Raw genomic sequence first — 68,939 nt, forward strand, 5'->3', positions numbered from 1 at the left:
AGAGCAGGCAGGAGAAGGTGAAAGGAGAAAAAGAGGGCATGAGAAGGTGAAAGGTGAGAGAGGGAGCAGGAGAAGGTGAAAGGAGAGAGAGAGAGAGAGTGCAGGGGAGGGTGAAGGTTAGAGAGAGAGTGTGTAATCCAGCTTTACTGAGACATGCCGTGAATTTGATTAAGATCTCAGGCTGTTTTAGGCTATTTCTTCACATTATAAGTGCATCAATGCACACACGGCAGAAGGCTATAAGTGTGAATGTTCCAAAACGCAATCAATTATCTGGAAAACACTGTTCTACATATAATGCTTAATATAAAGGTGATTTTTTTATTTGTGTAAATGATCTTCCCCAAACATGAAACTCACACGCCACCTATATATGCCAGTTAGGCTCTACACCGGTTGTAAAGCTTAGTTTTAAGAAGTTATTTGGCCACTTTAGTTGTGATACGAACCTTATCAAAACATATAGGCCTATGGGCTAGGCTACATGAGGTGTGCGACTATGTTAAAAAAAAAAAAAAAAAAGGTATTGCACTGTTTCTTGCCTTACTGAACACGCTGGGCATCATTCACAAGTGATAGGCTAATATTGTCCCTCATCAGACAATTCTTAATTTAATGTCGTCTTTACACATACTAAATGATATATGTGTGAAATTAGTTTTGATTTAGAATGGACTTGGACCGTTATCATTCACCTGTCTCGGAACAGGGGCATGGGGAATAAAATACATGTCATCTATGTACTGAAATAGCGAATGGAGGACTCTTTTCCTGTAGTTCATTTTCATGCCAGCCAGGTAGGCTATACTCCTGTTTTAAAGCAAACCAATGTGTTTGATATTAGGAAAATTAATAAATGAATATAGTAGGCCTAAGCTAAATTAAGAAGATCAGACCCTCCTCTTTTTAGTAGAGGCCATCACTCTGTTTTCTCCCGCAATTGCATCGCCTATAGAAATGTTGTGCAACGTGAGCTCACGGGCTATCATAAAGTGTTTGATTTGATTTTCGAAAACATTTGCATTCATGTCAGAGTGATTAGAGGGACAATAGAGTGCTGAGTACCAGGCAGTTAGCAAGTTTGGTAGGCTGCTAACGACCATCAGCAGCATCAGAGCTTGGAGAAGCCTAATTACCGTGATTAAACGGTCATGTGGAATTTGACTGCGGGTCATTACTCGTGACCGCCTTAGTGACGGTAATACGGTCACCGTAGCAGCCCTAATCTCAGCTCCATGGCAAAGTAAACTTTTGAGCAAGTCACCCATAAATCATCCTCCTATGTGTGTGTGTGTGTGTGTGTATCCACTCATGGTAGCACTTTATTTGACAGAAATGACCTAGTACTTACTTGGAAACTGCATAGTAACATGGTAATTACAAAGGAATAACCTATTAATTACTTTACTGTGTCTTTGGGACTTGTTGCAACAGTCACCATTTGGCACTATTTGGTTTCAGGTAGTTACAGTTAATTGTGTTCAATTAATTGGAGTAAGTACCAGAAAGTACTCATTGATACCTTATAATTTACCAGGTAAACACCAATTAATTACTTCACCGTAAAATAAACTACTAGCCCAGTCATATTAGCCAACCAGTCTCCTTCAACTCCGTCCCAGTCTGTTTCTCTGTCGACTGTTGTGCCAGGGATGTCTGGTTGGCGGTCGCTGACTGTGCCACTTTGTGCCTGCCCAGATGCCAGCTTCCTCTGCCACCATTCTGGCTCTACTCTGAGACAGTGATCAGCCATTGAGGGTATGAGACGGTGATCAGCTGTCTGTGCCACTGTGTGCCAGTCGGCTCCAGCAGACAGACGGTTTCCTCTGTAAACTCACGATCCTGAGACGGTGGTGATGAGGATGGTGTACCACGGTGTGTGATGCCACCAAGTCTAGGTCAATAAGACGCTCACTGGCTGACTGACATTGTTTGTCCGTCTGCTGATTCTAAAGGCGTTTTCTAGACTAGAGATGACCTCTTTGTGCTGTTATGACGGTTTTTTTCAACGTGCACACAGCAGCATAATTTCCCTTCTCATTCTCAATTCACAAAGCACACATGCATGCACCCACCTACCCCCACACACACACACACACACACACACACACACACACACAAACACACACACGAACGCACACACGCACACACGCACACACACACACGCACACACGCACATACACACACACACACACACGTACACACACACACACACGTACATACACACACACACACACACACACACACACACACACACACGCACACACGCACACACACACACGCACATACACACACACACACACACACGTACATACACACACACACACACACACACACACAAACACTTCAGATCATTGATGTTTGTCAGCTTTTCAATTACCTGAAATATTCTCTCAAATAAATCTAAATTAATTGCATTTAAGCGCTACATTTGTTAATAGTTTGGTAGAGATAAATAAAAGATTATCAAAGAAACATTAAAATATGAATTAAGTTCCAAATCATTCGGAGTAATTGAACTCAACATTGAATACATTTGTATTTGAATGATTATAATATTAAATCAAATCAACTGTATTCGTCACATACACAGTTTACAGCAGGTATAAAAGGTTCAGCAAAACGCTTATGTGCTAGCGCGTTCAACAACGCATTCATCAGAAAGAACAACGAAAAGAGTCACGTCAAAAACAACAATATACACATATAAAGATATAAAGTGGGTAGTGGAATCAATAGTATATATTAGAACAGCGGTGTTGACTGTGAGTGTGTGTGCCATTTGTCAGCTATGAGTGCTCTTGTGTGTGTGTTTACGCATGTTTGTGTGTGTGTTTTGTGTGTAATTTTGTGTGTAAGGGTTGGATGTGTGGGTAGTCAGTGTAGATACTTTCTAAGGTGCATATAGTCTCGCCGATGAAAATAGTCTCTCAGGTGCAGGTATAATTAAAGTAATAGTAATAGAATTGAACACAACACCAAATTTGAGGGGGACACTAATGGCCAAATGCATATATTATAATATATTTCCATGAATTCAACATAATTCATATAGTTAATTAAATATGTGCAACAAACAACAGCTTCTATATTTATTTCTAGGTCTGTGGCCTCTCAGTTTCAATGTTGGCTGGCTGTTGGTTGGTTGGTCCGGGACTCTGCATGGAGAAATGCAGAGAACGCAACTGGTGGCAGAACACAGAGTTACAGCGCCACCTACAGTCCTCCGAGCAGTAGAACCTCACTCTCTCTCCACTCCAGTCTGGTAGTAGACAGTGAACAGTGAATAATACACTGGGACATGTCAGTCAGCAGACATGTTGCCAGTTCTGGCCGAGTTCTTGAATTCCATACTCTTCAGATTCTTTATTTATTTATTTTCTTGTATGTATGTATGTATGTATGTATGTATGTATGTATGTATGTATGTATGTATGTATGTATGTATGTATGTATGTATGTATGTATGTATGTATGATGTATGTATGTATGTATGTATGTATAAATATATGTATATATATATATGTATGTATGTATGTATGTATGTATGTATGTATGTATGTATGTATGTATGTATAAATATATGTATATATATATGTATGTATGTATGTATGTATGTATGTATGTATGTATGTATGTATGTATGTATGTATGTATGTATGTATGTATGTATGTACAGTGAGCTCCAAAAGTATTGGGACAGTGACACATTTTTTGTTGATTTGTCTCTGTACTCCAGCAGTTTGGACTTGAAATTATACAGAGTAAGTTACAGACGCACAAATATCAACCTCCCCCCCCAAAAAAATGCTAACCTCCCATGTTATTGTAATGCTGAGAGGTTAGCATGTCTTGGGGGTATGATATTTGTGCATCTGTAACTTTCTCCCTTATCATTATTCAGGATTCATTCAGGACTATCCATAATCATGGTAGCATCCACATTAATGTAGGAGTGTTTAGAAACATTCTATTCTTATTTACAAAACAAGTGACTACAAAAGGACACAATCCATTATTTACCATTCATTTCTATAGTGCACAAAATGATATGAAACACAACCAAAACAAACAGCAAATGCATCCAACGAGTTTGTAGTCATACGCTTGATGTAATCATTGCGTGCTAGGAATATTGGACCAAATACTAAACTTTTGACTACTTTAATACACATATAAGTGAACTAGCCCCAATACTTTTAGTCCCCTAAAATGTGTATGGATGAAAATACAATCCAATAAAAGCTGTCAGTCTGCACTTTAAACTCATAGTCATTGTATCATTTCAAATCCAAAGTTATGGAGTACAGAGCCAAAACAACAACAAAATTGTCACTGTCCCAATACTTTTGGAGCTTGCTGTATGTGCATGAGACGTGCATGTATTAGAATGGCTCAAAGTCATATCACGACCACATCAAATCATTTGGTCCTTACAGTATAGTAATCCAAATCGTATCAGAATGGTTTACAAAATGGTTGGAGGTCAAAATGGAAGTGATATGGCTCTCCGTTCGGTTCAAATATATAAAGCATGTTTTTGTTTGTTTGGACCAAAAAAAAATGCACAAACAGAAACAGAAAAATAGAGGGCCTCGCGGCGTCGTTCTAGTTTGTTTTTGTTTTCACAGCACAGCGGAGTCAACGAGGGTTCACAAGTATCTGTGAGGCTGCGCTGTCACATTTCATTATGTCTCTCTCGTCCCCTCTCTCTCTCTCTCTCTCTCTACTGTACTCCCCCAGTAACATCAGGCGTTCTCTCTCTCGTTCTCTCGCTCTTTCTCTCTCGTTCTCTCTCTCTCTACTGTACTCCCACAGTAACATCAGGCTTTCAATTCAATTCAAGGGGCTTTATTGGCATGGGAAACATATGTTTACATTGTCAAAGTAAGTGAAATGGCTAAACAAAAGTAAAATAAACCAAAAAAATGTGAACAGTAAATATTACACTCACAAGTTCCAAAATAATGATGTCTATATACAGTGTTGTAACGATGTGCAAATACTTTATGTACAAAAGGGAAAATATATAAACATAAATATGGGTTGAATTTACAATGGTTTTTTTCCTCACTGGGTGCTCTTTTCTTGTGGCAACAGGTCACAAATCTTGCTGCTGTGATTGCACACTTGATATTTCACCAAAAAGATACCTCTCTCATCGTCACTCAATGCCTAGGTTTACCTCCACTCTACTCACATCCTACCTTACCCTTGTCTGTACACTATGCCCTGAATCTATTCCACCATGCCCAGAAATCTGCTCCTTTAATTCTCTGTTCCCAACGCACTAGATGACCAGTTCTTATAGCCTTTAGCCGTACCCTTATCCTACTCCTCCTCTGTTCCTCTAGTGATGTAGAGGTTAACCCAGGCCCTGTAGCCCCCAGTAATACACCTATTCCCCAGGTGCTCTCATTTGTTGACTTCTGTAACCGTAAAAGCCTTGGTTTCATGCATTTTAACATCAGAAGCATCCTCCCTAAGTTTGTTTTAATCACTGCTTAAGTACACTCTGCCAATCCTGGTGGCCTAGTCGTGTATGAATCCTGGCTTAGGGAGGCCACCAAAAATTCAGAAATTTCCATCCCCAACTATAGCATTTTCTGTCAAGATAGAGCCGCCAAAGGGGGCGGAGTTGCAATCTACTGCAGCGATAGCCTGCAGAGTTCTGTCATACTATCCAGGTCTGTGCCCAAACAGTTTGAGCTTCTACTTTCCAGAAATAAGTCTCTCACTGTTGCCGCTTGTTATCGACCCCCCTCAGCCCCCAGCTGTGCCCTGGACACAATATGTGAATTGATTGCCCCCATCTATCTTCAGAGTCCGTACTGTTAGGTGACCTAAACTGGGATATGCTTAACACCCCGGCCGTCCTACAATCTAAGCTAGATGCCCTCAATCTCACACAAATTATCAAGGAACCTACCAGGTACAACACTAAATCTGTAAACATGGGCACCCTCATAGATATTATCCTGACCAACCTGCCCTCTAAATACACCTATGCTGTCTTCAACCAGGATCTCAGCGATCACTGCCTCATTGCCTGCGTCTGTAATGGGTCCGCGGTCAAACGACCACCCCTCATCACTGTCAAACGCTCCTTAAAATACTTCAGCGAGCAGGCCTTTCTAATCAACCTGGCCCGGGTATCCTGGAAGGATATTGACCTCATCCCGTCAGTAGAAGATGACTGGTTGTTCTTTAAAAGTGCTTTCCTCACCATTTTAAATAAGCATGCCCCTTTCAAAAAATTTAGAACTAAGAACAGATATAGCCCCTGGTTCACTCCTGACTTGACTGCCCTTGACCAGCACAAAAACATCCTGTGGTGTACTGCATTAGCATCGAATATCCCCTGCGATATGCAGCTTTTCATGGAAGTCAGAAACCAATATACACAGTAAGTCAGGTTAGCAAAGGCTAGCTTTTTCAAACAGAAATTTGCATCCTGTAGCACTAATTCCAAAAAGTTTAGGGACACTGTAAAGTCCATGGAGAATAAGAGCACCTCATCCCAGCTGCCCACTGCACTGAGGCCAGGAAACACTGTCACCGCCGATAAATCCACGATAATCGAGAATTTCAATAAGCATTTTTCTACGGGGGTAGCCATGCTAGGGGTAGCCACGCTTTCCACCTGGCTACCCCTACCCCGGCCAACAGCTCTGCACCCCCCACAGGAACTTGCCCAAGCCCCCCCCTCCCCCGCTTCTCCTTCACCCAAATCCAGATAGCTGATGTTCTGAAAGAGCTACAAATTCTGGACCCTTACAAATCAGCTGGGCTAGACAATCTGGACCCTCTCTTTCTAATTATTATCCGCCGCAATTGTTGCAACCCCTATTACTAGCCTGTTCAAACTCTCTTTCGTATCGTCTGAGATCCCTAAAGATTGGAAAGCTGCCGCGGTCATCCCCCTCTTCAAAGAGGGAGACACTCTAGACCCAAACTGTTACAGACCTATATCTATCCTGCCCTGCCTTTCTAAAGACTTCGAAAGCCAAGTTAACAAACAGATCACCGACAATTTCGAATCCCACCGTACCTTCTCCGCTATGGAATCTGGTTTCCGAGCTGGTCATGGGTGCACCTCAGCCACGCTCGAGGTCCTAAAAGATATCATAACCTCCATCGATAAAAGACAGTACTGTGCAGCCGTCTTCATCGACCTGGCCAAGACTTTCGACTCTATCAATCACCACATTCTTATCGGCAGACTCAACAGCTTTGGTTTCTCAAATAACTGCCTCGCCTGGTTCACCAACTACTTCTCAGATAAAGTTCAGTGTGTCAAATTGGAGGGCCTGTTGTCCAGACCTCTGGCAGTCTCTATGGGGGAGCCACAGGGTTCCATTCTCGGGCCAACTCTTTTCTCTGTATATATCAATGATATCGCTCTTGCTGCTGGTGATTCTCTGATTCACCTCTACGCAGACGACACCATTCTGTATACTTCTGGCCCTTCTTTGGACACTGTGTTAACTAACCTCGAGACGAGCTGCAATGCCATACAACTCTCTTTCCGTGGCCTCCAACTGCTCTTAAATGCAAGTAAAACTAAATGCATGCTCTTCAACTGATCGCTGCCCGCACCCTCCCACCCGATTAGCATTACTACTCTGGACGGTTCTGACTTAGAATATGTGGACAACTACAAATACCTAGGTGCCTGGTTAGACTGTAAACTCTCCTTCCAGACTCACATTAAGCATCTCCAATCTAAAATTAAATCTAGAATCTTCCTATTCACAACTAAGCCTCCTTCACTTATACTGCTAAACATACCCTTGTAAAACTGACTATCCTACCAATCCTTGACTTCGGCGATGTCATTTACAAATTGGATGTAGTCTATCACAGTGCCATCCGTTTTGTCACCAAAGCCCCATATACTACCCACCACTGCAACCTGTATGCTCTCGTTGTCTGGCCCTCGCTTCATATTCACTGCCAAACCCATTGGCTCCAGGTCATCTATAAGTCTTCGCTAGGTAAAGTCCCACCTTATCTCAGCTCACTGGTCACCATAGCAACACCCACCCGGACCACGCGCTCCAGCAGGTATATTTCACTGGTCATCCCCAATGCCAACACTTCCTTTGGCTGCCTTTCCTTCCAGTTCTCTGCTGCCAATGATTGGAACGAATTGCAAAAATCACTGAAACTGAAATTCCCTCACTAACTTTAAACATCAGTTGTCAGAGCAGCTTACCGATCATTGCACCTGTACACAGCCCATCTGTAATAGCCCACCCAACTACCTCATCCCCATATTGTAATTTATTTTTGCTCTTTTGCACCCCAGTATCTCTACTTGCACATCATAGTCTACACAGCTACCACTCCAGTATTAATACTAAATTGTAATTATTTCGCCACTATGGCCTATTTACTGCCTTACCTCCCTAACCTTTCTACATTTGCACAAACTGTATATAGATTTTTTCTATTGTGTTATTGACTGTACGTTTGTTTATCCCATGTGTAACTCTGTGTTGTTTTTGTCACACTGCTTTGCTTTATCTTGGCTGGTCGCAGTTGTAAATGAGAACTTGTTCTCAACTGGCCTACCTGGTTAAATAAAGGTGAAATAAAAACATTAAAAAACTCGCACATCATCATCTACACATCTATCACTCCAGTGTTAATGCTAAATAGTAATTATTTCGCCCCTATGGCCTATTTATTGCCTTTCTACATTTGCACACACTGTATATTGATTTTTCTATTGTGCTATTGACTGTAAATTTGTTTATCCCATGTGTATCTGTGTGTTGTTGTTTTTGGCACACTGCTTTGCTTTATCTTGGCCAGGTTGCAGTTGTAAATGACAATTGTTCTCAACTGGCCTACCTGGTTAAATAAAGGTGAAATAAAAAAAAATATGAGAGTTTATCAAAATTGGATTTGTTTATTTTCTCAAATTCTTTGTTGGTCTGTGTAATCTGAGGGAAATATGTGTCTTTAATATGGTCATACATTTGGCAGGAGGTTAGGAAGTGCAGCTCAGTTTCCACCTCATTTTGTGGGCATTGTGCACGTAGCCTGTCTTCTTCTTCTCAATAGCAAGGCTATGTTTTTAGTCTCTTACTCTCTCTCTCTCTCTTCCCTCTACTATTCTCTTTTGCTCTCTCCCTCCCTTTCTCTCTCTTTTTCTTTCCTCTCTCCCTCCCTCCCTTTCGCTCTCTCCCCCTTTATCTCTTCCCTCTCTCCCCTCCTTTTCTTCCCTCTCTCCCTCTCTCCCTCCCTCGCTCTCTACTGTACTTCCCAGTACCATCAGGCATAAAAGCTGTTATATCGTATTCCTCCCATTCACTTCTTCTCATCCTCTTCTCTTCTCCGCCGTCCCTAAAACACTCACTCTTTCAACAAACCCTCCTTTCTCTTTACAAACTTCCCCTCTCAACTCTTCAGACCTCTCTCCTGCGCTAGCTTTAGCTCTAACTGAGCCATCCCCTCCTCTCCTCCTCCAAGCCTCTCTCCCCCCTCCTCCTCCCCTTACCCCTGCCAGTTTGTCTTGTGTCCTGTCTGCCCTGGGGGGTCGTGACCCCATTGACCTTTGGGTGACTTCTGCTGGGTAGCTTCTCAGTCATCTGCAGCTGTGGTCCTGCCAAAATCGGGATAATCCTATCACACTGTCATCACTGTTGAGAGAGGCAGGGCGGATCAGGGCAAGGCATGGCAGGTGAAGTGTGTGTCTGTGTGTGTGTTTGTGTGTTTATTCATGTCCACATGTGTGTGTGTATGCGTTAATGATTACTTATCAACAGACAAATAATATAAATATAAAATATAAACTAGCTGACAGAAAGTGAGTGAGTGCTACGTATTACAGTGTAAATGGGAAGTATTCAGATACCTTGACTTATTCAGGTTCAGACCTCCCTCATCAATTTACACCCCCCCCCCCCAAAAAAAAGCAAATATCACATTTACATAAGTATTCAGACCCTTTACTCAGCTGAAGCACTTTGGCAGTGATTACAGCCTCGAGTCTTCTTGGGTATGACGCGACAAGCCTTGCACACCTGTATTTGGAGAGTTTTCCCATTCTTTTCTGCAGATCCTCTCAAGCTCTGTCAGGTTGGTCATTGCTCCACAGCTAGTTTCAGGTCTCTCCAGAGATGTTCCATCGGGTTCAAGTTTAGGCTCTGGCTGGGCCACTCAAGGACATTCAGAGACTTGCCATGAAGCCACTCCTGCGTTGTCTTAGATGTGTGCTTAGGGTCGTTGTCCTGTTGGAAGGTGAACCTTTGCTCTAGTCAGAGGTCCTGAGCAATCTGGAGCAGGTTTTCATCAAGGATCTCTCTGTGCTTTGCTCCGTTCATCTTTCCCTCGATCCTGACTAGTCTCACAGTCCCTGCCACTGAAAAACCTCCCCACAGCATGATGCTGCCACCACCATGCTTCACCGTAGGGATGGTGCCAGGTTTCCTCCAGACATGATGCTTGGCATTCAAGCCAAAGAGTTCAATCTTGTTTTCATCAGACCAGAGAATCTTGTTTCTCATGGTCTGAGAGTCCTTTAGGTGCCTTTTGGCAAACTCCAAGTGGGCTGTCATGTGCCTTTTACTGAGGAGTGGCTTCCGTCTGGGCCACTCTACCATAAAGGCCTGATTGGTGGAATGCTGCAGAAATGGTTGCCCTTCTACAAGGTTCTCTCATCTCCACAGAGGAACTCTGGAGCTCTGTCAGAGTGACCATCGGGTTCTTGGTCACTTCCCTGACCAAGGCTCTTCTCCCCTGATTACTCAGTTTGGCCAGGTGGCCAGCTCTAGGAAGTGTCTTGGTAGTTCAAAACGTCTTCCATTTAAGAATGATGAAAGCCACTGTGTTCTTGGGGATCCTCAATGCTGCAGAAATGTTTTGGTACCCTTCCCCAGATCTGTGCCTCGGCACAATCCTGTCTCAGAGCTCTATGGACAATTCCTTCGACCTCATGGCTAGTATTTTGCTCTGACATGCACTGTCAACTGTGGGACCTTAAATAGACAGGTGTGTGCCTTTCCAAATCATGTCCAATCAATTGAATTATCCACAGGTGGACTCCAATCAAGTTATAGAAACATCTCAAGGATGATCAATAGAAGCAGGTTGCACCTGAGCTCAATTTTGAGTCTCATAGCAAAGGGTCTGAATATTTATGTAAATAAGGTATTTCTGTTTTTATTTTTTGCAAACATTTCAAATAAACTGCTTTCGCTTTGTCATTCTGGGGTATTGTGTGTAGATTGATGAAAAAAAGTATTTAATACATTTTAGAATAAGGCTGTAACGCAACAAAATGTGGAAAAGGGGAAGGGGTCTGAATACTTTCCGACTGCACTGTATACTGTACATTGACGTACTCTTCCCAAACAAACCCGTAGCTATCTGGGGCATTAGTCCTAGTTTCATGACTATGATAAGCCAGCCAGCTGCAGTTGGCATCACCAGATGCTCGCCTTGTGCCCTGGTCCATCCATAGCCTGCTGCCTCCATACAAAGCAATAAACAACTTGTAATCACACACACACCCAGATGACAGATGCTGGGTGGAGTGTGTGTGTCCTCAATCGGCGCATCAGATCGTTATCCCCTACACCCAGTGAGTTCTGTATTATCACCACAGACTATCAACACACAGATTCTGCTGCCTCTGTGGCTGCACTGTCCCTGCCCCATCCCCCATCCCTCTGTATCTCTCTCTCTCACTCTTCCTCTATCTCTCTCTATATCCCTCTCTCTCCCTCTTGCCTTCTGCCCTCTCCTACCCCCTGTTTCTCTCTCCATCTATATCTCTCTTACTCCCTCTCTCTCTCTCGCTCTTCCTCTATATCCCTCTCTCCCCATCTCGCTCTCTCTCTCTTTCTCTCTCTTTCTCTCTGTCTATATCCCTCTCTCTCCCTCTTGCCTTCTGCCATCTCCCACCTCCCATTCATCCCTCCATCTATATCTCTCTTACTCTCTCTCTCTGTCTGTCTGTCTCTCTCACTCTTGGGCATAAGATACATTACATCTGTGCTTGTAAATAGACGTATAACAACACGTTGATATTAGGGGTAAATCTATGGGCAGGGCCGGGAAAGGGCGGGATTGGTTAGGATTCCAGATGATTGAGTAATGGAGAGATTTGAGGATAAAAAAATAAAGTTGTTTTGTTGTGAGCAGTCTGAATACATCAGTGAGGATGGATGTTGAAATGATAGTTCAGCGATTTGACACGTTTAGATATTTTGTCAAGGTAAGGAAACAAATATCGAAAACATGTAAAATTGCTGAACTATTTCTTTAAGGCTAGCTGGCCCAGAAAAGACATGATGGTGATAATAAACAAACAGTTCATAAGTTCATTTCTCCAACAATGCAACTTCTCACCCCTGATGTTGAGTCCACATGGTATCCAATGAGTGAGGTCATAAACAAGACATGGTAGACCTGTTATTAAAAATAGAACATGAAAATGGGTTCATTTTCAGTGTCCTACGCATCATCCCTGAGCCATAGGCTACATCAATGACTTATTATAATAACAATATTATCTTGTATATTATTAACTAAAGAATTATCCATCGTAGCACGTTTTTTTCTAGTCCAGTAGTAACATATCTCATTCCATTGAAGTCGGTTCTGAAATCGCCAGATAGACCCCAGTGTTGATTCCGAACGTAAACATTTCAAGCAGAGACAGTCGCTAATATATGTTTTGCAATATAATGCCAATGTTCAGACTCTCAAAAGGACGTACGAACCCAGTGTTTTAAAACACGTGCTGATCAAAAGCAATCATATTTGCAATATTTTACAAAGATCGGTGTGTCAGGATGGCCGAGCGGTCTAAGGCGCTGCGTTCAGGTCGCAGTCTCCCCTGGAGGCGTGGGTTCGAATCCCACTTCTGACATTTCCTTTTGCGCTAATTCTGAGAAAAGAGATCGAATGATAGTGCTAATTTCTCGTATTTTTTAACCTCTATTCGTTTCATTGCACAACATTTATTCGTGTTACATAATCAACATAAAGATGAGAAATCAATCAATTAACATTTTGTCTTGTGCAATAACTATTGCAATAATTGGTGTAGACCAATATCTTCACCAGGCTGTCTGAATAAATGTTTGTATAGTTATAATCTTATAATTCGTTTATTTGAACATATTGATGTAAAAAAGTATTTTCCTATATATATATTCTTCATGTTTCAATAAACAAATATGTATAAATAAATAATTATACAACTAACAAAAACATCTGAAAGCAGCAACAACATGTATATTTATTTTGCAGCAATCAATGTAAATAGAGTCTTATTTCGTATGCAAAAATATTAGATGAGTTGGTCGAATAGCCTAATTGTAAAACTAAACCATTTTATGGAACTTCTAGAAATTGGCCATGGACAACCTCTAACAATTGTTATAATGGCACGCCTTTTATCAACTACAAAGGTGTAGAACCATGAATAGTTCTGAAATAATTCTGAACATGTTTTATCAAAATATTTTCCTCATAATTTCCCCCAACGTGTATAACCTTGTGATCCTTCCAAAGCGATATCATTTTCTTAAATTAATTCCATGTTGGTTATGGCTTTAAAATAATGAATCGAATGTGTCACAATGGTTTGCTTTGATAAAAAATAGATAATGCTCTAATGCATGGAATCAGTCTTCACAACGATTACAAAACGTTCAAATGGGAGCGAAATAGAACGGTGGATGGGTAGATTTTTTCGATTGACAATTTTGGCGCACAACAGGTAAAGTGTAATAGTGACTTTGTGACTATATTCAACTGTGCTAGCCTTTCTTTGTGTTAAATGTTACCAACTCATTAGTGATTCAGGAAAAACATAATATACCAGTTTTTAATAACTAGCCTACAGGCAGGTCAACTAAGGTTAGGCCTACACCTCAATACGCTCTCTCCACCTATTTGTTCCACCTATTTGTTTATGCGCCCAGTAGTGCTCCACAAGTCTTTCACTGGGATAATGTCCCCTGCTAATGCCAACAGACAGCGATGATATTATGTGACAATTTCACCTTTACCACCCTGCTGTAATTGATGTAACAATGTGCCACGTATCCACGGTGGCCAGGAAGGGTGGAGTCACTCATAATGCCATCGTGATCAAAATCACATTTATCAAAACCATAAATGTTTGTTATGGATCTAGAAACCTATGTGTTAAAAAACAAAAACATTTTGGCACATTTACAATGGTTTATAGTGTAAGAGATGAGGTAAACGCATGTTTGATAAATTAAAAGCATGAGTGTTTCATAGATGGTCATAATGTTTTTTTCAAAGGTAGCCTATTGGTGTGTCCCACTCCCTCTAGTTTTCTGTTATATTTGTGCCATGGTTATTGTGGGTCTGTTTGTAAAGTAATGACGTTCACAATTACGTTTTGTTTCAATGTAGCTACGCTACCCAAGCCGCTGCAATCCATTCTAACAAAAACCTCACACAAAAAAAACTCTACCGGAGAGAACATAGGCTAAGTGCTGCAGCGTCCCACCATACCCATCTCTCAGGATAACGAACGAGACCACCCAACCAGTTTTAAAGTAGCGCCATGGGTCAGTCTATCAGTGCTGGAAAATCATTTTACCGCTGAAAAGTATGACAGAGTCAGTACGGTTCTTTTGGGGTTAATTGTTGCTGAATTCAGTCTTTCCCTTCACAATGCTGGTATTTATTACATGTTGTTTTATTATTAATCCGAACATCAGGGCTGGAACTGAGGTCTCTGCCCTCACCAGATATAGGCCTGGTCCCTGTGAAGCTGTATGCTGCTAAAAACAACATTATCCACTCTAGGGATTATGAATAAATAACAAACGGGGGAGAATAGTCTGAGTAATTGGTTGTGTGTGTGTGTGTGTGTGTGTGTGTGTGTGTGTGTGTGTGTGTGTGTGTGTTTGTGTGAATAATTGAGAGTTCCTCTTCCCAATCTATGTCATGTCATTTCCAGGATGATTTTTAAAAGTTTTTAATGGCAGATCTCTGTTAAGACTGCAAACAGAGGTCAAGGTCTGTGTCCCAAATAGCACCCTATTCCCTATCTAGTGGACTACTTTTGACCAAAGCCCAATGAGTCATGTAGGGAATAAGTTGCCATTTGGTTCGTACACAATATGTTGCTCTACTGTAATATGAAGATACCAGGCATGGTTTCTCCTGACAGACACACTTTGATTTTACTGTAGATTTACAAAGACAGTGTCCCCGTTAGAGATGTCAACTGGAGGAAACAATTTCTTACTGAGGCTGGGGATACTTCAGGTGTTTAGTGGAAGAAGGTGATCTTTTAAGGACATGCAGAGATGTCACTGATGACAATGTTAGGATGGAAGAATCCAGTGTAGTTGTCCTAACCTTAAAACGTGGACCTGTGTGGCTCAGTTGGTAGACCATGGTCCTCACAATACCAAGGTTGTGGGTTTTGACCCTCATGGGGAACCAGAAGAGGGGGAAAAAAATGGATGCACTCACCACTTTAAATCGCTTTGGATAAGAGAGTCTGCTAAATTAGGGTTTCTAGGTCTGGTTTTTGCCCTAATACTACACAGCTGATTCAAATAAACAAAGCTTGATGATGAGTTGGTTATTTGAATCAGCTGTGTAGCGCTAGGGCAAAAAACTAAAACTCACACCCAGGAGGGGGGACCCAGGAGGGGGGACCCAGGAGGGAGTTTGGGAAACCCTGTGCTAAATTACTGAAATATGCACAATTGTAGTTTTTTCACTACTGGTATGAGTATGTGTGAACAACTCCCCATCTTGTATCACTTCAAGGCAAGACTTTCGGTTCTCTTTTCTACACACTGGGGTTTGTGGGAACTGGGGTGTGTGTGTTTGTGCTGGTCAAAGGCGGAGTAAGATCTTGAGTCAGAACAGAACAAGGAGACTGTTGTCAGGGAGTCAGAGAACCAGACGCTACAACCAGAGGCTAGAACCAGAGGCTATAGAACCAGAGGCTATAGAACCATATGCTATAGAACCAGAGGCTATAGAACCAGAGGCTATAGAACCAGAGGCTATAGAACCACAGGCTATAGAACCAGAGGGGAAAGACCCGGAGGCTAGCTGGGTAATCATGTCGTTCCAAGGGGAAAACAGCACCGCTGCAGGTGAGACTGTCAACGATTCAGGGGTGTTATTAAATTGGTATATCAACCATTCCAAATTCCATACCTTACTTACAGCTTTTGTTGTTTGAAAATAGGTCTGCACTGGAGGGTAAATGAATGTGGTAGTGAGAAAGGTGCATGGACTTATTTAGACAAATACTTAAGTGACTATCTGATATTTCATGTGAATTATGTAAACATTTTGGATATCCCTAGCCTTGTGTAAAGCTTTGCTTGATGACGACAAAGCCTATCCATTATTGCAGGTACTGTATATTGCTAATGCGCAGGCCAGTCCCATAAACTACTGTATAGCCTATGTTCCATTTCAATGTTTTGCATAAAAGTAGCATGTTAACCTTCTGGGTAGGAAAGGTGTTAATAATGCTTCCATTATTTATAATCCTGGGTGGTTATGGAAATGGCATGGTTCAGATCCCTGTTCAAAGTGAGACTTCCGGAATCTCTTCCTGTATTCTCACAGAAGGTGGAGCTTCCTCTTTTAGGGTCTGTAAAGTACTACAGAAGTAAAACATCTTCATTTGATCACCCTTTGCAGGAAATGTTAAACTTGTAGTGTATTTGAGGTTTAAAAAGGCTTCTGACGTTTGTAATTTCCACTTTGAAATTTCAGACTTGATTTTCCCATATGAAAACTGTATCAAGCCATACTAAAATGCCCATTCATTTTAATCCACATAATAATTCACATTGCAGAATTATTTTACTGCTGTAGCAAACTGGCTCAAATTAAGATCCTACATGTAACGGCTGTTGCAGGGAGTAGACCAAGGTGCAACGTGTTGAGTGCTCATCATGTATTTATTTTAACTTTATTTTAACGCAACAGCTAAACAGTTCTGTCAGGTAAGCAACACAAAACAGAAATTAACCACCCACAAAACCCAAAGGAAAACAGGCTGCCTAAGTATGGCTCCCAATCAGAGACAACAATAGACAGCTGTCCCTGATTGAGAGCCATACCCGGCCAAAACAAAGAAATACACAAAACATAGAAAACGGAACATAGAATGCTCACCCTAGTCACACCATGGCCTAACCAAAATAGAGAACAAAAACCTCTCTATGGCCAGGGCGTGACACTACATCTGTAGTGAAAACCTGACTCATTTGGATTCTAATGTCTGTCTTCCTCATTTATTAACCACTTATTCATGATTCAGAGCTGTAATAACTGTACATTTTGTTTCTGGAATGACTTATTCTCAATTTTCTCAGCTTCTGGTGGAGAAAGCAGTTGCTCCTCTGAAGATGAAGGAGATATTCAGGTATCTTCAATAGCATCTGTGATGCCCTAGTGTTCCTCTATTGAACCCCCCTCCCCTCCCAATGATCTTATACTAATAACTCCAAGTACTTTGTTTATTTACTTTCTTATGCAATAAAAAGTAAGTAAGATGTGACTGATTTCTCTGTTCATGTGTCTGTTTGTTTGATCTGTCCTGTAGTGTGAGATTCTGGAAAAGCAGAGGGATGAGGCCAGTCAGAAGCTGTCTGAGATAGAGGAAGGTGAGCTGCACCAATCAACATCCTTGATTATATGGTGGGAGCTCAGCTTTCCAATGAAGCTTCCGTAATGAGAATAAATGCGCACATATTGTAGGAGTCTATTCATCCAGCAGCGCTCTCTCTCTCTCTCTCTCTCTCTCTCTTCACAGTATCCTCTCAGCTGTTGAAGGAGATGGATGTTCTAGAGATGCAGTTCCAGATTGAACGCTCCTGCAGGGAGAGTGCAGAGGCCCTCGCTGTCAAGGTGGGGTGTATTATGGTTACTGTAGTTCATCATGCGACAGCGTTGGAACTCCAAAGAATGTCTCAGTGATGTCATCCACTAAACCAGTCAGTGTCCCACTTGGGTGTGCAAGTTTTGTGCCAGCCCATTACTAACACAGACGAGTCAGCTAATGATTAAGGGCTCGATGATTAGTTCATAAATTGAATGACTACTAGGCGGGAACGAAAGCCTGCACGCCCTGTGGAATAAAGAACCCTGCTCTTAACAGATATCTTTCTCCTTGAACACAAAGGTGATCAAAGAGAACAAGGTTCTGAAGAGGAGAAGCCAGGCTCTGCTGCCACTCCTCCCTAAGCTTCCTGAAAACATGGCCACCATGACCTTTGACCTGGAGTCTGACCAGGTGGTCGACCCCAACCCTGATGGGGACAGCGGTGAGGAGGCTGTGCTGCAAGAACAGGCACAGATCAGAGGTATAGAGACACTGAGATCCACCATACACAACAACTACCATCCTGAACACATACTGTATAACCTATGAACATGAGTGAGAGATATCAGTATACAAGGCATTAGAATTGAGATTTGAAAGGATTGTTTTTGTACTTTTACCCGACCGACCAAGAAAACGTAAAGAGACATAAGATACCTGCTCATCTTCCTCTCACATTTTCCTTTCTCCTTCCTTCTCCTCCTCTTTCGCTCTCCCCCTCTCTCTCTCTCCCCTCCCCCTCTCTCTCTCCCCACTTTCTCGCTATCTCTCCCCCACCCACCCTCTCTCTCTCCATAATGGTCAGAGCTGCAGGCCTCAGTGGAACAGCTGCTGGGGGAGAAGATGCAGTTGTGTGAGCAGGTCGATTCACTGAAGAGAGAGCAGAGCCAGCTCGAAGAACAGGTAGCTAGCAGTGTGTGTGTGTGTGTGTGTGTGTGTGTGTGTGTGTGTGTGTGTGTGTGTGTGTGTGTGTGTGTGTGTGTGTGTGTGTGTGCGTGTACTAAGTAAAACTTTATAAGTATTAATTGTTTCCTACTCTTCTACATGTTCCACTCAGTTGGCCCTAGAGATTGGGGTGAAAGAGGCCATACTGAAGAAACTGTCCAAGCAGAACAAGAACATGAATAAGATGAAGAGAGGTGAGACCCCACTCAGACGCATATCAGTGTTCCTCATGATAGACGCTCTATTCACCTACATACCAAAGTCACATTCAATGTTTTATGTGTATGTGGGTCCATAGTATCCCAGCTAGTGACAGAGGAGTTCACAGAGATCAGTCAGAAACTGGAGCTGGAACAGGGCCTCAGAGAGCACGCAGAGGTCTTCGCTCACCAGGTATACAACCCTGTGTTTCTGTTTGTGTATTTCTGTGCGTTTTGTGTACATGCGTATGTGTTTCTGTTTTCTGTGCGTATGTGTTTCTGTTTTCTGTGTGTGTGTGTGTGTGTGTGCATGCGAGTGTGCACCCATCTCACACTCCTATAGGTGGCATGCCATAGGAAGACAAGGAGAGCAGTGGCCTCAACCAGGGCCCGGGGGCAGTCCTAGTGAATGGAGGAGCATTGGACAGAGGGAGGGCAGGGCTACTTCCTCACTTCCTCATTCAGACACTCACTTCCTCATTCAGACGGGGGGCATATTGTGGGGCGCGCGGGGAGGGGGATGGGGTAGATACACCCATTCATTCTGTATTCATTAAAGAGGACAAATTAGCCAAACAAATACAAAGAGGTGTGAGAAGGGAGGGACACAGGCAGGCTGGTCACTTTGTAAACGAGAAACACACATACACACACACAACTCACGTTTCCCCAGCTGGCCCTGTTGTAAACAAAGGTGGCTATCTTTTCCTTCTTTTTTTTTACGGGCGTCTAGGAGGACAACAAAAGTAGTCTCCCCTCTTAGAGCCCCCCCTGCTTTATAATGAGCACCCATCACGGCGGCAGTTTGAGAACGGGAACTATAGCTTTAAACACAACCACGCCTTTAGCTTGACACTTTACATTGAATGCTGGCAATTGTCGCCTTTGTGCACGCTGTTCGCTATTTACCAGACAGGCACATAATGGGACGCCTCGCAGGGGTCCTTACCTGTGAAAAGGACCCCTACTGTTCTGAGACAACCACACAACTCAGCCCCCTTTACTCTTAATGCAATGCAAAGCATTATTTGTTTGATGGTGTGTGCGCGTGTGTGTATGAAGCCTCTATTTGTCTACTTTCACATGTTTTGAAAACACACTCCCCATTCATAGGTCTTCTTTCTCCGCGTGTGTCGTGCTGCATAATAATGATGTGGGCCTCAAATAGGAAATAACTTAGCTAAGCTTTTGTGTGTGTGTGTGTGTGTGTGTGTGTGTGTGTGTCTGTGTGTGCATATTGTGTGGACACCAGCAGCCCTTTTCCTTGTCAAACAGCACTCCCTACTTGGTCCCTAGCTGTGTGAAAGTAGCCTTGTGCTATAGGGACTTTAGAGTGCTTACACCAGGGTAATTGGGAGTAAATATGGGACAGGTTGTTTTGTTAACTGTAATGATGATGTGTAGTCAAACACACAGATGACTGCTGTCGCTACATCTTCACTGTGTTCGACCTCATGGGAGCCAAAGGTGAAAGTGACTCACTGACTTTCAATTCCTAAACTCACTGTCTCTGACTGTAACTATTTTGTTAAACCTAGTTTCACTATCATTTGACCATTTACAGCTTCATACCACAGCTTTATATATGCTGCTGGAAGAGAATTTGTATGGGATTCCATATTCATTTAATTTGACTTCATACCGCCCCTTTACACTAGTCAAACCTCTGATGACTGTATGCTGGTCATAACTCTTGTACAGTCCAAAACAAAATATGCCAAAGCAAATGAATGATTGACAATTGATTGATTCATTGACTGACTGATTGATTGATTCATGATTGATGGATTGATTGACTGACTGACAGGTGTTGGTGAAGCAGAAGGAGACCCAGAGGCAGAGCATGGTGCTGCAGCAGAGTTCAGAAACCAGTCTCCAGCTCCAACAGGCTCTGGAACAGGTGGCCCACATCAGCAGTACCCTACAGGACATACAACACTACTACCGAAACCAGGTAGATGGGGGTTGTGTGTGTGTGTGTGTGTGTGTGTGTGTGTGAGAGTGTGTGTGTATGTGTGTGAGAGTGTGTGTATGTGTGTGTGTGTGAGTGAGACAATGTTTGAGTCTCTTTGAAACTTCAGTATATTAGGCCTCCTGAGTGACGCAGTGGTTTAAGGCACTGCATTGCAGTGTTGCAGTGTCACTACAGCCTGGGGTTCGATCACAACCGGCCGTGACTGGGAGTCCCATAAGGCGGCGCACAATTGGCCCAGCGTCATCCGGGTTTGGCTTTACTTGGCTCATCGCGCTCTAGCGACTCCTTGCGCCTGCAGGCTGACTTCAGTCGTCAGTTGAATGGTGTTTCCTCTGACACATTGATGTGGCTGGCTTCCGGGTTAAGCCATGTTTCGGAGGATGCATGACTCGACCTTTGCCTCTCCCGAGCCTGTTGGGAGGTTGCAGCGATGAGGCAAGATTGTAATCACAAAATGGGGAGAAAAAGGGGGTAAAAAAAGAAACTACAGTATATTTGTTGGCATATAATACCTGAGTAATGCATCTGAATAGGTTACATTTAAATGTATAGGTCTAGGCCTCCCGAGTGGCACAGCGGTCTAAGGCATTGCATCAAAGTGCTTGAAGCGTCACTACAGACTCAGGTTCGATCCCAGCCGGTTGTGACTGGGAGACCCATGTGGTGGCGCACAATTGGCCCAGCATTGTCTGGGTTAGGGGTGGAATTTCCTTGTCCCATTGCGCTCTAGCGACTCCTTATGGTGGGCCAGGCGCCTGCAAGCTGACTTCAGTTGCCAGCTGGACAGTGTTTCCTCTGACACATTGGTGCGGCTGGCTTCCAGGTTAATCGAGCAGTGTGTCAAGAAGCAGTGCAGCTTGGCAGGGTCGTGTTTCAGAGGACGCATGGCTCTTGACCTTTGTGGTGGAATTATTGTAATCAAAAGGAGAGACTTTTAAGATTTCTTCAAAACAATCAAACTTCATTATTTAATTACTGCAGTAATGGAGCTGGTTGGTAATCACCCCTGGAGGTAAAAAAGAAGAACTCAAAGAGCTGGTTTGAGCCACAGCATTTTATAGCAAAGTCCATCCTCCTTCAGTCTACATGACACACAACAGATGTATGGAATGGGTCACAAGGTTAAGATTTGTATGAAAGATACTTATAATATATCATACAGACAGTATCTGCTGTAAAAATGTGTCTGGCCCACCAACTCCAGGGAGCCATCTCTCCCTGGTACCGTATAGAATAGAAACATTAACTCATGCTCTGGAATGCGGTATCCCCAAAGACATTGTAAATCTTCCAAAGGCCCATCCTCAGTAGAACACACATAGATGAGTGTTCTAACAACCGCTTATTCTGTTGAATAAAACAACCATTTAATTCAATAACAGCATTATAACATAATCTTGTAATTTCCACCATACCTTCACCTCTCTCGAGTCCGTAGGGGAGTTGCAGCGATGGGACAAAACTGTAACTACCAATTGTGGAGAAAAGGGGGTAAAATTACAACAAAACCCAAAAAAAGTCAGTAAGTCTAATACATGTCACTGTACATGACTATCAAAGGTGAAACCGACCCAGTATGCTCTGGAAGAGAGCAGTGTTCTATCTGAGCTGCAATGTGTCAGAGGCCAACTGGAGAGCAGTGAGGAGGAGAGGAGGACCACGGACACCCAGCTCAGGGAGGCTCAGAACACTGTCACCCAGCTTCAGGGGGAAGGTACATTTACAGATGTAGTTTGGTCACAGTGAGCATAGGACACTGATGCACAATTCAAATAATTAATTACCGTAATTTCCGGACTATAAGCCGCTACTTTTTTCCCACGCTTTGAACCTCGCGGCTTAAACAATGACGCGGCTAATATGTGGATTTTTCCCGCTTTCCAAAAAAAATACTAATAAAATACACATTCTGTGACGTGCTCAGTTTTTTGGCGGCATGAAGCTTTCATTAGACCAATGACATTGCCGAACGGGTTAAGGTCAAACAACTTTTTTGTTTACTGTTTAGATTAAATCGAGCGCGCTCAAACTTCCCATCATTCTGATTACGGTAGTCATTTTGTCACCTTCATCATGGCAAAGACACGGAGAAATGCATATGATGCAGCTTTCAAGTTGAAGGCGATTGATCTGGCTGTTGGAAAAGGAAATAGAGCTGCTGCACGGGAGCTTGGTCTGGAGCAATGACTTTCTTGGTAGGCTACTGTTTACTGCAATTTTTTTTTTTTGTTACAAGCCGTGTTTCATTAAAGCCTATTTATTTTTGTTACAAGCCGTGTTTCGTTAAAGCCTATTTATTTTTGTTACAAGCCGTGTTTCGTTAAAGCCTGTGTAAAGTTAATTTGTTTCAATGTACCGGTAGGCACCTGGGGCTTATAGACATGTGCGGCTTATTTATGTTCAAAATAATAATTGTTTAAAAATTCAGTGGGTGCGGCTTATATTCGGGTGTGCTTAATAGTCCGGAAATTATGGTACAAAAAAACAACACTATAACCGTCTGGAGTTTAATTTCTCTTTGCCCCATTTTCAATATTCAAACAAATGCTATTTTACGGTATTCAAATATGACACAGTGTTGTGGTTGGTGGTACTTTCTCTTCGTTTTAGTGAAACAGCTCGAGGACAGGCTGAAAGACGCAGAGAAAGACCTGGTTTCAGAGAAGGACAACTCAACCCCTGCACTTCCTCCTCCACTACCCCCTCCTCCTCCACCACCCCTGCCCCCACCTCCCTCCAGTACTGCTGTTGAGTAGGTATTTTATATATCTATATGCTATAAATACATAACCACTATATTAGCTGGTAGAGGTATCCTATTTCAAACAACTTGTACTTATATTGAAAATGAAAACTTGTAGACCTTTGTTACATAGCAAGGTGATGGTAGTACCCATAGGTACATTTGATAAAATAATTTGCTTAATTTGATTAAACAAATGACTTCTGCAACACTTTCTCTTCTTCCTCTCTTCAGTCCCTTAGTCATCCTGCGCAACAAGAGGAAGGAGTCAGCCAACAACATTGATAAGAATAGTGAGTGTTCTTACCATGTTATGATTACGCATTTCCACCCTCTTCAGAGGACAAAAATAAACTTTGTTATTATAGCTTTTTCTTTTGTTGTTACGTGTACATTCTACACGCATTTTACATCCATGGCACTTGTTTTTTGTTGTTGCAGTAGTTACTGTCGTGACTTTACTTTCATTAATCTGACATGACAGTTAGTGGATTAAATAAATAACAATGTTTAATTGTTACCCCATTAAATTAATCATGTATCAATTAACTAATTAAGATTTGGGGCACCACGGAAGAAGTTGTTTAGAGAGTTACCATCTCCCAAATTAAACTCTATAAGATCTTTACCTATAACGTTAATAAACAGTCATCTTATTAATCATTACCTCTTACCAAATACTCATTCTGAAAGATCCTAACCTTCTTGGATCTGCAAAAAACCCAGCCTTGCGCATTATTCAGAAGTACACAAATTGGTTTAATCATTTATTTACTAGCTAACTAAATAATAACACAGGATACACACACACACTTACATGAGACAAAGGTCCCTAGTGGACTGACAAGATATGACAGCTTGTTACAACATAGATTAGAGGGGGGGAGAGAGAAAAAAAGGACACTTATTGTGGATACATTCAAGGACTGTCTTCACATTAATCATATATCTTGCACACGAACCACCGCCCGTTTGGAATAAGAAATCATGAATGTATTTACGTGTGAAATGCCTTTGTTCGTCGTTTATCTCAGTCGGAACCAAACCTTCTCTGAAATTTGTTGGCCTTCCAACTGTATGGCTCTGATTGTCCAAAAGGGATCTCCCCTCCCCTTTCCCATTTTGTACTGTTGTTCACTCTGGATGATAACCAGCCATGTCGACGGTTCCAATTGGTGATGAACGTAGTAGGATAGTCTCACTTAGATGAGCTTTTCTCAATATCTGCCTTAAGACAGCTAATCAGCTGGTCCAGTGATTGTCTGAGGTGAGCTTCTCGACCCTTCCTCCTCGTGTGGGTATTCAGGATTCGGACCACGATGGACATGAGCTGCAACTCTTCGTCTCTCTGGTCCAAAGGAAGGTGAGTTCATTTCTTCACCTCGTGTTGAGGTTCAAAGAGTCAACCATTCCAAACGTGTATCTCTCCGCCTCATGTTTCCTGGTCTAAGGATTGATTCTTCTTTCAAACCTTTATGCACTCTTAGTAAAAAGGTGCGTTCAGTCATTCTGTCAAGCTCACTGACCTCACTCGGGGTGTGGCTACTTAATGTGCAAAGGATATCAAAAAACGATTATCTCATTAGAAAACTAAAATCACATTCCTATCTTAACACAAATACCTTCATCACTTTCATATTGTGTTCACAACATATTGGATGAAAATGTAATAACATTACAAAATGAAAAACAATATGACATTCGTTTTCCATAGTTCCCCACTGACCACTTCCCACATTGTTATGTTAGAAATATTGTTCCATTATCACTTTTTGGATGTTAGAGTTTTGGGCAGGCAAAACTGTCTGTGAACAAAGACATTCCTTTGGTTGATACTAAAGAATCTCCCTCTCTTGTAATTTACGACCGAGTGTGAACGGTCGACGATCCAGCAGCTCCCCCTTTCCCCTCTGTGGGAGAGAGAGAGGCCTGGTTACTGTCACAATCTCGTCAGTCTGATCTGACCCATTCTGATCTTCACAGGACATTCATGACATTACATAGCAAGAATAAAGTAATTTGATATTTCTATATACTGTACATTGCATCTAGATAGATATTACTTATTCATTATACATTGTTTTTTCAGTCCTAACTATTATAGAACATGAACTTTTAAACGTACCACTCAGCTACTCACAGTCCATCCCACCTATCTCCGTAAACCGCCGTCTTTAGATTTCCATATTTTTCTGTTTCACATCAATTCTAATTTTAGATAAATGATTCGATTTTTCAGCCATTCCTGAACCTGTGACCAGATATCTAATGATTCTGTCTCTTCATAGCAAAATTTGCAGAGCTAAGTTGGTTGTATGCCCCATAACATTCTTTTTGTGGCAAGAATTTTGTATAATCAATTAAGTTGAAAAACTACATTTTCAATCAAGCGTTGTTTTGCGTATCAGTTCATAAACCATGTGCACGGTTGAAAATCTCTTCCCAACTATTTTGCAACCTCTATGGCACTGCATTCAACATTTTGGTCCGCAAGTAAAACTGACATATATATTTTTAGATATATAAAAATAATTGGGGCCAATTTTGGTCTTTAATAAAGGGCAGACAAACAAGTTCCCTACCTTCTCCCCCGTCCACTTGCCTCCTCCATTTTTGCGATAATGGTGCAATCAGTTGGTTGTAGTTTTGGATAGAGCAAACATTTTCATATATGTTTGTTAACTGCACATGTGACATAACTCTACCTTTCCTATTCATTATATCATTAACAAAGATATTTCCTTTTTTATTTTTCCTCATAAATAATGTTTTATTGTTTTATAAATTATTATATTTGAATTTAACCATATTATTTGTTGTAATATTTGTTCTGTATTTTCTGGAGGATGAAACTGGAATTGTAACCAGCTTTGTATGATTTGTTTTAGAAAGGGCGATTTTTTGAAAAAGGTTCCATTTTCAATTAACTGAAAGTGAGAGGTTGTAATCTCAATTCCTCTCTGTAGATCCTCAAGCTCTGTCAGGTTGGATGGGGAGCGTCGCTGCACAGCTATTTTCAGGTCTCTCCAAAGATGTTTGATTGGGTTCAAGTCTGAGCCCTGGCTGGGCCACTCAAGGACATTTAGAGACTTGTCCCGAATCCACTCCTGCGTTGTCTTGGTTGTGTGCTTAGAGTCATTGTCCTGTTGGAAGGTGAACATTCGCCCCAGTCTGAGGTCCTGAGCTCTCTGGAGCAGGTTTTCATTAAGGATCTCTCTGTACTTGGCTCTGGTCATCTTTGCCTCAATCCTGACTAGTCTCCCAGTCCCTGCCGCTGAAAAACATCCCCACAGCATGATGCTGCCACCACCATGCTTCACTTTAGGGATGGTGCCAGGTTTCCTCCACACGGAAGGTTCTCCCATTTCCACAGAGGAACTCTGGAGCTCTGTCAGAGTGACCATCGGGTTCTTGGTCACCTCCCTGACAAAGGCCCTTCTCCGCCGATTTTTCAGTTTGGCCGGGCGGCCAGCTCTAGGAAGAGTCTTGGTGGTTCCAAATTTCTTCCATTAGAGAATGATGGAGGCACTGTGTTCTTGGGGACCTTCAATGCTGCAGAAGTGTTTTGGTGCCCTTCCTCAGATCTGTGCCTCGACACAATCCTGTCTCAGAGCTCTATGGGCAATTCCTTCGACCTAATGGCTTGGTTTTTGCTCTGAGATGCACTGTCAACTGTGGGACCTTATTTAAACAGGTGTGTGCCTTTCCAAATCATGCCCAATCAATTGATTTTACCACAGGTGGACTCCAATCAAGTTGTAGAAACATCTCACGGATGATCAATGGAAACAGGATGCACCTGAGCTCAATTTCGAGTCTCATAGCAAAGGGTCTAAATGCTTATGTAAATAAGGTATTTCAGTTTTTTTCTTTGTCATTATGGGGTATTGTGTGTAGATTGATGAGGAAAATGTTATATTTAATTTTAAAATAAGGCTGTAACGTAACTAAGTGTGGAAAAAAGGAAGCTGTCTGAATACTTTCTGAATGCACAGTATTTAGACCATAGACATGAATTAGACAAATATATTTATCGTCCAATAGCATATTTAAAATGATCCACCTTCCTTTCGGATCTGTTTTGACAGTTTGCACATTCGGATCAAAATTGTTATTAATTAATATCATCACCACTTTTGAGTTTCTTTTCCCATGACAGAAATATAAATCTCCCTCCCAGTCTTTTTTCCATACAACCTAATCTGTAATTGTAGAGTGAGTTTCCTGTAAACAATAGATATTATATTCCTTTCTTTTAAGCCAGGTAAAGACTGGTCGTCTTTTTTTATAATCTGCTGAGCCATTACAATTACAACTAGCTATACTTATTTCACACCTTACCATAATGAGATACAAGTTTAACTTATACTTACCATAATATATGCCTGTAAATTTACTATCAAAAAGCACCATTGTGTTCTAGCTGCTAGACGCCCTGAATGTATCCATACTTACCAATACTACCAACAACCCCTCCGTCAATGTGGGCAAGACAAAGGAGTTTATCGTGGACTACAGGAAACGGAGGGCCGAACACGCCCCCATTCACATCGATGGGGCTGTAGAGTGGGTCGAGAGCTTCAAGTTTCTTTCATCACATTCCCAGTGGGTCAGAAGTTTACAGTACATACACTCAATTAGTATTTGGTAGCGTTGCCTTTAAATTGTTTAACTTGGGTCAAACATTTCGGGTAGCCTTCCACAAGCTTCCCACAATAAGTTGGGTGAATTTTGGCCCATTCCTCCTGACAGAGCTGGTGTAACTGAGTCAGGTTCGCAGGCCTCCTTGCTCGCACACGCTTTTTCAATTCTGCCCACAAATGTTCTATAGGATTGAGGTCAGGGCTTTGTGATGGCCACTCCAATACCTTGACATTCTTGTCCTTAAGCCATTGTGCTTCACGGTTGGGATGGTGTCTTCGGCTTGCAAGCGTCCCCCTTTTTCCTCCAAACATAACGATGGTCATTATGGCCAAAGAGTTCTATTTTTGTTTCATTAGACCAGAGGTCATTTCTCCAAAAAGTACGATCTTTGTCCCCATGTGCAGTTACAAACCGTAGTCTGGCTTTTCTATGGCAGTTTTGGAGCAGTGGCTTCTTCCTTGCTGAGCGGTCTTTCAGGTTATGTAAATATTGGACTCGTTTTACTGTGGATATAGATACTTTTGTACCTGTTTCCTCCAGCATCTTCACAAGGTTTTTTGCTGTTGTTCTGGGATTGATTTGCACTTTTTGCACCAAAGTACATTTATCTCTAGGAGACAGAACCTGTCTCCTTCCTTAGCGGTATGCCAGCTGCATGGTCCCATGGTGTTTGTACTTGCGTACTATTGTTTGTACAGATGAACGTGGTACCTTCAGGCGTTTGGAAATTGCTCCCAAGGATGAACTAGACTTGTGGAGGTCTACAATTTGTTTCTGAGGTCTTGGCTGATTTCTTTTGATTTTCCCATGATGTCAAGCAAAGAGGCACTGAGTTTGAAGGTAGGCCCTGAAATACATCCACAGGTACACCTCCAATTGACTCAAATGATGTCAGTTAGCCTATCAGAAGCTTCTAAAGCCATGACATCATTTTCTGGAATTTTCCAAGCTGTTTACTCTGCTGCTCAGTGTATGTAAACTTCTGACCCACTGGAATTGTGATACAGTGAATTATAAGTGAAATAATCTGTCTGTAAACAATTGTTGGAAAAATTACTTGTGTCATGCACAAAGTAGATGTCTTAACCGACTTGCCAAAACTATAGTTTGTTAACAAGAAATTTGTGGAGTGGTTGAAAAGCGAGTTTTAATGACTCCAACCTAAGTGTATGTAAACTTCCGACTTCAACTGTATCATGGACCAAACACACCAACACATTTGTGAAGAAGGCACAACAACGCCTCTTCTTCCTCAGGAGGCTGAAAATGTGTCATGGGCTCTCAGATCCTCAAAAAGTTATTCAGCTGCAACACTGAGAGCATCTTGCCTGGTTGCATTACTGCTTGGTATGGCAACTGCTCGGCATCTGACTGCAAGGCGCTACAGAGGGTAGTGCGTCGGCCCAGTATATCTCTGGGGCCGAACTCTCTGCCTTCCAGGACCTCTATACCAGAGGATGGTAAAAAAACTCCAGCCACCAATGTCATAGAGTGTTCTCTCTGCCACCACACGGCAAGTGGTACCGGAGTGCCAAGTCTGTGACCAAAAGGCACCAGAACAGATTCTACCCCCAAGCCATAAGAATGCTGAACAGTTAATCAAATGGCTACCCGTACAATTTACATTGACCACCTCTATTATTTTTTTATTTTTTGAATTTTTACCCCCTTTTTCTCCCGAATTTCATGATTACAATCTTGTCTCATCGCTACAACTCCAAAAACGGGCTTGGGAGAGGCGAAGCTTGAGTCATGCGTCCTCCGAAACGTGACCCGCCAAGCCGCGCTTCTTAACACCCGCTCATTTAACCCGGAAGCCAGCTGCACCAATGTGTCGGAGGAAACACAGTTCAACTGACAACCGCAGTCAGCCTGCAGGCACCCGGCCCGGCACAAGGAGTTGCTAGAGCGCGATGAGCCAAGAGAAGTAAAGCCCCCCCCGGCCAAACCCTCCCCTAGCTCGGACGACGGTGGGCCAATTATGCCCCACCCTATGGGACTCCCGGTCACGGTCAGTTGTGACACAACCTGGGATCGAACCCAAGGCTGTTGTGACACCACAACACTGCGATGCAGTGCAGTAGACCGCTGCGCCACAGATATTTCTTTATCTTAGTTGTTTTGCACTGACTCTTGCACTGGCTCTACGCACCCACTCACACATACTACACTGACACTCCAACACACACACACTACATATGCTCAAACACACAGAACACACACACATGCATATTGACGCCACACACACACACTCACATATAGAAAAACTTTCACACTTCACATACTCTGCTGCTACTCTGTTTATAATATATCCTGATTGCCAAGTCACTTTTACCCCTACCCACATGTACATACTGTATTACCTCAATTACCTCAACTACCTCGTACCCCTGCATATTGACTCAGTACTGGTACTACTTGTATATAGCATCGTTATTGTTTTTATTGTGTTACCATTTCCTTTTTTATTTAGCAAATATTTGTCTTACTTTTTAACCCTGCACTGCTGTAAATGGGCTCGTAAGTAAGCAATTCACTGTAAAGTCTACACCTGTTGTATTCGGCACATGTGACCAATAAATTTGATTCGATTTTGATTTGATATTGAAGGCATGTTTAGGAGGTAAATTAAGACCCTGGTTCTGATATCAGCAGTTCTATTGTTCAACACAGCACAGCTCAAGTAGCATATTTATTGTGTTGTGTCCCTTTCTCCATCAGAGCCAGATCCTACTTTGGACATGAAGTCCCGAGCGGTGGATGCGATGATGGAGAGGATAAAGAAAGGCATTGTCCTGAGACCCACTCAGAGACCACAGGTAGGGCTAGATAGTGCATGTATAAATCAATCAATTAATCAACCAATCAGTCAATCAATCTACAATTACAGTGGTGAGACATCTGACATTTTGTCTCCTATTTCAGGTCGGATCAGAAGATGACCGTGCCTGGAGGGTGAGCACTTTTGATACCTTTCTTATTATAATAATTGTTATAAAAGACTGTTGATTTAGTTAATATTAAAATGCTTTTAATTTATGAATCTTTTAATCACAGGACCAGAGGATTGAGAAGAGAAAGTCAGCCGTGCTGGAGCTGAAAGGAATGCTGGTAAGATGGGATCAGAAAAGAATTGGGAGTCCCATAGGGCGGCGCACAATTGGCCCAGTGTCGTTCGTGCTTGGCCGGTGCATTGTAAATAAGAATGTGTTCTTAACTGACTTGCCTAGTTAAATAAAGGTTAAATAAGAACGTCAACAACAACAAAAAATGTAAAAAATGTTGGCATTTGCAATTCTACAAGAGAAGTGAGTCTAATAGGTCGACGGGATTAATAATGTACCCTGATTGGTTTACTGTACTTTTGAATTCTTCTTTTCTTTGACCTGATTGGTTTAACCTCCTCCTCACCTATCCTGATTGTCGACTGTACTACCTCTGCTAGGACACCATGAAGCACCAAGGCCACAGGAGGGCATGGTCACGGAATAGGTTGAGCCGAAACGTGGGGGAGGCAGAGCTACAGATGGTGCTACAGAGAAGGAGACGGGCCATGGCGGATGGACAGGACACCCCCAGCTCCGCCCCCTCCATTGCCATAACCCCTACCAAAATACAAGGTGCAGTAGCATCTCCATCCTTTGTTTTAGGGATTCGGGGACAGTCAATCAGTTTGGCTTTTTAAGGGTTGCAGTGTCCTTTCTGGTTATTGTTTTGTCCACGGGCACTAAATTGACGGTACTACATTAAAAGATGGACTGGCCTGGTCTTGGGTGGCTTGAAATGGTTTTAGGTCAAAGTTGGTTAAAGAGAAAGATTGATGCAGATGATAACAAACAAGGGACCAGGAGGACATATCATTAGCCTACCCAGGCTACATTTAGACAAGCAGTCCAATTCAGATTTTTATTTTCACTACTTGGTCATTTGATCAATCAGATCAAATCTGAAAAAGATCTGATGTTAAAAGATGTGATCGATCAAAAGACCAATTAGTGGGGAAAAAAACAGAATTGGGCTGCCTTTCTAGACGCAGCCGTAGTGATGTTTTTCACTTATCTACAATATTTAAAAAAAAATTCAAATATAAAAAATTGCTTATATACCATATGTCTTTCCCCCAGGCCCCCAGCCGGGCGGTCCAGCAGCAGGAGCACTTCCCTGGGCAGGAGAGAGTGGCAGCACCCCTGTACTCCGGAGGCTCCAGCAAAACAGAGAGAAGAGGAACTCTCGTATCAGAGAATCAAAACTGATCATCTGCCAGGAGAACATCTGAAAGTTGGGAAAACGGATGGCTATTTTTGGGATACTGTACCACAGTGTTTCCCAAACCTCTCCTTGAGTACCCCCAGCCAGTCCACATATTTGATGTATATGTGGAACCTTTGCTTGTAATAATAATAGTAAGTAAAATGTGAGTGGCTTGGGTTAAGGCTTGACCTTAATCTTTGGGTTTTGGGGACCCAAATGGGTGCACATTTTTGTTTTTGCCATAGCAGTACACTCCTGATTGAAATAATCCAAGCTTGATGATGAGTTTATGACTTGAAACTGCTGTGCAGTGCTAGGGAAAACAATTACATTTGGATCACCAAGACCAGGATCAAGAAACACTGGGTTAAGGGTAGTAAGCCAATGGCAAAGACCTTTCTGTGGCAGTAAAAATGTACAAGGATATTCTACTTGTGCTGGGTGTGAAAAATATTTGAATGGCAATGTGGCCCTTTTTTAATAACCCATCCATGAATTTCTCTCAATTCACATTCAATGTTGCAACGAGAAAAGCAAAGAGTGAGAAGAATATGGTTCTGCATTGATGCTCTTATCGTGGAATTCTTGGTGCATTATTGTCCTGATGCTCTGAATGCTTGTCTCTTTTTGTATAGGGGTCACTTCACTCTAATACCTGCTATGCTTCAGCTATGTAAAAAAAATACTTCAAAGTGGAAATAATACAATATTTTATTCACATCACGCCTCAGTTGCCATTTGTAAATGGAAAGCACACATGCAGTACCAGTGAATAAAAAATACACATACCACCACCAAATGATTTCTACTGTTTCATTTGAAGAGTGGAAAGCTACCTTTCCTCTCATTCTGCGCTCTGGACCTCCGTGTATCTAGAGACCTAGCGCCTTAATTAGCTCACACAACAGAGGAATTGTGTCGGCTGCCATTTAGGCACTTCATATACTTGGGTTGCCAAGGTGTTGAGGAGCTAAGAGCACTCAGGTGATCTTAAAGGTCCTCCAGCTTCTGAAAGTGTCTGAAATGGAGGCTGTATGGATGGCAGCTTTTTGAGTTCACACTTCCACACACCCCTGCTCTTTGTTAAAAGCATTTGAAAAGGAGGGGATTACTTTCACACTTTGACACCATTTTAGTTTCTGCTGCATGCTGTTCTGTCATTATATATTTATTTAATTTACCTCCTTTACTAGAAAGGTCTGCTTTTCACTTTCAGCATACATTTTTCATAGTTATTTTTGCCCCTCAATCTCAAAGGTGTAGGATTTTTAAATAATGTTGCTACTCCCGTGTGTGGGTGTGTGTGTGTGTGTGTGTGTGTGTGTGTGTGATGAAATCAACAGAAATAAAGTAGCTTATTTATTCTACTATATGTCTACTACCGTCTCACTATTAAGATTCTACTGTTATTTCATCATTTACAGCATACCTGGAAGACCAACAGGTAATTGCAGCACATTCATTTCTGATCATTTATTCCAGCTCCAGCTGTAAACTACAGAGCGCAGGCAGCTCCCCCTCTGTCCAAACGTACTGGAGTTCCTCCGACCATAACTGGCGCTGTAGCCACAGGGGCACACTGGATCCTGGAGACTGCAGCGCTTTCCTCAATGTCCGACTGCCAGTGGGAGGAACGTTGACCAACCACTAGTTAGCTAAATTATTTCATAGCACTTACTGTCACTTTTGTTTTTAAGATATATATGTGTGGTGTTTTACATGAAACGAGATGTGGTTTATTTATTTACTAAGTTGGCTGTCGTTGGTGATACAGATATCTTTCATCACACTAGCAATTGGTGAGTTTACTTTTTGAAGTTGTTAGCTACAGTAGCTAGCATCGCCACATTACCTTCTTTCACACCCAGCCTATTGATGCATGTCAATTCGGCCTGGGCTCGGGGTGCAAGCAAAGTGACAATCAACAATATGGCAGAATAAACTTTACTAACTTGCCAGTTAGGATAATAGTAGCAATTTAGTTAACAATGCTATGCACATAACGTAGTGTGGCAAATTCACATAGCTCACACACTAGCTGTAGCTAGCTAACAACCAACTAGGTAGCTAACGTTAGTTGGGTGTGATTCACAATCCAACCAAGAGAGTTAAGCAAATCTACTTGTTTTCACGTGCAAAGTTAATCATTGTAATCACTACAGTAATATCTTGGCTCACCTGCGGCGTTTCATCCAGCCTGCAACTGGTGACAAAGCTTACCCAATGTTAACTACCTTTTGCTGGTCCATACCTATTGCTGGTTGTTGTGCAAGGGGCCACTAGTAACTAACTAGTTAGCGAGTATCTTTACCACAACACTGCTATTTACAAAATCGCAAACTAACGTTATTGTAAAGCCAATCGTATTACGCAATAGTTGGATAGAAATGTCTGGCACGTAACTGTCCGACGGTTAACGTTACTCCTATATTCCAAGCAGAGTATGCGAGCGGAGTTGAGTGGTCGTAAATCCCGCTTGCACACCGCTCCATTCATCGAAATCACAATTTAGCCAACACTCATCTATTTTTTGTGACTACCTGGACCTACCATTTCGTTTTGAAGTATTGAAACCAAACCATGTGACTTGAAAACTATTTTGAAAGACGTGAGAAGGTGAATGTAAGAATCGCTCATAATTTCAAGTAGGCTACATGTCGTATTAAAGAGCATATACAGTGCATTTCCACATTTTGTTACGTTACAGCCTTATTCTAAAATGTATGAAGAAAAAAAATCCTCATCAATCTACACACAATACACCATAATGACAAAGCGAAAACAGGTTTTTAGAAATGTTTACAAATTAATAATTTAAAAAAATACCTTATTTAAATAAGTATTCAGCCCCTTTGCTATGAGACTTGAAATTGAGCTCAGGTACATCCTGTTTCCATTGATCATCCTTGATTGGAGTCCACTTCTTGTAAATTCAATTGATTGGACATGATTTAGAAAGGCACACACTTGTCTATATAAGGTCCCACAATTGAAAGTGCATGTCAGAGCAAAAACCAAGTCATGAGGTCGAAGGAATTGTCCGTAGAGTTCCGACACAGAATTGTGTTGAGGCACAGATCTGGGGAAAGGTACCAAAACTTTCTGCAGAATTGAAGGCCCGCAAGAGCACAGTGGCCACCATCATTATTAGATGGAAGAAGTTTGGAACCACCAAGACTCTTCCTAGAGCTGGCCTCCTGGCCAAATTGAGCAATCTGGGGAGAAGGGCCTTGGTCAGGGAGGTGACCAAGAACCCGAAGGTCACTCTGACAGAGCTCCAGAGTTCCTCTTTGGAGATGGGAGAACCTTCCAGAAGGACAAGCATTTCTGTAGCACTCCACCTATCAGGCCTTTATGGTAGAGTGGCCAGACGGAAGCCACTCCTCAGTAAAAGGCACATGACAGCCCGCTTGGAGTTTGCCAAAAGGCACCTAAAGGACTCTCAGACCATGAGAAACAAGATTCTCTGGTCTGATGAAACCAAGATTGAACTATTTGGTTTTAATGCCAAGCGTCACATCTGGAGGAAACCTGGCACCATCTCTACGGTGAAGCATGGTGGTGGCAGCATCATGCTATGGGGATGGTTTTCAGCGGCAGGGACTGGGACGCAGGAATGGCAACGCAGGAATGGCTTCGGGACAAGTCTCTGAATGTCCTTGAGTGGCCCAGCCAGAGCCTGGACTTGAACCTGTTTGAACATCTCTGGCGAGACCTGAAAATAGCTGTGCAGCGACGCACCCCATCCAACCTGACAGATTGAGAGGATCTGCAGAGAATAATGGGAGAAACTCCCCAAATACAGGTGTGCCAAGCTTGTAGAGTCATACCCAAGAAGACTCGAGCCTGTAATCGCTGCCAAAGGTGCTTCAACAACGTACTGAGTAAAGGGTCTGAATACTTATGTAAATGTGAGATTTCAGTTTTACATTTTTATACATTTGATACATTTCTAAAAAACGGTTTGTCATTACGGGGTATTGTGTGTAGATTGAACAATTTAATCAATTTTAGAATAAGGCTGTATGAAACATTACAAAATGTGGAAAAAGTCAAGGGGTCTGAATACTTTCTGAATGCACTGTAAACACACTAAATAGGTCAGGAGCCAGACAGGGAGCCTAAGATGTAACGAAAATAAATTATTTAGCCTATATTATTAGGCTCTGTCTACAGTGCCTTTTGCATGAATTTTTAGTAACAGGAGTTTGGCCAGAGTCTGTGGCTTCAGGCTCATGTGTTGGTGCTTGGAGAGCAGGCTAGCAATGAAGAATATCCTCTCCGCTCTTGCAGTTACTGGGGATGCTAAAACACCCTTTGGGCCTCTAATGGCAGGCTGGGCAGAGATGCAGTGTTTTATTTAACATTTTTCTATAGGTAGGCCTAAAGGGTTATGCAGAATAACCCAATCAAAATGGAAAACACCTTATAAGTGGAAATAACGCCAGGCCTATTGGGCCAAAATCAATTATGGGCTATTGTATAGATAATAGAACAAGAATCAACAACTTTTAAGAGATCTGATTTTTAGTTTATAAATACTTTACTACAATGACTTAGTTAGCTACCCACCTCGTTCCTTTCTTTTAGCATTTGCACGTAGTAAGTAAACCATCATGCTTTCGGGATATGCGTGTCTTCAGATTCCACAATGATTCTTTAGTGGACACTACATCACTACACTCCCTCTCTTGCTCTTGGTCCTCATCTTTGTAAGTCACCTTGATTTTGCACCTGTGTGTTTTATCAGTTTCTTTATGAAAATATTTAGCGAACACCATGACAGTAGCTAAAGCAAGGGGCTATAGCAGCACACAAGTAGACTACAAATGCATGCTGGGCCAGGCATGCCCTGAGCCCGTGAAGTGAACGAAATTGGAGTTGCCGAGAAGGCCGACGCTCCAGCCTTTGGGAATCTGGCTCCGCACTCCATTCAAATTGGGCACGCTTCCTTCCAGCTCCGCTCCGCTCACATGCTCTGATTCCAAGGACCGATGTTTTGTTTAAAGGCGAATTGGCTCTGGAAGCCAAAACAGCCAAATACTCCCATCTGTGTGGGAACCCTAACCCTATAAAGGTGTGTAGTAATTTAAATAGAAAATATATTTCGCGCTGATATGAAGATACACTCCTTTATGTTTCCAAAACCGTACCGCAAACGATGCGTGTTCAATGTTTTGAGAAAACTCGGAAGATACTATTGGCAATATTAGTGATATGGGGGAAAAAGTCGATAGTTTGATATCGGGTTATTATTTTTGATGATCGCAATACCTTTTAGACTAGTGAGAATTGCAATACATATCGCATCGGCACCTAAGTATCATGATAATCTTGAGCACCCTGGCAAATCCTAGTCAATAGGCGCTAAAGCAGTTGGTGTCTATGAATGAATGGGGTGGAAGTCATCTGGCTTACGCCCTTGTTTAAAATCAGTCTACTAGGCTAGTAGGTTTAGCTGTGCAGATGGGTTGACAAATTCTACATATTTTTGGACGTGTTAAATGCATGTGCATCTGTAAGCTTAGACGATAATACTAGTTTGAAAGTCAAGTGAGTGAACTTTTGTCACAGGCTGTTTTAGTTTTATCCTAAAATCCAATCTGACTGGACAGCTGCCACTTATTATCCGGCGTGTCTATTTTAGCAACTAATGTCATCAGCAATAATGTAGTAATCACTAATAACCGGTATATGAATATAGTCCATGTGGATTTAATGCGAATGTGCGTCAAAACAGCTCTTGAATCTCATGTTCAAACAGTGAGTGAGTTTGCACTGCAGGCAGCGAGGTGGTAGAACTAAGAGAAGGGAGCTGTCCGATGCGGGATAAAAAAAGAAATAAAAATGTCTTTCTGTCATGCCTCGCTATGAGTTCCACCGGCACTTGGGCATAGGGTTCAAAAGTGCACAGCGCTCTGTCCAGATTTCCTCACTCTGTGTTTAGAAGGCCAGGTGGGCATGGAGTACTTTGCCTTACGTGACGAGATGCAGATCCTTCATGTGTGTGTGCTGTCACCCCCTTCTCTTTTGACATAATTGTTCTGACTTGTTTTAGTGCATTTGCCTCAAGTAGCCTTTTCTGGAAGCATGTTAGTAAATGTCTGATTCTGTCTAGGCTACCTTCAGTTTTTCAGGGGTTATTTTGGGTCTTGTGTGTGTGTATATGTGTTTGTTTGTGTGTGTTTACTGCCGTGAATGTTGTTTACTTATTCATCAATCAATCTCATCCCTTGTATGTCACAGCGCGGTCTATGGACAAGCTGGTAAATGCATTTTGTTGGTTGTTTTTATTTTATTTATTAGTACGTCTCTCCTCCCCCCACCAGCTGCTGGCCTGTATTATTTGGCAGAACTAATAGAAGAGTACACAGTTGCCACTAGTCGAATAATAAAGTACATGATACTGGTGAGTAGTTTCTCTTGGATGATATCTAACACAGTGAATTTGACCGATCATTTCCCTGAACACTTCGGCCTACAGTGTAAAAATTCAAAGAGCTACCTCTCTACACTAACCGATCAGTCTTACAGTCTAAATATCTTGCTCATCTACTTGTACTTTCATCTCTTCTGAACAACTCTCCCCTTCTCCCCTTTTTTACTTGTTAGGTGACCTAGTATTCCCATATGTCCTAGGCCGCATTCAAAATGTGCACTACTTTTGTCCAGAGGCCTATGAACAAAAACATTGCACTATATGGTGAATAGGGTGGCATTTCAGATGCGTCCTATACCGCAGAGGGGAGTAGTACCACTAACACCCCTGCTCTGTGTACTGTACTTTAGTTCTCTACAGGTGTGCTGACGGGCCTGTACCTGTTTGAGGGCTTCCCATGGCTGATGATGGGCTGTGGTCTCTTCACCAACCTGGTGTACTTTGGCCTCCTGCAGACCTTCCCTTACATACTGCTGAGCTCACCCAACTTCATCCTCTCCTGTGGTGAGCATCGGAGGCGGGCGGCCGCTGAGGCAGGAACAAGTGTATAGCAGCGATAGCTTTTCTAGACGTAAACGCCAATCGATAATATGCAGGGCCTGGGGGTTTCTTCCCCGATCATGTGGCCTAATTTAACTGTTTTAAAATACACTGTATTCATCCCTCCTACATCTTTGTCTTTCTCTCCCCCGCTCTCCCTCTTTCTCTCAGTATTGGTGGTGTTGAATCACTACATGGCTTTCCAGTACTTTGCTGAAGAGTATTACCCCTTCTCAGAGGTAAGCCTAGGACGCACACACACACACGCACCCACCCACCCACCCACCTCTGAGGTAAGCCTAATCTGTGTTGATTACTCCTGAGCTCTTATGAGCAAAGTATTTCAGGGTACATAATAATTGATTTACTTAGCAAATGACATAATGGAACTATACGAGTGATGGTTGAAATACTCAGGGTTGGGTAGGTTACGTTCCAAATATAATCATTACAGTTACTAGTTACCTGTCCAGAATTGTGATCAGTAACATCATTTATGGATTACACAAACTCATTAACGTAATCAGATTACTTGCAGTTACTTTTGGATTACTTTCCCCTTCATAAGAAGAGTTTTTTTTGTAATCAGTTACTCCCCAACCCTGCAAATACCTCACCTAGGGCAAAGACAGTTGCCAAGTGTAATGGGAATATTTAAAGTGAATGAAGTTAATATTCAAAAACAGAGGGCTCACTGATTTATTACTGTATTCTCTGAACACTGATTCTGTTGCGCGTGACAAAGTCACTGCTTTTTGTTTCGACCTTCACACAAGCATCTCAGGCCGGTGTTTACACAACAGCCGTCTGCTGCTTAGGACCTAGTAGTTACAGGCTATATGTTTTGCTATGATCAGGAAAAACTCTGAGCCCTAGGCGTAAACTCTAAAGGCAGAGTATTTCCGTGTCAGGAATCACTCCTAGCCCTGTAGCTCCTCTCTTCACCTCCGTCTCTCCTCCACTCCGTGTCTTCTTCTCCCTGAAGGTCCTGGCGTACTTCACCATCTGCCTGTGGATCGTCCCCTTCTCCTTCTTTGTGTCGCTATCGGCGGGGGAGAACGTGCTTCCGTCCACCGTGCAGCAAGGAGGTGAGCTCTTAAGGCTAAGTCTGAAATGATACCCAATTTCCTGTGTAGTGCGCCGCTTTTGACCAGAGCCTCATGATACCGATACTTGGTCCTCTTCAGTAGGGCACACACTTAATTACAATGAAAAACGTTTACCGGGAAAATACGTTTTTCCTATAAAACTAGTTCAGTTAAATGTAGTTTTCTCCCTTCTGGACCCCACCCAGATATAGCATGTTCAGGTACCATTCCCCCCCCCAGTTGTTCACCTCTTAGCCAACCAGGTTATTTTACTAAAAATGATTTAACTCTCTTTCTCAACAACTTATCTGGTTAGATAAATTCAACACATTTCAAATGTATTTTTCTCCTCTCTATCCTTCGCCAGATGACGTGGTCTCAAATTACTTCACCAAGGGCAAGAGAGGCAAGAGGTCTGGCATCCTGCTCATCTTCTCTTTCCTCAAGGAGGCAGTGTTGCCTAGTCGACAGAAGATGTACTGAGGCTCTACCCGGGGGGGTTGGGGTGGTCGGGGGTGGGGGTGGTAGGGGTACAAGGGTATATTTGGGAAGGGACGAAAGGAGAGGGGGAAGAAGAGCTCATCGTAGCAGAGCAGACGAGAGCTTCCCGCTATTGCTACGGACTAGCAGCAGTGTGTTTACAGGACTTGTACATCTCTCATACTCGCTCTCTTTCTCTCTAGCTCTGTCTGCATCTGAAATGGCACTCTGTTGCCTATATAGTGCACTGAATAGGGTTTCCATGTCTGTCTGTGATGATGGTGACTGCAAACAAAGAACTGAAGGCCTCTCTGGCTCCTGTTCTCCAGCTACAGTAGGCGTCTCAAATAGGCTGTCTTCTGCATCAGACTATTCTGTTCTGTTTTTTAAAGGTTTGTTAATGAAACTGCGTTGGTATGAGTCACCTGGGCCGTATTCATTAGTGCACACCGTGGCAAAATGTTTTGCAACAAAACTAAAACGAGTGTTTCTTATTGGACAAGTTCATGTTGCCCCCTCTCTGTTTTAGTCAGTTTTCTTCTGTTTGGGGCCTAATGAATACGAGCCAGGTGGAGGGAGGTTGAAGAGGGGAACAGGGTTGGCGTGAAACGAGGCCAGACCTGATCGCTTGTGTGCGTCCCAAAGGGCACCCTATTCACTACATGGTGCAGAGTCCCATGGGCCCTGGTAAAAAAAGTAGTGCCCTATGAAGGGAATAGGGTACCATTTTGGGAAGCAGCCCTTGTGTTGTGTGCTGGATCGCTAACTCCCTACTAGTATGGGGTCGCCTACTAAGCCAATGTTTGTACGTGGCCACATAGGAACAAATGAGTTTTTATTTTGTATACGTCTTTACTGTTCAACAATCATCAATGACTCCATGGCTCTCTAACTGCTCATTCTCTTGAACCATTCAAAATAAGAAAAAGAAAGCTTAAATAATACAAGGGATTTTTTTTGTATGTCAATTGATAAAAAAAACAGAAACAAACTAACATGCCCACGAATACTTGTGAATCTGTGATAAGGTAGTAGACGTGCAATCATTTTTGTACGCTTGTTATGGGGGGAGTTTGGCGAGAGAAACTGCTGAAGTGATGTGTAGCAATGCTATTAAAGAGGCAGTTATATGGTGTGAGACTCATCACTGATTGTGTGGAAGATAAATGGTGTTTTCGCTGGGGTGTGGAATTATTGGATCCCTTGATAAAGATGAGTAAAAAAAACGAAAGTAAAAAATACAAATACTGAGCTAAATTAAAAATGTGTTCATACTAGATGATGTGGTCTCATTGTTTGACAAGTAACACAAAAAAAATCACAATTATTGCGTGCCCTGTTTTCAATACTCCAGCACCCTCCCCCTTTGCGAGGATAACGGCACAGACTTTTTCTAAATGTTTTATGAAATTGGAGAAGGCATTGGGAGGGATCTTAGACCATTACTCTATAGAATCCTTCCAGATCCTTGGATCTCTTTCGTCTGCGCTTAAGGACTACCCTCTTCAATTCAAACCACAGGTTTTTAATGGGGTACGAGTCCGTAGACTGAGATGGCCATTGAAAAATATTGATTTTTGTGGCCAATTAACAATTTATTTGTGGATTTTGATGTGTGCTTGGGGTTATTGTGTTGCAAACATGTTTTTGACCAAAATGTCCTGATACTTGGTCAAGTTTATGATATCTTTAACCTTAAGTAGGGCCGCAAGACCAGTGGAAACAGCCCCATAACATCAAAGATCCACCACCATATTTTACAGTAGGGATGAGGTATTTTCTGCGTATGTATTTTCATGTCATCTGACCATAGCAACGCTTGGAGTTTGCTAAACGGCGTTGTCACTTGAATTTCAACCGGTGCAATGGTCATATGACATGAAAATAGAGCTCTTTGGGCACGCCCACCAGCGGTGGGTTTGGCCTTCGAAAGAACAATGCAGAACATACCTCATCCCTACGGGGAGGATCTGGAAAGATTATGTATGGAAGAATAGTCTAAGATCCCTCCCAGTGTGTTATCCAATCTCATAAAACATTTTAGAAAAAGGCTCAGCGTCGTTATCCTCGCAAGGGGAGCGTGCTAGGGTATTGAAAACAGGATCCAATCATTTTGACCCATATATTTGTGTTGTTGATTTTACTTGTAAAACAAAATCTCTTTCTCTGAGCAATTGTATTAGTCATAATAGGCTCCCGGGTGGCGCAGCGGTCTAAGGCACTGCATCTCAGTGCTACTGTAGAGGCGTCACTACAGACCCTGGTTCGATCCTGTATCACAACCAGCCGTCATCGGTAGTCCCATAGGGCGGCGCACAATTGACCCAGCATCGTCCGGGTTAGGGGGTCGGCCGTCATTGTAAAATAAGAATTTGATCTTAACTGACTTGCCTAGTTAAAGGTTAAATAAATAAAAAAATAGCTAATTTACAGTATATTTGATACACTTTTTTTTGCTCATCTTTATCAAGGGATCCAATAATTCCGGACCCCACTGTCAGACTTAATCAAGGATTGGCGGTGAGGCAGTTAACATTTTACATTAAAGTCATTTATCAGACACTCTTATACAGAGCGACTTACAGGAGCAATTAGGGTTAAGTGCCTTGCTCAAGGGCACATCGACAGATTTTTCACCTCGTCAGCTCAGGGATTCGAACAAGCAACCTTTCTGTTAACCTGGTGTGAGACTCAATATGTGAACGGTTATGTGGAATTATTTTCCTGGGTTGTGTTCACTGGGTATGAATTGTTTAAACACTTCTAACAGAAAATAAGTGTTGTTATTGGACTCATGTTTAGTCATTTCTCCGTTCCAAAAAAATGTATCTCCCACTACTGAACTGAACTGAACATGACCCCGCTTTTGCAAGGTACTCTATATTGATTGTGTGCTTTCACTATACGTGTATGGTCTGGGGCTAGCAGCAGTTGCCGGGGGGGGGGGACGAAAGGTTGAGCAGAGGTCAGGACATGCCATGGCTGGGGTGTGAAGTGATTCTCAGGAAGTGTGAGCGTTATGATGACAAAGTAAGCGGACAAAACCACAACTCCCCCCTCCACCCCCTACCTTCTTTTGACAAGCTCTCACCTGCAGACCCAGACTAGACCCTGAGGGAGTGTCATCAAGACAGCAGGCCCCTGTTTGTGACAAGTGACACAGGTTACTGTGGTCTCAGCCCTGTGTCACCCCTCCCTTAACTTCACGCAGGAGACCGAGGAGCTCCAACGACAGAGAAGTAGCTGGAGACTGGTGAACTCAGCTGTTGTTCCACTTGTGCAGAGCCAGTGTGACATTGGGATGGGGGAGCCCTATAATGACACAAAAGCACTTAATTGGGACAGCAAGCCCAGAGTGGAAAGTTTCAGGGTAGTCCTTATTTCTCCTGTATTCAACAACATACATAGATGTAGTCCCGTGTGGCTCAGTTGGTAGAGCATGGTGTTTGCAATGCCAGGGTTGTGGGTTCAATTCCCACGGGGGACCAGTACAGGGGGGAAAAAATTATGAAATGTATGCTTTCACTACTGTAAGTCGCTCTGGATAAGAGCGTCTGCTAAATGACTAAAATGTAAATAGATAGTCATATACTAATTACAATACCCATTTGTATCCATTTTCGGGAGTTAGCTCAGACATTGCTAAACAATCCTTGTACGCCTTTCATAATCTGGCAATTTTTATTGGACGAGAATATACAGTATTAATGCCACCAGTAATATTTCTCAAATATCACACCTTTTAATAATAATAATAATAATAATACTCCTGATATGCTAAATCTTATGTTTTGCAGAACACCACTGTCCAATCGCCTGTGATACTTTGTGACATAGTAGAGTCAGTACAGTGTCTCCATTACAGTAAAGACTGGGAGAAAGTGGATCTCCACCACTCCTTAAGGTAGAAGTTGCACCCAACCACAGATCTAGGATCAGATTACCCTACCTGCCATTCTAACCTTAACAATTAGAGGGATGAAAGAAATCTGACTCTGGATCATTGGTTAGGGGCAACTTCTACCTCTCCATCCAGTCAGTAGTGGCCAGGCTCCAGCTCCTCAGCCAGGTGCATGGCCACCTCTGTCCAGGGAGAGGTGTTGGGTCCTGGGGAGCAGCCGAGGCGCGGCAGGTCAAGCACATGGTTGGGCTGGAAGTGGTTGGGCGAGGTGATCCTTGATGGGAAGGCAGCAGAGAACAGCCCCCTCTGAAGGACATCCCAGGGCAGGTTGGGGACCGACTGGGGGGACCCGTCCCACTTGGCGGTGTACTGGGGACGTCCATCCCCACGGGCCCTGCAGAGAGTTACGCTGCTCCTCAGGTCGGGCTCTGGAGGGGACCTCTCGGGCTGGCTGCTCAGACGCACCCCCTGGGGCCGGGAGACAGAGGCCGGCGGGGGTTTGGAGGGGTTGGGGGAGATGTTCCAGGCCTCCCGAGGCGGGGCCCCTGGATGCTGCCTGTGGCAGGCCTTGGTCCTCTGGCTTTGTGGCCTCTGGCCTGGGGAGAGGCAGTGGGCGTGAGCCTGGTTCCACGTGGCCCTAGGCTCGGCCCAGAGGAGGGGAAGGCCTTTCTTATCGGCCCACGCCGTGACCTTCTCTTCCATCAACTTCTGTCTCTCCACCTGAGGGAGGTCACCATAGAAACATGGACACGGCGGAGAACCAGGTAACAATCGTTAGGAAAAAAGTAATGATTCATTTTTGATTAAATTCAAGGGTTTGGACTTTTTAACATTGATAAATGTTAGATCTATGTAACTTCCTATCAGGAAAATAGTAACACAGCATTGGTAATAGTAACAGTAATAATAACTGCGTTGTGTTTTTCCACACAGTAGATTAGACAAACCTTCTCTATGTTCTCGGCCCTCCTGTGCATGTTGAACAGGTCCTGCTGAAGGTTCTGCAGCGCCTTGCGCCTCTCCATCTCCCTCTTCTTCTCGCTCTGCCACATGGAGTCCTTCAGAAACCTGGCCGCACACAGTCAGTCACACATACAGTCAAGTGAAGTGCCACTCCTGCTAAGAAGTAAGCGGAGTAAACAAACTTGTCTTCTGATAGGTGGCGCCACTCGCCCCTCAGCTGATCTGCGAATGTCTCTCTGACATGGCTGTACTACCTGGTAAGTACACAACCTGTTACCACTACTACTACACCCCACCTTTCAAACAAACACACACATCTCTTTCTCTATACCTCTATTTCTGTCTTTCTCTCTCACTCTCTCACTGACTCACACACACACACACCTGGCGATCCTTCTGTGGCACCAGATGCGTGCCAGGTCCAGTGGCGTGTGTCCTCTGTTGTCTCGTGCACCAGTGTCTGCCCCCGCCTGCACCAGGGTCTTGGTACACTCCCACAGGCCCTCGGTGGCAGCCAGGTGGATGGGGGTCAACCCCGTGTCAGTGGCTCTGGAAATGAACCCAATACACGACTCTCTTAAAGTCCATCACCACCACCTTCGTCTTCACTGTCATTATCACCGTCATCGTCCATTCTAAAAGGTCACGCTCATTATAGACGTGGGGGTAATGTTGTCAGAGCAAGAGGTGACGACGTACACGTTTGGCAGGGCTCCATGCTCCAGTAGGTAGGTGAGGCAGGCATGGGAGTGGGGTCTGCTCTTGGCAGTGAGGACCATGTGGATGGGTCTGCGGCCCAGGGGGCAGCTGGCGTTTATGTCCACCGCTTGGGATGCCAACAGCAGCTTCATACACTCCAACTGCCCATGTAGGCCGGCCACGTGGAGCACCGTCAGACCCTAGTGTGTGTGTGTGTGTGTACATATAGGTATGCAGGCGAGCACGGTGCACTCAGACAGGCACAAAAGGGCAAACGCACATGCTCAGACAGACACAGACACTCAGCAGGTCAGTACAGCCACAGAAAACATGTTGGAATGCATAAATGTAAACAAATGACCAGCACTTCAACAGGTGGAGTTATTGAATTGACATCGAGTCAAGCCGCCGACACAGTGCTTGATTCACCTGATTCACCTGTTTGTCGAGCTGCGCTGGGGACAGCGCCCGCTTCAGGCTGAGTCGCAGCCAGTCACGGTCCCCCGAGGTGGCCGCCTGGAACATGTCGCTGTCCGGCGGAGCCTTCACCAACCGCCGCACCAGCACCACCCCACCACCTACCCTGGGCTTACTGGAGGAGCACATTATCCAGTCACTCAATAACAACAATCAGTCCAGGAACAGGTTGAGAATAGGAATAAAAAAAGTTCGTCTTTAGTTTTTCAAATTATAGTTTGATAGTATTAAATAAACTAGTAAGCCCAGGCTCTGGTTAGTCTAAACGTCTGACAGCATTAAGGCGACTCCTTGCCCTTGAGCGGTGCGCTACTTCAAGTTGCGCTATAAGTTCTGATACATTACAGGCACGAAAGCTTGGCTACAATGTTACAGTGTTTCAATGGGTTAAATGTATAGCTACAAAGTAGTCTAGCAAATCAGGATACAATTTTACCACGTAGTAGCCATCTTTGGGTCGATCATTTTCAGCGTTTGTTTATATGTTCCATGGTTGCTATGGTTATTCTTCATATTGTTCCACTGTTTTTAAGCGCAACATCTCAACGAAAATATAATTAATTATATTTATATTACTCAACAACCCAAAACAGAACATTGCAACAGAACGATGCATGACAGATAGAAACTGTCCTATTTAGAATCAATTTGATTGGAACACTTACTTTATCTTTCCAGAATTCAGAAGTTGTCCTTGTAAAAGAGAATTAATTGAAAACATGCGCATTGTTAATGTTCCAATCCAAGAATATAGACATACTTTCGAGTTATAGCCCATGGCCCATTATCGCAGTCCAGCGTGGAAGGCAAATAAATTATGTCAATTTTACTGATGCTGAATGAAACGTGTGTGTGTGTGTGTGTGTGTGTGCATGTAGAGGCGTGGCCAAGAAACCCCTCGGTTAGAAGGAATCCGGGCCTGATCCTATTGCTTCTGTTATTGTTCCTCACTCACGTAGCCTACAGACGACTGGGCTTTGTTTTGTAACGGCTATGAAATGTGTTGAATTAAACAAATAGCCTAGTTCAAAGCAATGGCAGTTCTAGCATACTTAAAATAAATATATACTGTATATATCTTGCACCTCTTAGTGCAAGAGGTGTCACTACAGTCCCTGGTTCAAATTTAGGCTGAATCACGTCTGACCGTGGTTAGAGTCCCATAGGGCGGGGCGCAATATGCCCAGCGTCGTCTGGGGTAGGCCATCATTGTAAATAAGAATTTGTTCTTAACTGACTTGCCTAGTTAAATAAAGAATTACCCTTTTGCCTTCATTAGGTAGGATGGAGTGTCTCGTGTCATGGAAATGGATACTTCCATAGAACCAATGGGATTCCTATAGTTCAAGCCAAAGCCCTGGGCAGAGGCATTGACAATGCATTGGCTGGAGCGCGTGTTGTCATTGACAGTGTATGGGTCTGAGGTTTCGGAGCAAAGTAAGTATGAAATCGGTCGATTCTGATTCTGTATGGAACCAGTACTGGAGGCCTGCCTCGCTGAAACAACCTGGACTCAGGGGTAGACGTAACATAGCAAACGAAAATGTGGGACACCCAAATGAGAATGGTCTGTTATGTTTGGTATGGTCCATCATCTATTTCATATTATGAATTCTAATTTGTTGTGGGAAACTTCAGCTTGGTGGCTTACGCTAACATTAGCTAGGTGGCTAACGTTAGCTAGGCTAGGGATTAGGGGTTAAAGTTAGGTTAGCTAACATGCTAAAAAAGTAGTAAGCGGTTGCTAATAAACTAAATGCTAAAGTTATCTGTGATGATATTCGAACACGCAACTTTTGGGTGGCTAGACATTCGCGTTATATGCCTACCATCCACCCCAACCAACCACCCTCCTTTCATTTTAGTAACCTTCTGTCTTATGTAACCATACCAAACGTAACACTAAGTCATTACCAAGAGTCCATTCTCCCCAATTAAGGTGCTACCAACCTCCTGTGGTGTGTATGCGTGTGTGCGTGATCGTGCATGCTAAGGTGTGGGCGTTTGTCTATGTTTCTGTGTGATCAATGCTCTCATCAGTAGGGTTGCCTAGTCTGATCATTGATTATTGACCGAGTCGACTCTGCCTATACCCGGGAGAGATGGACCTTGGTTAAATCTGATAATACTTTGCAAAGTATGTGTCATGGCAATACTGTACCTTCACATCAAACCTGTTTGCTGTATTAACTCACTTTTTGTTTATAAGTAGGCCTACGTGCCCTGCGTGTAACGTGTGTTCCCCTGTCCAGTGATAGCCATTCAGAAGAAAGACTCCCTCTGTATCTCATGCTTGGTCAGGAGAAGCCATACTGTATCATCTATAAAAAATTGAATTCGATGGATACCTGTTCTAGGAGTTCTATTTCTATGGTGTGAGTTACTGTGTGTGCCTGTGTGGGTATGTGTTGTGTGGTTCCAAGAGTTACTGTGTATGGGACTGACTGTCGTACAGGTTCAAGGTCAGGCCGGAGATGATTCTGCTCCCAGCTTGACCCTGGAGTCTGCCCGCCAAATGCATCCCTGCCTCAGTGACTTCCCTAGCCTGTCCTTGGCCACATGGTGGGGGTCGTGTGGAGCACTTAGTGCGGTGTGTGTGTGTCCGTGCGTGTGTGTGTATGTGTGCGATGTTGTGGACTCATGTTTGCTCCTAGCAGAAGTCTCTGGACAGAGACCCTTTCATACAGTTTGTCAATTTCTGTTTGGCTACACAGATCAGATGCTTGCTTGAGTGGTGTGTGTGTGTGTGTATATGTGTGTATGCGTGTGTGTGGATGACAAATGCTTCAAAGCCTCCCTCCACTGACTATCTATATAACCCCCAACAGGTTGATCTCTCCAACACTGTCGCACCATTCGATCTGATCTGAGCTATAGTTACAGCTTAGCAAAAGGCCCATCAGAGCTGTTCGACCCTGCTTAAGGCAGGAGTGAAAATGAGCTCATGTCCCCGAAGCTTGAGAGGCTCGCAGTGGCCAGCTGTGGTGCTTTGCCATTGGCTCCCCCTTTTCATCCGATCATCAGTCTGGTCCCTAAGAGGCGGAGTTCTGAGCTTTGGGTGAGATCACTGAGGGAAGATCGGCCAATTAGTCATTCAAACTCAACATTAAAGCAAATACTATGTAGTCAGTCCGTGCTCATGCAAACACGTTTAATCACACACAAACAGACTCACACAGACTCAGTACCCTTCCCATCCCCAAGCACTCATGCTCTCACTGCTGGTCCATTTGAGAGACACAAAGCCAGTGTGGAAATGTGACTGCAGTGAAAAGATGGGCAACAGCCTAAGGATGTATTCGTGCTGATGTGGAGAGTGAGAGCTAAAAGGGACAGGGAGGAAAAGAGAGAAAGAGAGAGAGAGAGAGAGAGAGAGAATGACAGTGAGATGGAGAGAAAGAGAAAATGAGAGAAAGAGATAAAGAGGAGAGAGAATATGAGAGAGAGATAGAGAAGATGAAGAGAGCTTCATAGGCCTCACAGCGCCTTCATATTTTATGAGCCACCTCGTGAGGACCTCATGCCCTGGGGGCCTCTGAGCTATGTTAGTGTAAGTGCGCTGATGCCCTCGCTCCTCTCTCTCTCTCTCTCTCTCTAAATTGCTCTCTCTCTATCTTGTTCTCTCTCTATCTTGTTCTCTCTCTATCTTGTTCTCTCTCTCTACTGCTCTCGCTATCTCTAATCCTCTCTCTCTCTCTCTCTCTCTCTACCCACCCACCCTCTATCTCTCTCTTTATCTCCCTCTCTCTCTCTCTCTCTCTCTCTCTCTCTCTCTCTCTCTCTCTCTCTCTCTCTCTCTCTCTCTGCTCAGCCAGGCGGCAGTGTGTTAATGCATCCTGGCACATTCTGCAGCTCGGAGTCACAATGTGGCCGGGCTTTAAGCAGTGACCGTACCACGACCTCCCTCAGCCTCCACGCACTGTCACTGTACGAGGAGGGTGAGACACGGGGCGAGGGGGGTGAGGCGAGGTGAAGGGGGAGGGAGGGGTGAGGGAAGGGGGGGGCACAGGCAGGGAGGGGGAGGGAGGTGACTAGAGGAGAGAGGGGGAAGCACAGGAGAGAGAATGGCAGTGAGATGGGGAGAGAGGGGTGGACGGTGTTTCTGTCTCTGTCACCCGGCGGGTACTAATCCAACACAGTGCCAGCGAGACGAATGAAGGACCGCGAACTGAGATATGGAAATGTGTGATGCGATGCAATGGCCTGGCTGTTACATTGTAAGCTTTCAGCGCTTGTGTAACCATGTATCTCCATGAGTGCTGAACATTACATTAGTTAGAGGAGCCAAAGACATGGAATATAATGTATTAATTGTAAAAAATGAAATATTTTGGACCGTTGATGATCAAAGGTCTCTTCCAAAGGACATGCACTGTATTTGTTTTACTCTGTCTCAGTGAGTGGTGTGTATAGTATACAGTGTAAGTCACTATACACTCTTAAAGAATAAAGGTACTATCTAGAACCTTAATGGGTTCTTTGGCTGTCCCCATAGGAGAAACCTTTGAAGAACCCTTTTTGGTTGCAGAACCCGTTCAATAGAGGGCTCTACATGGAATCCAAAATGGTTCTACCTGGAACTAAAAAGGGTTCTATCTTATGAGGGCCGCTGAAGAACCCTTTGGAACTCTTTTTTTCTAAGAGTGTAGAAAAGAAAAGCGGAGGCCCCTGCTGGGATCCTACTATAAGATGCCTCTGATGCACGCCGTCGTCTCTCTCGGTCCTCGCAGGATAAAGATCTCATCTGTTGGGTCCTGCTCTCTCATCAAGATAAACATCTCATATGTTGGGTCCTGCTCTCTCATCAAGATAAACGTCTAATCTGTTGTGTCCTGCTCCCTCATCAGGATAAACATCTCATCTGCTGTGTCCTGCTCCCTCATCAGGATACACATCTCATATGTTGGGTCCTGCTCCCTCATCCATGAGGTCCCTGTGAAGAGTTTGCCATTATCCTCCCATCTCCTCTCTTCTCTTCTCCTTTCCTTTTCTTTCCTCCCCTTCCTTTTCCTTTCCTCTTTCTGTTACTTTCCTGTCCTTCCCTCTCCACTCCTTTCCTCTTTCATTCTTCTCCTCTTTTCTCTGCCTTAGCTGGAGCACCCAGGAGGGAGGAAAAGAGAGAGAGACAGAGCGACAGAGAGAGAGGGCAATAATGAGGGAAATAAGATAATAGCTGAGGCGAAGCAGATTTAAAGAGCAACCAAGAAGGCCGATGGCGCTGGGTTAATGAAGAATTGAAGGAGTAAATGAAGACTGCAATATAATGGACGAAAGAGGCAGGGGTGAGCCCCAGAGAGAGAGAGAGAGAGAAAACAGAGAGCGGGAAAGGACATGAGTGTCACGCCCTGGCCATAGAGAGTTTTTTTTATTCTTTATTTTGGGTAGGCCAGGGTGTGACTAGGGTGGGCATTCTATGTTCCTTTTTCTATGTTCTTTATTTTCTATTTTTTGCCCGGGTATGGTTCTCAATCAGGGACAGCTGTCTATCGTTGTCTCTGATTGGGAACCATACTTAGGTAGCCCTTTTCCCTCCTTGTGTTGTGGGAAGTTGACTTTGTTTATGGCACATAGCCTTTAGCGTCACGGTTTGTTGGGTAGTGTTTATTGTTTTGTTCGGCGTCTTTTCTAATAAAAATAATATGTACGCTCACCACGCTGCACCTTGGTCCTCTCCTTTCAACCGACGTAACAATGAGTGTGTGAGATAGAGATAATAATGGGACTAGGGCAGTGAAGTCAAAGATCAGGGGGTGTTCAGGTAAGAAAGATATTTCTCTGAAATGACAGGTGACCATGACATTTCTATGACATGTCAGTCCCTGGCCCCCCAGGTGAGTGGCAGGCACGATGTAACATAGTTGACGGACGATGACCCAGTGACTCTCTTGCCTATCGTCTTACAGATCGATGGGCAACCTGCACCAAACACACACACACACTACCGCCTCTCTGTGCCAAGGAGGAGAGGGTGAGGTACAGTAGCAAACAGCAGAACAGTAACACCAGCAATCTTAACCTGTAACCAGGCCCAACGTTTCCAATTCAAACGTTATTTTCCCCACAGGGAGAGTCATTCATTGTGCAGTCAGGAGTAAAAGACAGAAACATTAAATCCAGTCAGGACTGTAGGGTAAACTAGTCTCCTATCTCATTTCAGCGCTTGGCTTCTCTCCAAACCCAGCTACCTCACTAACTGTTGTGTAATGCCGACATGACGTTGCTTAAGCTGGTACTGTGCTCTTTTGTACAAGAGAGTTAAGTTTTTTTCTCTCCCTTTCTCCCTTTCACTCTCTCTCTCTCTTTTTCTTTTCTGTTCTCTTTCTCTCTCTTCGCCTCTCTTGTTCCCTTTTGTGATATGATGTTGTAGTTGATATGCTTGGAAGGCTGTTCTGTCAATCTGTTGGGTGTCACTACAACCAGAAAGGCGGCCTGCCCTGAGCTGTACTGTAGTTCTGAACTGTAGTTCTAGTGTGTGTGTGTGCGTGCATCTGTGTGTACGTGTATTCCAGAGGAGGCTGGTGGGAGGAGCTATAGGAGGACGGGCTCATTGTAATGGCCGGAATGGAATCAATTGAACGGTATCAAACACATCACACATATGGAAACCGCGCATGACTCCGTTCCGTCAATTCTGTTCCATCCATTACAATGAGCCCTTCCTCCTTTCTAACGGTTCCTCTCAGCAGCCTCCACTGGTGGAAGTGCGTGCGTGCGTGCATGCGTTTATGTATGTGTGTGTGTGCGTGCGTGTATGAACACAGACACCATGACCCTGCTGAGTAGTGTGGATGGATGGATGCAGGGCATCTATATCCAGGTCACAGAGCATTTCGCCTCACCATGGGTTCACCAGAAGGGCATATCATGACTGCAGAAAACCCCATTGCATTCATATATCGGGATTGACAATGTAGGAGCCATTTTGGCCTTCTTATTTATGTGCTCATTTAATGTGTTGTGTGTATATATTGTCGCTGTTCGAATACCTGAGCCATCAAGGTGAAAAAAATGTATCCTAGAGCAAGGCACTTAACCCTAATTTGTTCCAGGAGCGTCGTACTACTATGGCTGACCCTGTAAATAAACACATTTCACTGCACCTATCCGGTGTATGTGACAAGAAAACATATTTTGTATTTTTTTGTATTGCCTGTCAAGGCAGGTTTTCACTTGTTTTGTACATTAGGGGCATTCTCACATGGGGTTATGGGTCACTGGTCACATGTATATAGGTGAGAAGATTATTTTAGTCACGATGCTGTGAATGGCAGACCTGGGTTCAAATCATTTCAAATTCTTTAGCTGTGCTTCATTGAGCTTGCCTGTTGCAATGGAACCAATAGAAATCCCCCAAAGTGCAAACCCCACCTACTTGGCAGTCCAGGCATGCTAAAATAAAACACTCAAAAACACAGGAAGGGTGAGGTGGAGAGGAGAGATTACCCCAAAGAGAGAGAGTCTGTCTCAGGGGGATTGACTTGATCCTGAGGGGTTGGGACAGGGAGAAGAGCCAAGACCAACTACATACCTACTCAGCTGAGGCTAGTCTCCAGAAAGAAGGGAATCAAAGGCTATGGTCTAGCAACTTTGTGTGTGGCTGTTTGTGTCTCCAGAGTATACAGACACTTCAGTCACCTAATTAGACACTTAATAATTTAGCGTGGCGGCTCTTCCTCTCTTCTCCTCCCAGGATTTGGGCATGTGAGTGTTTAGTTTGAGTGACACTTTTAAAATGAAGTCTTATTGTACAAATTGACTAATTTCAGTTCTTGATTTAAAACTGCAGTGACTCAAACTGGAATCGACTCTTATCAAATCATTACAGGAGCTGGAGTCTGATGTAACCCCCGTTCTGTGCCCCTCTAAATAAAATAAAAACTCTTGAGGACTAAAAAAAACCTTTAAAATCAGTCAGATGACTGGGATCGGTAACTGAATGTAAATGTGAGGCCATGATGCAGGATTGTCCCCTTATGAGCCATCCTTACCTGACTGGGCCATTGTGGTGTATCCCTTAGCCCCCTGCCCCTACCGGAGGGGTTACCACAGAGAGAAGTGAGATTGTGATGCGATGTGGCACGTAAGGGGGGCTCCTTTGGCATTTAGATCAGGAACAGTAGAGACATACTGTACTAACCTGCATGGTTCCATTGTCTTACGTCAGATCTCGTCACTCCTATGTGACACTCGTCCTTCAACCGATTTGTCTTGTAGGACGCGGAACTCATCCTAAAATTTGTTGATTCCCAAGCGAGAATTTGCCATTCAAAAATTAAAACATAGTTCCTATTTTTTTATATCTCCTCACTCTTGTATGACTCTATGAAATAGGCAGAATAGCTTGCTAAATTATTACACACTGTCACGTGTGCTCCCTCTCTGGCCTCTAGGTCACCAGGCTGCTCGTTATAGCGCACAGCTGTCACAATCGTTACGTGCACCTGCGCGTCATCAGACTCACCTGGACTCACTTCCCTGATTACCTTCCCTATACAGTTGAAGTCGGAAGTTTACATACACCTTAGCCAAATACATTTAAACTCAGTTTTTCACAATTCCTGACATTTAATCCTAGTGAAAATTCCTTGTCTTAGGTCAGTTAGGGTCACCACTTTATTTTAAGAATGTGAAATGTCAGAATAATAGTAGAGAGAATTATTTATTTCAGCTTTAATTTCTTTCATCACATTCCCAGTGGGTCAGAAGTTTGCATAGACTCAATTAGCATTTGGTAGCATTGCCTTTAAATTGTTTAACTTGGGTCAAACGTTTCGGGTAGCCTTCCACAAGCTTCCCACAATAAGTTGGGTGAATTTTGGCCCATTCCTCCTGACAGAGCTGGTGAAACTGAGTCAGGTTTGTAGGCCTCCTTGCTCGCACACACTTTTTCAGTTCTGCCCACAAATGTTCTATAGGATTGAGGTCAGGGCTTTGTGATGGCCACCCCATTACCTTGACTTTGTTGTCCTTAAGCCATTTTGCCACAACTTTGGAAGAATGCTTGGGGTCATTGTCCATTTGGAAGGCCCATTTGCAACCAAGCTTTAAATTCCTGACTGATGTCTTGAGATGTTGCTTCAATATATCCACATAATTTTCCATCCTCATGATGCCATCTATTTAGTCCCTCCTGCAGCAAAGCACCCCCACGACCTGATGCTTCCACCCCCGTGCTTCACGGTTGGGATGGTGTTCTTCGGCTTGCAAGCATTCCCCTTTTTCCTTCAAACATAACAATGGTCATCAGACCAGAGGACATTTCTCCAAAAAGTATCCAAAAAATCTTTGTCCCCATGTGCAGTTGCAAACCGTAGTCTGGCTTTTTTATCGCGGTTTTGGAACAGTGGCTTCTTCCTTGCTGAGCGGCCCTTCAGGTTATGTCAATATATGACTCGTTTTACTGTGGATATAGATACTTTTGTACCTTTTGTTTCCTCCAGCATCTTCACAAGGTCCTTTGCTGTTGTTCTGGGATTGATTTGCACTTTTTGCACCAAAATACGTTAATCTCTAGGAGACAGAACGCGTCTCCTTCCTGAGCGGTAGGATGCCTGCGTGGTCCCATGGTGTTTAAACTTGCGTACAATTGTTTGTACAGATGAACATGGTACCTTCAGGCGTTTGGAAATTGCTCCCAAGGATGAACGCCTCTGCAGAGGTGTCCGGTCCGCTCCTGATCCCCGGGATCGTCATTTTGGTTGACGTCCTGTGGCTGGACCCGCTCACTGGAGAGGGAGTACTGTCATGTGTGCTCCCTCTCTGGCCTCTAGGTCACCAGGCTGCTCTTTATGGCGCACAGCTGTCACCATCGTTACGCGCACCTGCGCATCATCAGACTCACCTGGACTCACTTCCCTGATTACCTTCCCTATATATGTCTCTCCCTTTGGTTCCTTCCCCAGGTGTTATTGTTTCTGTTCCAGTGTCATGTCTGTGCGTTGTTTGGTATTTAGTTGCATTCATTTATTTAAACACTCACTCCCTGAACCTGCTTCCCGGCTCTCAGCGCACTTGTTACACACACGTCGTGACAGTGATTTAATACTTTGCAATTGAATTTGCAAAAAATTTGAAACGAAGTGGTGGCTACCCACTGGGCACACACTGATTGAATCAACGTTGTTTCCAAGTCATTTTAATGAAATTATGTGGAATAGACGTTGAATTGACGTCTGTGCCCAGCATTTTGTATTTGTATTTATGAGGGATCCCCATTAGCTGCTGCCAAGGCTAGCTGCTGTTCCATAAGGTGCATTTTTTGTGATTCTAGTGCTTGTATCAGTTACCTGATGTGGAATAGTGTCATGGCTCTATGTAGTACTGTGCGCCTCCCTTAGTCTGTTCTGGACTTGTGAAGAGACCTCTGGTGGCATGTCTTGTGGGGTATGCATGGCTGAGCTGTGTGCCAGTAGTTTAAACAGACAGCTCAGGACATTCAGCTTGTCAACACTTCTTAAAAAACAAGTAGTGATGAAGTCAATTTCTCCTCCACTTTGAGCCATGAGAGATTGACATGCATATCATTAATGTTAGTTCCCTGTGTACTTTTAAGGGCCAGCCGTGCTGCCCTAGTTCTGAGCCAATTGTAATTTTCCTAAGTCCCTCTTTGTGGCACCTGACCACAATACTGAACAGTAGTCCAGGTGTGACATAACTCAGGACATTCAGCTTGTCAACACTTCTTAAAAAACAAGTAGTGATGAAGTCAATTTCTCCTCCACTTTGAGCCATGAGAGATTGACATGCATATCATTAATGTTAGTTCCCTGTGTACTTTTAAGGGCCAGCCGTGCTGCCCTAGTTCTGAGCCAATTGTAATTTTCCTAAGTCCCTCTTTGTGGCACCTGACCACAATACTGAACAGTAGTCCAGGTGTGACATAACTAGGGCCTGTAGGACCTGCCTTGTTGATAGTGTTAAGATGGCAGAGCAGTGCTTTATTATAGACAGACTTCTCCCCATCTTAGCTACTGTTGTATCAAGTTGTATGTTTTGACCATGACAGTTTACAATCCAGGGTTACTCCAAGCAGTTTAGTCATCTCAACTTGCTCAATTTCCACATTATTCGTTACAAGAGTTAGTTGAGGTTTAGGGTTTAGTGAATGATTTGTCCCAAATACAATGCTTTTAGTTCTGGAAATATTTAGGACTAACTTATTCCTTGCAACCCATTCTGAAACCAACTGCAGCTCTTTGTTAAGTGATGCAATCATTTCAGTCGCTATAGTAGCTGAAGTGTATAGTGTTGAGTCATCCGCATACATAGACACACTGTGTAATGGCTGTCGTTAGAAGAAGGGGACCAAAGCTCAGCGTGGTAAGTGTTCATAATTTTTTAATACTGAGAACACTAGAACAAAAATAACAACAACGAAAAGCCAACAGTTCTGTCAGGTAACAGATAACAAAACAGAAAACAACTACCCACAAACACAGGTGGGAAAAGGCTGCCTAAGTATGATTCCCAATCAGAGACAACGATAGACAGCTGCCTCTGATTTGGAACCATACTCGGCCAAAACAAAGAAATACAATACATAGAATGCCCACCCCATATCACACCCTGACCTAACTAAACAGAGAAAAATGGCTCTCTCAGGTCAGGGCGTGACAGTAACCCCCCCCCAAAGGTGCGGACTCCCGGCCGCAAACCTGAACCTATAGGGGAGGGTCTGGGTGGGCATCTACCCTTGGTGGCGGCTCCGGTTCGGGGCATAGCCCCCACTACGACCGCTGATCCCTCCGCTTTTGTATTGCCGGACTGTGGATCGTCGGAGGAGGAACCGGACCGTGGATCAGCGCCGGAGGCACTGCACTGCAGACCGCCGCTGGAGACTCCGAACTGCAGACCGCCGCTGGAGGTTCCAGACTGGGGAACGACGCTGGAGGTTCCGGACTGTGGGCCGTCTCAGGTGGTTCCGGACTGTGGACCGTCTCAGGAGGCTCCGTGCCCTGGATCGTCACTACAGGTTCCGCGCCATGGATCATCACTGGAGGCTTCTTGCCATGGATCATCACTGGAGGCTTCTTGCCATGGATCATCACTGGAGGCTTCTTGCCATGGATCATCACTAGAGGCTCCGGGCCATGGATCATCACTGGAGGCTCCGGGCCATGGATCATCACTGGAGGCTTCGTGCCATGGATTATCACTGGAGGCTCCGGGCCATGGATTATCACTGGATGCTTCGTGCCATGGATCATCCCTACAGGCTCCGGGCCATGGATCATCACTGGAGGCTTCGTGCCATGGATCATCCCTATAGGGTCCGGGCCATGGATCATCACTGGAGGCTTCGTGCCATGGATCATCACTACAGGCTCCGGGCCATGGATCATCACTACAGGCTCCGGGCCATGGATCATCACTACAGGCGCCGGGCCATGGATCATCACTGGAGGCTTCGTGCCATGGATCATCACTGGAGGCTTCTTACGTGGAGCTGGAACCGGTCTCACCGGACTGGGGAGACGCACAGGAGACTGGGTGCGCAGAGCAGGCACAGGGTATACTGGGCCGTGGAGGTGCACTGGAGGTCTGGAGCTTATGGCGGGCACAACCCGCCTTGGCTGGATACTTGTTTTAGCCCGGCAAGTGCGGGGCGCGGGCACAGAGCGCACCGGGCTGTGAATGCGCACCGGAGATACAGTGTGCATCACCGCATAACATGGTGACTGACTGTTCACATGCTCCCCAAGGTAAGCACGGGGAGTTGGCTCAGGTCTCAAACCTGACTTCGCCAATCTCCCCGTGTGTCCCCCCAAAACACTTTTTTGCCGCTGCCTCTCGGGCTTCCGTTGTTGCCGTGCTAGTTCCTCATAGCATCGCCGTTCTGCGCCCGCTGCCTCTATTTCCTCCTTCGGATGGTGATACTCCCCGTCCTGCCTCCAGGGTCCTCTCCCGTCTAGGATTTCCTCCCAGGTCCATTCATCCTGACCACGCTGCTTGGTCCTTTGGTGGTGGGTAGTTCTGTAATGGATTTTGTCGTAATGAGAAGGGGACCAAAGCGCAGGATGGTAAGTGTTCATAATTATTTAATACTGAGAACACTAGAACAAAAATAACAACAACGAAAAGCCAACAGTTCTGTCAGGTAACAGATAACAAAACAGAAAACAACTACCCACAAACACAGATGGGAAAAGCCTGCCTAAGTATGATTCCCAATCAGAGACAACGATAGACAGCTGCCTCTGATTAGGAACCATACTCGGCCAAAACAAAGAAATACAATACATAGAATGCCCACCCCATATCACACTCTGACCTAACTAAACTGAGAAAAACGTCTCTCTCAGGTCAGGGCGTGACACACTGGCTTTACTCAAAGCCAGTCACATGTCATTAGTAAAGATTGAAAATAGTAAGGGGCCTAAACAGTTGCCCTGGGGAATTCCTGATTCCATTACGTTGGACAGGATTCCATTAAAGAACACCCTATGTGTTCTGTTAGACAGATAACTCTTTATCCACAGTATAGCAGGAGGTGTAAAGCCATAACACATACATTTTCCAGCAGCAGGCTATGATCGATAATGTCAAAAGCCGCCCTGAAGTCTAACAAAAACAGCCCCCACAATCTTTTTATCATCAATTTCTCTCATCCAGTCATCAGTCATTTCTGTGAGTGCTGTGCTTGTTGAACGTCCTTCCCAATAAACATGCTGAAAGTCTGTCAATTATTTGTTTACTGTAAAATAGCATAGCGGAATGACTTTTGCTTCCCTCAAGGCCTGAGGATACACACTTTCTAGTAGCCTTAAATTGAAGATATGGCAGTGGCATATCGGAGTGACAATATCATCCGCTATTATCCTCAAGAATTTTCCATCCAGGTCACTCCTACGCGATGCCAGTGGGTAGGTCCTGCTAAAATTATGTGAAACCACGTCGGTCGCCATGACTTGATCAGCTGCTTAGCCAACTTGTTGTAGCTTGCTTACGAACATAACTAGCTAGTTATACCTTTACTGACAAATAAACAGCTTGCTTAGTTTGCCCTGAAGTTGTAGACACTCTGTCCCAAAATGAAGAGGGACTGTTGTCAGAAAACAGTCCGTAGATCAGAATGTTTCTCCACAATTGCTACTAACGTTGGGGTCAGCTGAGCGCAGCTGAACTGACAGGAGGCTATGACTCGTGGCAGAACAGGCAGCGCTAGCTGCTTCTTCATAACTCATTCATTGTGGTAAAATAATGTTGCTAAATGTATCTAGCTTATGGAGGAAACATTTGGTGTTCAGCCTTGAGTGTGTGCACTAGGTTAGCTTCCTATTCCTTTCAGTGACTGGCTTAGAGCTACGTTAGTCAACTAATGGACAAATTTAAGCTAGCTTGTTGTCGTGCACATTGTTAAACTCCAGAAATACTGCTCCGTCAAGAATCAAACTTCTTAGCTAGATGTCAAATTTAGCAACTAAGACTTCTTGAGCAAAAAAACTTCACAATCAATTACAGATGTATTGTTTTAGGTTATATTCATTTTACTATTTGAAGGTTGTAATTGGGTTCATTAGACAATGTCACCTACATAATATTTTCGAATGTCATGGCAGCCCATTGTAGCCGGACTACTTTCGAGTTATCCCATTACCCTTTGCGAGATATGAGACAGATCGGAGCAGGCCCACTACACTATGCATATCCACTACATTATACTGTGCTGCTCAGGTAATGGCTCTTCAGTTTTCTGAGAGGTGCTATATGACGGGTCCCGTGTGGCTCAGTCGGTAGAGCATGGTGTTTGCAACGCCAGGGTTGTGGGTTCGATTCCCACGTTGGACCAGTACGGAGAATTTTTTTTAATGAAATGTATGCATTCACTACTGTAAGTCGCTCTGGATAAGAGCGTCTGCTAAATGACTAAAATGTAAAATGTATAAAAATTCTGAAGAACACGAGCAGAGTGTGAAACCATTCTGAGAGGGTTACAAGATCAGCTCTTTAAAGGAGGGCTCGGGGAGACTGTTAAAGTGCCTCATCTCTCTCCTCCTCATCTCTCCTACCTTTCTCCGGACTCAACTGTTCTCGCTCGTTTCCTCTCCTACCGACTCACCCCTTTCCTCCCGACTCACCCTTTTCCCTTTCTCGTCCTCTCTCATACCCCCTCATCCTCCCCTTTCCACCTGACCCCACTCCTCCCCTTATCACCTTATACTAGGAACAGTACAATATTGCAAGGACCTTGCTGACATACAGTATATCTATGCTTTGTGAGTTTATTCTAGCTGTACTCTCCGTGACCCCCCCCCATTAGCCGGTTGGAGAAATCAATAGGGATCAATAACACAACAGGACGCCAGTCTAGGTCTGTACCTGTTTGTGAGTGATAATGAATGACAATGAAAACCTGTGAAGGAAAGGAAGACGAGACCACCCTCCCCTCCTCTCTCCCCTCCCTTCTTCCTTCTCCCTGCTCCTCCCTTCCCTGTCCCCTTCAGCAGATGCAAATGTGGCATTTATACCGGTGAGATTGTGCTCTTACGCTTTTAAAGGAAGTGACATCTCCCTCTCTCTGCAGCAGCCTGTGCAGGCTTTTAAACCCTACTCCTTCATCGTGTCTTAACGTGGATTACACCAGGCCCTAGAGCACTGATCCCTGCTCTGCCCTCCACTTAATGGACCGCTCGCTCTCTCATACCCATCCCTCTTGCTTTAGCTTCTCCTTTAAAGCAGAAAACATGTATTACTTTTCCTCTGTGACGATGAAGGAGCTCTCTCTCTCTCACTATGCTTTTGACTCTGGTGATAAAACGATATGCTCCTCACCTCACAATCTCCATATCCCTCCCTCTCATTGGCCTCAAATTCATTCCTTTGATTACTAACACTTATTCAAGCTAATTGTAATTCAAGTAAAAGGTAGCTTTATGTATTCAAATAATGTGTAGCAAAGGTAATTCCCATATAATCTATCCAACTTAATTGAGAAAGAGTTCACCCTTTCCCATAGATGTGTTGTAACAGCCCTATTGTGGGAGTGACCGAGTCTGACTGTGACGTGACTCTAGCTAATGGACTGAGGCTACATGTTTGGATGCATGAAGCCATCCTGCCGTTTGCAAACTTTAGGTGGCAGGGTTTAGTAGAGAGCGCGCACAAACACAAACACACAAGCCTGGGGGCAAGTGATTAGAAGGATGAACAACTGGCGCTCTATTCACACAGCCACTCAGATCATTTTTGATCTAGAATTGGTACAATCTCCAAGCCTTTACCTCCTTAATGACATGCTAAATATTACTCTTGCCTCAGACAAGACAAGTTTGCTGATAACTACTTCATACTTTGCAAAGAAATGTATTCCTTTGTGTTGGGAAAATGAAAACCCACCCGCTTTTCACTTGTGGGTAAAAGAAGTTGCAGATGTTTTTCCATTCGAAAAATGTACAATGGACTTAGAGTATAGCGGTCCCACATTCTTGAAAGTATGGGTTTCTTTACTGTTTTTTTGGGGGGGGGAAGATTTTTAAAAGGTGTTGGGCATCCTGAGACCCAGCGAGTATCCTTGCTTCACAGAAAGAGAGGGAAAGGAAATAATAATAATAATAAGAAGAAGAATTGTACTAGTTGATCTGGAAAAGCTCTGAAAATATAACTGTTTTATGAAAATGTATCTGCTGCTATTTGTCTCCAAGTTATAATGCTAACTGTACATTAGCTAACTGCATTTGCTGCTGATAATGGTACCTGTTGCTATTTGTTATTTGATTTAGTTTAACTTATATATAATGTATGTTATCCTTATATTATTATAATTCTTTTGGGGGAGTCTTTATAATTGTCTGGGAAAAAAATAATTTAAAAAGTATAATATTAAAAGGGTAAACAACAGAGAGTGAACTGTTCATCTCCCTGTCCTCCTCCTACTCCCCCGTCCTTCTCTGCCTCCGCCTCCTTCTTTTACTGCTCCTCCACCCCAGCCCGGATTGCCAGCAGTGGAATTAATTAGCTGATGACATACATAACATTGGCTTCAAAGCACTTCAAGGCATTTTCTTAATAACAGGCTGCTGTGTAACTCCTTCTGATGATCATGAATGTCGAGCCAACCGCATCCAGCTGCAGTCCTCTAACACTCAGACCTGGGTTCAAATACTATTTGAAATGATTTCAAGTACATTATATGTGCTTGATTGAGCTTGCCTGGCTTAATGGACTAATAGAAAAGTTCAAACACTGTAAATCCCACCCACCTGGCACTCCAGGCAGCCTAAAGCAAACATTTCAAGCATTTGAAAGATTTCAAATAGTAACTTAACCCAGATCCGATACCAGGTCAAGCACACTATGGGTAAGCATCCGAAATGGCATCCCATTCCCTATGTAGTACACTACTTTTAACTAGGGCCCATAGCGGCACATTTTGGACTGAGCCTAGACATTGCATGGCCCTGCTCAAAAGTAGTGCACTATGGAAAAGGGTGCCATTTCAAACTCAGCATAGCCATTCTTATAGCATGATTGTCATCTGAGAGGTCCCTATAGAGCCGTCGGCTGATAAGTTGATGACCCATCAGTTAAGTGAACCTGCATGTCAAGATTCAGTATAAAGAGTTGTGTAACATCTCTACCTCTAAATTATGACTGAGTGACAGGATTGAATGATGATGATGATGATGATGGATAGTATAGGTCCCAAACTGGTTATTATTATGCACAACATCTGAAAAGGTGTATAGGCTACTTTGTAATCAGAATACATGCAGGCTAGTGTGCCATCGTGTGTGTATGTATGTATGTATATATATATATATATATGTATATATATATATACACTACCGGTCAAAAGTTTTAGAACACCTACTCATTCAAGGGTTTAACTTTCTTTTTACTGTTTTCTACATTGTAGAATAATAGTGAAGACATCAAAATTGTGAAATAACACACATGGAATCATGTAGTAACCAAAAAAAGTGAAACAAATCTAAATATATTTTATATTTGAGATTCTTCAAATAGCCACCCTTTGCCTTGATGACAGCTTTGCACACTCTTGGCATTCTCACACCATGTCACCATGTACACCTATGTAAGTGGACAGGCTTTTTTGAATGACAAGCTATATGCCAAAGACGGCAAGGACTAGGACAGACACTCATAATTGGCATCATCATCTAGGTTACTTAGTTCAGCCGATGCCACGATGAAAGAGAGATAATGTAGTAGACTATTATTTTAGCCTGCTCCCTGTTTGCTAAAGGGATGCAGACTGAGAAAGTATTATTTCCTGAACTACTTCTTTTAGTTACATCTTGGTGTCTGGGGTTCAGAAACCACAGTCCCAGGACGCTCGCCGAGGGTGCCCGCCTGCGTCCTGGAACTTGAAGCGTAGGCTACATTTACTATGCATCCGAGCGCTAAGGAAACCTGACACAGCTGGCTGCATTTGCTGCTTCGCGCATAAGCGATCTGAAAACGCAGTGCTATTTTCGTTGTTGTTAATTTGATCCGTGTTAGGACCTCGGTTCACAGTTCGGTCAGCCTTCCCTGATACTATTTTCCCGTTTGTTTCAGTAAAGGTTCTCCCGTCACATCGCATTTAGGTCGAGGAGCCCCGTGAACTGTGAATGCACCGCGCGCAGGGACATGGGTTGCGCAGAGGTGCCTGCCTTGCTTTGCGCGCTGGGTCCTTGGCTCCGTCGAATTCAAGTGATTCCATGTTCTATTTAGAAACGTTTTCCTTTCTTGTTATAAAACTGTAGGGATTAATAAATAAAAAAATACTTAGTTAATTAGTTACCAGATGACATAGAAATGTGAAAATAATAATAACCCAAATAAAATGTAATTATGTTTTGTTTTATTAATATTAACATAATGTTTAGTCAAAGTGCAACTAAAGTGAGATTATATGTTTATTCAAATATATTGTCACAAAGCATAGCATATCAAACACAAATCCGCGTGCATGCAACAAGGCGAAATGGCAATTAATCTCAGCACACTCTAAAATCACTTTTATTAAAGTCCAAACTAATTTTTGAAATTTCAAACGCCTATACATTTTTCACTTTAAAAACATAATAATAATGAATAATGTTCTATTGTTATTACTACTTAAGTTACCTGTTTTTCTGCAGTTGTGTCCGATGGGCCGTCAACAAGTTCGTTCAGCATGTAGCGTGCCTGCCTGCTCGCGTGTGGTTGTGCGCATTCTAGGAAGAATTTAGGCTAGAATCTCGTGGCAAACCATTGAGTAGTGCGCAGTTCTGATCATTTCATTCTCCTATTTTCCTCTAATGTCATTAATTATTCAAATGTAACCCTATGTTCAAATGAGCAAAGTAATGCCATTTTTATTCACCTCAAAGGGAGCATGCAAAATAGGCCTACCTGGTAAATAAATATGTATTGCATATGAAATTGAATTGTACAGTATTACAATAGCTAAATTAATTATACAATTCTATTACAGTTTTAATACAGTTTTCCAGTTTTAATATTAGGCCTACCTATTTCAAATTGTGTATCTGTAGGTAACCTATGGGTTATCTCTTTCCACCGTGGATTTGCTCAAACATTTTCAAAAATATATTGTTGTTTAGGCGTTGTACTATTATTTAGACTATTATAATGAAATATATATTAATTACCGGTATACATTATATTTACAGGCATACATCTTAGATCAATTTACTCTCTTACAGGAAAACAAAACAGCTTATTTAGTAGGGTGACCTTTTTTATAATTGAAAAAGCACAATGCAATCCCAAAATTTGAAGCAACACAAAATAATTGTTTTAACCAGTTTTTACCCGTTTTTTTCTGACTGAGATTAAATATGGAGATATTTTACAATTGAGATCTGGAGCTAATGTGAGCATATTTTATGTAATTTTAATGATGGTATAGTCTATAATTACATTTTTCTTTACAGAGCTAGGCCTACTGGACATGCGGTTCACGCGAGGAGAATGTCATGCGCCGAGGACAGAGACGAGAGACAGAATGCAAGAGACAGATATGATGTTTGGCACTAAAATTCCATGGCACTTTTCCCCATTAAACAGCCGATGGCAGTTGACCTAAAAAGGTTAAACAGAGGCTAGCACGTGTTGTTACACCACAGCACAATTAGGTCATACTAAGTTCATGGAGAATGATACATTTCATAAGCGCTTTTTTATAGCCTACATTTCCAAAACATTTAGGCCAGGGGAGGGTGAGTTTGCACATCGGTGAGATTAAAACACATTTTGATGTTAGGTTCACTAAATTAACATTCATGGCGACAGGCGTAGTCACTATTCATGCGTCAGTTTCCTATTTTTATCAGACCTCGGTCTTATGTGACGGAATAACGAGGGCAACGGTACACAGGCTACATTGTACAGCACAACACACACACACACACACACACACACTCGGTCGAAAGGGTTGCTACCCTCCACATGTTTTTAATCACAAGAAAGATTCTCAATTAAATGTTCTTACTTATAATAAGACAAAAAAAATGCTTTTTGCCTTTTATCAAATAATGCAGACAAAGGCGTATTGCCTTCCACCTCTACTGGAATTCATCCTTATCATTTTATTCCAAACGGGAAGGGATAATTAACTCAACAACAGCACAGACTATTGAGCATATAGACCGGAAATACATTCACCCTTTCCCATTTCGCCAGTAGACGTATGAAAAAAACCTATTTCGAAATGTTGTGAAAACAACAGTAACAGACCATGTGCGCGAGAGGATTGCGCTAAGAGCGGTGCGCAGGGAGTGAGCAAGCACCGGGCCTGCGTCAGTGCGTACCCATGCATGTTCTCCGTCAGAGCGCATCACCTGCACCAGCTTGAAATATAAAGCCTCGTGCAGCGGTCTCAGATTCAGTTTCAGTTTCAGATAAACTCAAGACCAGACCACGGGCGGCAGTTGCCATGGCATCGGCAGCATATTTCTAGCGCTCTCTCTCTCTTCCCGTTTGATGCCGTGTGAACTCTTGACCTCGCTGTTTAAAAATCCCCAGTAATGGATATGGTTTTATGAGCAGGATATGCACTATATTACTATTCTCCCAGCACACCATGTCACTGTGTACATTTTCCACGAGATCTCTTTCCAAGCATGGTGGGATGATAGCAATAGGCCTATTAGCCTACTACTTCAACTATAGGATAGGCCTATATATTCAAGCAGGCATTGAATAGGCCTATGTGTTTAAGCTACAGAGAAAATAACCTAAAGACCATTGTGTCAGCAGGCTCACGGGTTGACTCTCAAATTGACTTGACAAGGCTATAGCTCCTGTTCTGCACACTGTGTATATAGGGCCTAATTAGTCTATTTTCACTGGGACCATGTGTTGTGAAATCACTCATGAAAATCTGTGGAGGATTGAGCTAAGGGGGCACTCACTGCCAAAAGCCATTTCTGCCCTGGCTGGCTGGAGCCCCAAGCCTCCAAGCCTCTTACTCTGCACCAGTCTATAGGCTAGGCAGTAGGCTACAAACTCAGGCCTGCTGCCACCGATACATCAAACAAACACAACCAGAGCAGACACACTCTAATCCGCTCGTCACGGCCTAGCCACCGAGCCAATGAGATTCCTCTCCCTCCCTCCCTCTCCGCTAGCCTCTTGTATTTGCCTCTGGTCCGTTTTACTCATCTCTGCTCGCTCCCTGTGTTCTGTCTCTCTCTCTCCCTCTCTCTCTTCTCTTTCTATCTTTGCTCTTATCTCTCTCTGTGCTCTCTGTCTCCCTCTTCTCTCTCTCTGCTCCC

At 43.4% G+C, this 68,939-nt stretch overlaps 3 protein-coding genes and 1 non-coding gene across 7 annotated transcripts; 3 read left to right on the forward strand and 1 right to left on the reverse strand.

The window, feature by feature from the left end:
* Positions 1 to 12,803: 12,803 nt before the first annotated feature.
* On the forward strand, positions 12,804 to 12,886 carry trnal-cag (transfer RNA leucine (anticodon CAG)). Its single transcript has one exon. It is a non-coding gene; the product is annotated as a tRNA-Leu (tRNA).
* A 2,997-nt stretch (positions 12,887 to 15,883) lies between these two features.
* On the forward strand, positions 15,884 to 33,426 carry LOC115198431 (shootin-1). Its single transcript, XM_029760358.1, has 17 exons — positions 15,884 to 16,121; positions 17,361 to 17,410; positions 17,591 to 17,651; positions 17,801 to 17,895; positions 18,170 to 18,350; positions 18,675 to 18,772; positions 18,927 to 19,008; positions 19,113 to 19,207; positions 20,822 to 20,968; positions 22,550 to 22,703; positions 23,600 to 23,741; positions 23,967 to 24,025; positions 31,098 to 31,195; positions 31,302 to 31,331; positions 31,434 to 31,487; positions 31,822 to 31,996; positions 32,501 to 33,426. Exons 1-17 carry the CDS (start codon positions 16,088 to 16,090, stop codon positions 32,650 to 32,652), a joined length of 1,707 nt encoding a protein of 568 aa, XP_029616218.1. The 5' UTR covers positions 15,884 to 16,087; the 3' UTR covers positions 32,653 to 33,426.
* A 770-nt stretch (positions 33,427 to 34,196) lies between these two features.
* Positions 34,197 to 42,318, forward strand: LOC115198432 (protein TEX261). Of its 2 annotated transcripts, none has more exons than XM_029760360.1 (6): positions 34,197 to 34,426; positions 38,957 to 39,036; positions 39,417 to 39,570; positions 39,778 to 39,845; positions 40,592 to 40,694; positions 41,062 to 42,318. In XM_029760360.1, exons 1-6 carry the CDS (start codon positions 34,357 to 34,359, stop codon positions 41,175 to 41,177), a joined length of 591 nt encoding a protein of 196 aa, XP_029616220.1. In that variant the 5' UTR covers positions 34,197 to 34,356; the 3' UTR covers positions 41,178 to 42,318. The 2 variants fall into 2 exon arrangements, with proteins under 2 accessions (XP_029616220.1, XP_029616219.1); XM_029760359.1 differs by having other exon boundaries at positions 34,337 to 34,426; positions 38,934 to 39,036.
* A 2,509-nt stretch (positions 42,319 to 44,827) lies between these two features.
* Positions 44,828 to 48,019, reverse strand: LOC115198433 (ankyrin repeat domain-containing protein 53). 3 transcript variants are annotated; one of them, XM_029760361.1, is made up of 6 exons: positions 47,880 to 48,019; positions 47,176 to 47,329; positions 46,738 to 46,937; positions 46,423 to 46,587; positions 46,023 to 46,143; positions 44,828 to 45,795 (listed from the first exon to the last, which is right to left on the reverse strand). In XM_029760361.1, exons 1-6 carry the CDS (start codon positions 47,990 to 47,992, stop codon positions 45,211 to 45,213), a joined length of 1,338 nt encoding a protein of 445 aa, XP_029616221.1. In that variant the 5' UTR covers positions 47,993 to 48,019; the 3' UTR covers positions 44,828 to 45,210. The 3 variants fall into 3 exon arrangements, with proteins under 3 accessions (XP_029616221.1, XP_029616222.1, XP_029616223.1); XM_029760362.1 differs by lacking the exon at positions 47,880 to 48,019 and adding an exon at positions 47,651 to 47,713; XM_029760363.1 differs by having other exon boundaries at positions 46,738 to 47,329.
* Between the last annotated feature and the right edge of the window lie 20,920 nt (positions 48,020 to 68,939).

Source organism: Salmo trutta, chromosome 8 (assembly GCF_901001165.1).
Source record: "Salmo trutta chromosome 8, fSalTru1.1, whole genome shotgun sequence".
Classification (NCBI taxonomy): domain Eukaryota; kingdom Metazoa; phylum Chordata; class Actinopteri; order Salmoniformes; family Salmonidae; genus Salmo; species Salmo trutta.

Coding starts and splice junctions, on each gene's coding strand:
- LOC115198432 (XM_029760359.1), top strand. CDS start 34,347: ATGAAACGAGATGTGGTTTATTTATTTACTAAGTTGGCTGTCGTTGGT. Junction 39,571..39,777: donor CAACTTCATCCTCTCCTGTG/GTGAGCATCGGA, acceptor TCTTTCTCTCAG/TATTGGTGGTGTTGAATCAC. Junction 40,695..41,061: donor GTCCACCGTGCAGCAAGGAG/GTGAGCTCTTAA, acceptor ATCCTTCGCCAG/ATGACGTGGTCTCAAATTAC.
- LOC115198433 (XM_029760361.1), bottom strand. CDS start 47,992: ATGGGCTATAACTCGAAAGTATGTCTATATTCTTGGATTGGAACATTA. Junction 46,938..47,175: donor CAGCGCAGCTCGACAAACAG/GTGAATCAGGTG, acceptor CACACACACTAG/GGTCTGACGGTGCTCCACGT. Junction 45,796..46,022: donor GGGCCGAGAACATAGAGAAG/GTTTGTCTAATC, acceptor GACCTCCCTCAG/GTGGAGAGACAGAAGTTGAT.
- LOC115198431 (XM_029760358.1), top strand. CDS start 16,088: ATGTCGTTCCAAGGGGAAAACAGCACCGCTGCAG. Junction 17,411..17,590: donor AAGATGAAGGAGATATTCAG/GTATCTTCAATA, acceptor TCTGTCCTGTAG/TGTGAGATTCTGGAAAAGCA. Junction 23,742..23,966: donor CCCTCCAGTACTGCTGTTGA/GTAGGTATTTTA, acceptor TCCTCTCTTCAG/TCCCTTAGTCATCCTGCGCA.